This window comes from Camelus ferus, chromosome 13 (genome assembly GCF_009834535.1).
Source record: "Camelus ferus isolate YT-003-E chromosome 13, BCGSAC_Cfer_1.0, whole genome shotgun sequence".
Classification (NCBI taxonomy): Eukaryota; Metazoa; Chordata; class Mammalia; order Artiodactyla; family Camelidae; genus Camelus; species Camelus ferus.
The window spans coordinates 8,718,905-8,789,861 of record NC_045708.1 but is presented as its reverse complement, the minus strand read 5'-3'; the positions used below and the strand labels follow the sequence as shown (position 1 = coordinate 8,789,861).

Here is a 70,957-nt window from a genome sequence, read left to right as displayed (position 1 = left end):
GGGCATTAATATGCTTCGTAGCTCAAATTCCTGTCTTTTAACTAGTCATGGCAATTCTTCATCTAATCCTTCTAGAATAATGGATTTTAATACTGGATCATTCTGATGGTTCGGGAAGTTCTCTGGATAAATGCCAGAGTGCTGTTTTTCATCATTTCAAATAATCAAAAATTGTCTCTCCTGTTTGCATTGATGGACCTTTGCCCAATTCCTTTTCTGTGGGAAGATTTAGGGGTGGCCTAACTTAAGGTGTGGGCTTTCCCTACGTTTCTGCTGACCTGTAGGCTCATGTTTATGGAAATCCTTTGTAGGTGTCTTTCAATTTATGTCTTGGAGCCATTCTTTTGCAGAATGACCTGGTACAAGTCTGAATATCCAGGCTTCTAAGTTCTTACTATAAGATCAAATTCTTTAGCCAAATCTAAAGAAACTTGTAAAGGATTTGGAAAATCCTTAGGTAAATTCCTAACTTATGTCCTCATTCAAGGGGTGTAGATAATGGCAGGTTCCCCTCTGCTTGTGGCCTTAAAAGGAGCTGCTATTACCTTGGCAGTTCTTTCATTTTCTACCTTGAACTCGATCATTTTTTCTCTTAGTGCTGGAGGAAGGTGAGCAGGAAGATCAGAGCAGGGGAGCTCAGAGGGGACACGAAATAAAGAAGCTGGAGAAGGAGAGGAGGAGAAGGGTGGGAGGAGAAGCAGTGGATCTGGGGCTTTTTCTAATTTAGCCACCATTTTTAATAATTTTCAGTCTGTTTCTTTTTTTTTTTTTCAGTTTTCAGTTTTATTAGGTAGAATTGTTACAATTTGACTGCACTTATACAATATACTGCATGTAAATAAATATATACAATATACTGCGCATGTTTTAAAATTTTACATATATGTACTGTTCATTGTTTCTAAGAACAGTTTAGAGCTTTAGCTTTTTAAACTTACATAGTTATCAAAGGAGTAAAGCCAACCACAAACTAAGAATCAGCAGAATGTGGTAATCCAATCATAAAGGACAGTCAGATGTGCTTACACACATTTAAGAAATTAATCGTCTAAGTTATAAATAATAAATAGCTCATTTGTCTCTCTTTTTTGGTAGATTCCACATGTAAGTGATATCATACAACATTTTTCATTCTCTTTCTGGCTTACTTCACTTGGAATGACAATCTCCAGGTCCATCCATGTTGCTGCAAATGGCATTATTTTATTCCTTTTTTATGGCTGAGTAGTATTTCATTGTATATCTCTGTCACTTCTTTATCCAGCCATCTGTTGATGGACATTTAGGTTGTTTCCATGTCTTGGCTATTGTAAATAGTGCTGCTATGAACATTAGTTTCTTGCAATAGAGCCATTTTATTTATTTCCTCATTTTGAAGCATTCAGGTACTGATTAAAATAGGCCTCCCAACCTGGTTGTTGGATTTTATAGTAGGCTTTTTCTAATTGAGCTTGCAAGTAGATTAATTCTGGTAAATCAAAGGGGTTCCATTTTGGCCATCTCAGGGAAAAGTTATCTTTGGTTAGATTTTTCCCATTTAGTTAAATACTTGCAAGTGTCCATTCCATAGTTATTATATCTAAATTCAGGGGGGTTCCACAGGTGGCTCTCCCTCTGGAGCTGTTTGGCTTTCCAGGCACAGTTTCCCATTACTAGCCTGGTATTCTAATTCAGGCAAAAACATGATCAGAACAACTTTCTAAGACAAGGTGATGCATCAGAGGTGTGCTGCTTCTGAACCTAGCTCACAAGGAGTTACCTTTGGGGCAGTTTAACTCTCTTACCTGTCTCAGTTTCTCCCTCTGACATTCTAAAGCTGCCATGGGTGCTTGGGGCCCTGGATGATCAGGGTTTTATGCCCCCTGCTGCTCAGAATTTGCTCAGGGATTGTAGTGGGATCCTCTGTGGGACCGTTAACATGTCATGAGAGTTGATCTCAGACGCTTCTGCTAGGTTCTCAGTTGCCTGAGAACTTATAATTTCATTTTAAAACTTAGTCATGAATCAGGTATTGCAATATAAAGCTCACTACTCTGTAAATAACAGTTGGAATAAGTTACATTTGAAAAGGCCTTTTCTGCTTTTCCCCTCAGTGTCAGGAATTAGAGGCGGTCTAGATGAGAGGGGTGTTTCTGGGAGCCCTGGTAGGGCATTTACTTCCTAAGACACAGGCAAAGAAAAGCCAATTCTTGCAGGACTTGCTCCCTCGGGGTCAGAATTCTGAAAAGATTTTTTTTTATCAGGCTGGCTTTCTTGAACTTCACAGTGTATGCAATAAAAGAGCCCTATCTTGGCCATTTTCAGTGCAAGATTATCCTGTCATTTCCAATGAAGTCGTTACTTGCAAGTAAAAGTTTTGTACGTACATAAGCCTGCCTGGGGGGTTAGCCTGATGTTGGCTTTCTGAGGCCCCTCATTTCTCTATTTGAGAGACTCTATCTCCCATTTTAAAGTTAAATTTGTCTGAGATAAAATTTCATGATGAAATTGTCTAGAGGGCCAGTCTACTGCTTGTGAGCATAACTCCACCAGGTGTCACCCTAGAGTTTTATCATTTTTCTTAAGTGTCTGGGTTTCTCGCTCCCGTCACCTAAAACCCCCCTGGGCGCTCAGATCACTGGTTTCCCCTGGTAACTTTCACGGGGGAGTACTGTTTCCTGGTGTCTTTTAAGCAGGCTCCTCCAGTATCTTTCAGTTGGGAGGAGAACCCCCAGTATCTTAACTGGGAGGTCCCGGTACCTGTTACACACAGCTAAATAAAACTCAGAAATCTCAAATAACCAGGAGATCTGAGAACCAGGAAAGACTCACCCGAGTTCCCCTAAACTCAGCAGGAGGTGGACAGGCACTGAGCCTCTGCTGGTGCTGAGGCCCCATGCCCTCACTGGGGAAGGAGGAGCATTTTCTGCTCCTGATCCCCGGTGGACACCAAGATATCAGCTGAAAAATAAATGCGCAACACGAGAGCTCTGAGTGCAGTTTACTTTGGGGAATTACTGAGGCCGGGAGACAGCCTCTCGGATAGCTCTGAAGATATGCAGAGGTGAGCGGCAAGTCAGCGTAGATACAATTTTGGTGGCGAGGGGGTGGTATGTACCATCAAGGACGCCTCTCCGTGGAAGCTGCTGCTGGTCACGAGGTTGGTGCACGTCACAAGGAGCAGATAGATGTCCCAGTGAATGATTCTGAAAGGCTTTTTGCCACTCTTTCCCAAAGCACAGAGTGCCTCGCTCCCAATCTGCACCCTAAAATCCTTTGGGGGTGTGTCAAGATCAACAACTGCAGTGGCTGGTGATCTAACCCTTGAAGAGACAAACAGGGAGTGTGTTCATTAGTTGGCACCAGTCTGATGGGAATCCCTGAAGACCAGCTTTAGGCCCATCCTGAGACCAGCAGCTCTCTGGTTCCAGCTCCTTTCCCATAATTCTGCAAGCAGGCACAGTCCCTGAGGAGACCGAATTAGACTAAATTAGACTGACTTCTCTCGGTCACACTCTTCATCTTTGCCCGAGCTTTAGCTCCCGCAGGTTTTCTCTGAATCTCCTGTCCTGCCCTCCCTCCCCTGGCTTCCTCCAGGCCGCACCCGTTGCCCAGCTGTCCGGAGGATCTTGAGTTTCAGGACACACAAGGGCATTGAGAGCCCAGAAATGGCTGCTGTGGAGGGTCCCAGAAGCAAGGTGAGAGGCATGCATGGCTTTGAATGAGGGGAAAGGCAGGAAGAGGAGGTGAGGCTGCTATGGTGAGACCACCCACGCAAGGGCTTGCCGGGGACCCCTTGAATTTTGTTAATAGGGCTGTGACCTGATGCGTGTTTTCCAGTCTGTGGGCCTCTGTTGAACCTAATCTGGGGGAGGTAAGGAGGAAGCAGTGATGGCAGCGTCAGACCCTTCTCTGCTCCTGACAGGGGATCCTGGATGCACTTAAGTGGCCACAGAGACAGTTTTGGGGACCCCTGAAGGCAGTATTGGCAGCACTTTGCTCTTAGAATCAAGATGAGGAATGAGAGTAAGACAGGGGCTGAGGAACCTGCTAGAGGTTGGTTGCAACTTCCTAAGAAACGAGAAGAATGGGAAAGAAGCAGCTACCAAAAAAAAAAAAGTGTGGAGTGTGTTGGCATTTAGATTTCAGTTATTTACATCATTGCGTTTTAAAAAAAATCAACTGCAGAGGAACACAAGAAGCCCGTAATTCTGTCCACATAATCGCATGTGTACTCGTGCAAGAGCTACTTGTGATTGCCTCTCGTGGATTCTGTATTTTATACCTGGAGGAGCAGGACTGTGGAATTACAAGGGGCATTCTGCCCTCAGGAATTTAAAAGTCGGCACCCCCCAGCCAAGGCCGGCGTCCGGTCAGAGAAGCAAAGGCATGTGGTTTCTCTTCTGTCTCATCAGGGTCCCTCTGGGTTAGCCCAGAGTGCCGTTTTGGACTGTTTTCCCAAATCAGAGGGAACCCCAGAACCAAATGTGTCCCCAGACATGTTTGAGGACAATGTGTAAAAAAAAATTTAATTTGTAGTCAGAGTTTAAAAAGCAGATTTTATATGACAATATACTCTCCAAAGTTCCTTGGGGAGAATTTTAAAAGAAAATTCTGGTAACAGTGAACGCACATCCCCAAAGGGCATCACTGGACAAGAACTGAAGGGCAGCTTCCGTGAAGTGGGTCCTGTGCCCTCCAGGTCTCCCTGACCGCACATGGAATTCTTCACTCATCTCTCACCTGGCCCTGGGCTTTGCTGGGTTCGTGTCTCATTCATGGAGAAACATGTCCCGGCAATTTGACCTGAGGTGGGGGTTTTACCAGGGAGCGAATGAAAAGCATGTCCCCCTCCTGCAGTAGACAAGGGGTGGGAAGACTTTAGCCTAGGAGCTGGAGGGCTGGGTCACAGAAACTGCACACAGTCGAGCTGCCCCTGCAGTGGCTGTGGACACCCTCATCCAGGAAAACCAAAACCCTGACTGAAAGCCGGATTCAGCAGTCACCCCTGTAATTGCAGTTTTAGCCACGTTTCCCTGGAGAGCGCACAGAAATTTTATTTCTCGGATGAAGAGCCCGAGGCCCAGGACACAACGTGAGGTGCCAGCAAGGTCAAGTCTGGTTGGAACTGGGACCTGGGAGTGAGTCCCACAGGGCTTGCAGGGCAACATGACTTTGCCTTCAAATTCATGTTCGTGAATTCTCTGAGCATTGGTACAGCCAAGTTCACCGCCAGCCCCCACATGTTCTCCAAGAACAAACAGAAAATCGCTGGGGTCGGTGAAATCTGGTTTTGAATTATTTTCACATCTGCTCCCAGGATGATTTCCAATCAGAGACACCCTGAACCTGAAGCCATAGCCACCTGCAAATTGGTGATCAATTGGCCATCGAGGGCAGGCTTGTCCCTTCTAATGGGCCAGGCTCCAAGAGGGGCAGGCAGGCGTGGCTCCTAAGGTGCCCGGTTTTACAGTCTGAGCATCCTGCCTCGGCGCTGGGGACAGCTAGCAGGGGATGGGACCTTGCCTCACCGCTGGGCCGTCCGCTGTGGCGTTGGCTCTTTTCCTGTTTACACCTATAGTTGTTGAATATGGCTATTTATGGAGGTTTGTACTGCACCAGTCTCTGGGCTCAGTGATTTTATCCGAGTTAGAGACCATCACGCTACCCGCTCAAGAAAAAGAGAGATTCAGAGAGGGACAGTAACTTCTTCAAGGTCACGGTTTCAGGTGGTGGAACCAGAATTCTGAGGCGCGTCTGTTTGTCAGGGCTCTTGAAAACTGCACTGTGCTGTCCCTGCACCGGGCAATGCACTGCTCACTTGAAGATTTTAAATAAAATTCTGGCATCATACGTGAGAATCTTTGGTGGGGACAAGAAGTTTTGCACTCTATGGTTGGTAATGGCATAAATAATTAGGCTAAACTAAATTTACATAAACAGACAAAGGGTTAAACTGTAGACCGTTCATCTTATGGAATACGATATCCCAGCTAATAGGAATGAAGGCTGATCCTTGAGACCTAACCTTAAGTTTAAAAAAAGCAAGATGATCAAAACTACAATAAGATGCTTTTTCTACACAGGAAGAAGAAACCAGATGTATCTACATGCACATTTAGTTGTATAGAAAGTCAGGTGGAAGTCCAAAAGGTGCACTAAATTGAACCCTCCCGAGAGGGTCCTGGGATGAGGAGAAAGGACAGGAGAGAAGTTTCTTCTGTCTGCATTATTGTGCTACATTGAGAATGTTGTCCTGTGTTACTTGGGCAAAGCCAACAAAAGCGTGGAAAACAAAAGCAGTTTTTTCATATATAATTTATAGGTACATATGTATTGACCACAAATGCTATTTCTTCTATAGCCCACATGTTTATACTATGGGCAGCCAGCTAATACTGACTTCCCCCAAATTTGCTTTTAACGTTAAATAACATTTGACTATAAACAGTGATACAGATTTCCATGGACCATGTTGTTATAACCACTTACTGAAAAGTCAGGCTCCGTATTTGGCTGTGGGACCACAGGGTGCTGGAGACCCAGTCCCTGTCCTTTAGGGGACAGTCTCTGTCCAGCAGATGAGTTTGCCAAGTTAAAAAAATAACTGTAATATATGCCCTTATCCTACATTCCAGCAATCTCTCTCCTTGGTATCTGGTCAAATGAGTTGAAAGCTTATGCCCCCCCCACACACACACACAAATGCACACAGACGCTTATAGTGGCTTTATTCATAATTGGCAAAACTTGGAAACAACCAAGATGTCCTTCAGTAAGTGAATTAATAAGCAAACTGATAAATTTGAACAAGTGAAATTTTTAAGTTCTTTTTTTTTTTTAAATGGAGGTAGTGGGGATTGAACCCAGGACCTCCTGCATGCTAACCACATGCTCTACCACTGAGCTGTGCCCTCCCCGCAAAGGAATGTTATAAAACCATGAGAAGGCAAGGAGGAACCTTCAATATCTATTACTAAGTCAAAGACCCAATCTGAAAAGGCTACATACTGTATGATTCCAACTACATGACATTTTGGAACAGGCAAACTCTAAGACCAGCAAAAAACAATCAATTGTTTCTAAGGGTTGAGGCAGAGGAGGGCTGGCTAGGCAGAGCAAGGAGGATATTTAGCACCGTGAGATTACTCTGTGTGATATTACAGTGGTGGAAATGCATCACTATACATTTGCCCAAACTCATAGAATGTAGAACACCAAGAGTGAACCTTAATGTAAACGACATACTTTGGGTGATAATGATGTGTCAGTGTAGGTTCATCGATTGTAACAAACTTGTACCAGTCCGATGGGGGATGTTGGTAGCTGGGGAGGCTGTGCACATGGTGAGGGCAAGACTTAAATGGAAACTTTCTGTACCTTGCACTCAATTTCACTTAGAACATAAAACTGCTCCAAAATACACAAAATTTATTTTTAAAAATATAATACAATTCTTCCATCTCTGAAATTTTATTATTCTAAATATTTTTTAAAGAAGGAACAATTTTTGTTGAATGATCATTAAGATCAGTTTTAAAGACTTTTTGCTTTTGAGGCTCCAAACCAAGTTACACATTTTAAAAAATATTCACATGCTTCCTTTAAAAACACTAAATTTCCTTTACAATTTTGAAAGACAATTTGCGCCTTTAATATTTATATAAATCACAGGGCAAATATTTATACTAGCATTTACCTTACAGCACTTTTTTTAGAATGCCAAACAATACAGACTCATCAGTGGCCTCATGTAAGTGCTGAGTCCTTCCTTATTTCCTTAATGTTGTAGGAAGAGGGTGAGCTTGAGGAATGGAGACTCCTTGGGGCAGGGGTGGTGAGTCTGCTAGGAGGGAAAGTAAGGAAAAGTCTCATTTATCCAGCTGCTCATGTATGCCAGGTCCAGGGTCAGCACCTCAAGGTGCTTCATCTCATTGCTCCTACAAGGACCCATAAGCTGTGTGCATCATTACTGCCATTTTACGGGGAACCTGTGCCTTTTGCCTAAGGTCCCCACCACCCCAACACCCACTCCATCCCCAGAGCCAACAATACCAGCCCTGAATCTTCAGCAGGCGTCATAAGCCCTTGGTTTATGGTCCCCGTGATGGTTAATTGTATATGACATCAATTCCGGGTGTTTCTGAGGTGGTGTTTCTGGAAGAGGTTGACACTGAAATCTGCAGGAGGTGAAGCGACCTGCCCTCACCAGTGTGGATGGGCATCATCCTATCCTTGGCAACCTGAATGGAACCAGATGGCATGTCCGCCCCCGCCTCCCGCCCCCCTGCTTGCTTATGAACGTTGGAGTTTCTGGCTCTTGGCACCTGGGGCTCTGAGACTTACACCCGTGGTCCCCTGCTTCTCAGCCCTGGGGTTCCGTCACCAGCTCCCCTGGGTTTCAGCCTTTAGCCTCAGTCTGCATTATAAAACCGGCTTTGCTGGTTCTCTAGCTTTCAGAGCCTGTTCCCATAACAAATCCTACCTAATATATATATAGAGAGAGAGACGACTCATGAACAGCATGGCTTTGAACTGCTCAGGTCCACTGACATGGGGGCATTTATCAGTATGTTAGTACAGCGCAGCCCCATCTGCAGTCGTTGATTCTGGGGATGTGGAACTGAGGGCAGAGAGGCTCGAGTAGGAGTCATAAGATCTGTGTAACAAGTATTTTGTGACACTTCCTGATATGTGGATGATAAAACATGCTACGCTAGTCTTCCCTGATAGGGAGAGACAGCGGGGTGGAGGGGGATAATGTTAGTCTCTCAATGACATGACCTACCCCCACCAAAGGATATAATTTCACGTGGCTTAGAAATAACGAAATCATGTTATACCTGTACATTTTAGTATTTCCCTAGAAGGAACTTGGTGGTTTTACTCTTTACTGGCGACAAGTAGTTTAATTCAAGAACCACTGCCCTCCCATGGCAGGTGTGGGTTGGTGAGGACACGAGGCTCTGGCTCATCTGCAGTGTGGACGAGCCCTTTCAGAAGCGGGTCCATTACTTATGTAGTGAAGACCTTTCCCAGTGCACAGAATGGCCCGGAATTGAGAATTAGGGACCCACATGGAGAAAGATGAGGAATTCTCATGTCCGTGTCATGATCTGAGTTGGCAGCGAGTCAGCCCTGCCAAGAGCCCTTCACTCCAGTGCATTGGCCACTGAGTGTGATCCTCTTAGTGTGTGATTAACTAACTGAACAGCCACAGAAATAAATAAGGAGGTAAGAGATGCCCCAGACAGAAGACAGAACTGATGGGAGTGGCAGGGTTTCAGCTCACAGACAACTCAGTGCCTTTTTTTTTTTTTTTTTTTAATTCAGTAGCTGGAGATTCCTGAGATGCAAACTGAGAAAACAGAATAATACACAATGGAGGGCAGGAGTCGGTTTACACCAAGGGTCTCTTTATTTCTGACCATTTCTTTACAACCGTACACATAGGGGTCAGTCCAACATGTGCACCTCAAGCCCATATTTCCCTCCAGAAATTTAGATTCATCGTTCTGACTCTATAGATACATGTCCGCGCAAGTCCCATCAACCCCCTGAGTCAGCATTTCCCCTGCGAGCCTGCACCCCCGCTAGATCGCCTCTCCTTTCCCCATTCACACTGAGCAGATGTCTGAAACCACGGGGCTGTGTTCCCCTCATAATGCAGCTATGTCCTAGGTTTCAGTTTCCACGCACCCAGAAGAAAGCTTTTGATGGAGACAACCAACTAGGCGGGGGTACTGCAGCGGTACACGATGGGCTCCATGTGGTCACATATGTCATCCCCGCAGTAAGGACAGAAGCTGAGGCTAAGCCAGATGGTCCTGGGACGTCCCAGGTCTCTCAGGAGCTCCATCAGCTCAGCCTGCAGCTGGGCAATTCTCCCTCGGAGAGGAACTCCTTGAGGGCTGTAACTCTCCCGAGGGGCGGGGTAAAACTCAGCGCAGAGACTGGGCAGCCCATCGGTGCCTCGCAGCAGCTTCTCCGTGACGGCCATGGAGAGGAGGTTCCCGCCCAGGCTCAAGGTCCTGAGCTGGGAGCAGCGGCTCAGGGCGGGCAGGATGGCCTCCAGATGTGAGTCCGTGATCCCACACAGGTTTAAGTCCAGTTCCTGCAGGGTGGCTGCAACTTTCTCCAGCAGAACTTGGAGCAGCTCAGGGCTGAAGTCGGTCAGGGTGACACCACTCAGATCCAAGCCCTTTAGCTGACTGATGTTCGGGCACCAGGACAGGTGGGTCAAGTCTGATTCCGATAGCTGGCAGTTAGTTATTGAGAAGTTGTCCAAGGGGGTCTTCAGGAACCTGAAAAGAAACCAAGCAATTAGTCTTTGGAAAACCAGATGCCAGGTGACCCCCAGGTGAGAGACAAATGATTTGGCCAAGGACCTGGTCGTTCTGACCATCTGATGAAGGTCAGTGCACAGGATGCCCAGTCTCACTTCAGGCTGAATCCTCTCACCTTTACTATGTGACTGAGTCAAGTACATAGAATGTTGAAAGCTCTCTCTCCTCGTCTGTCAAGCGGACTAAACCTTACTTCCTTGTGGGGATGAAGATAATATGCTCAGAGGAGATCCTGACACACTGTTCAATCCAGTGTTGTTATAACTGAATTTTAATAAGGGAAATGAGATTCTAAAAAATGCTTTCAGCTAAGGCTTCCTTCAGCACTTGCTTGGGCTCCTGACGCCCATGTCTCTGGGCCAGGTGAGGCTTGTTGGAGACATGCATGAAGGACCAACCTGGGCAAGCTCTCTCAGCATCAACTGGGGTTGCCTGTCTGCCAGGGCTGACTTACATCCCTGCATCATCTGCAAACCATCTACCACTTTTTAGCATTCCTTTGGCTCCAGCTGCTAACCATCCTGTCCAGAATGATGTATTTTCCATATATTAACTACCTTATCTGGAGCACAAAGTAATTTTTTACAGACAGGGAACTTGAGACAGGCTCATTGTGGTCATGACCTGGTGAGCACAGAACATCTCTTTAGAAATACTCTGGTCTCATGTGGTTTCCCCTCTTCAATAGCCTCTTCATTTATTTTTTATTTATTTATTTTTTTAGGTCATTTGAACACAGACATCTCTTCCTATGGAAGAAATCACAAACCCTCCGTTACTAGATCAGAACACCCCAGTCTACAATCTGAACCTTCCTAGCCTGGTGTCCTTTCCAAAGCCGCTGGACCAGTTTGGCTTCCTGCCTTGATTTGTCTGGTTATGTGGCACTACGCTTCGGGACAGAGCAGCAAAGGAGACGATGCATGTGACAGTCTACTGTTGTGCTCCCTGAAACACGGCCAGTGATCCCCTCTCACCTGAGCATCTGGTCCAGGCGGCCTTCAAGGAAAGAGGGAGATTCTATATGGAGATTCCGGAGGTGGTGCAGCCTGAGGAACTGAGAGGTAAATTGGGCAAGATGCTGCTGGTCCTGCTCCTCAAAGGCAGACACGTTAATGTGGGAGAGGAGGAGTCTCTGCACACTAGTCATCTGGCCCAGCAGAGGCGCGAACCCGGCCAGGGCGGACAGGCGCCACGTGCAGTCCATTTGCACCTCCTGGAGACAGTCCAGCTGCACACGACTCAGGACCTTCATGACATTTCCCACGGGCATTGAAACGATCTTCAGCTTTTTGCAGCACAGGTGAATCAAACCTTTCCTCCGCTCCACCCACCTGAGGAAGTAGGTGAGGAATCTATTCAGGGTCCTTTTCTTGAGATAAAGGTCTATGAACACCTTCAAGGGAGCCAAGGGCTGCTTTGTCCTCGACCTGTCCTCAGCCACTGGTGCCATCCGTGACCTTGAACACACATGAGTGCCTTCTCCAGACCACATGCTCCAGAATTTCTGGCCAGTGTTCCGTAAGTCCAGCACCCGCAGTTTGCACCTCCTGTAGGGAAACAGCAGGTTGGCTGGGATGCAGTAAGATCCACGCTGAATGAAGCCACAGACTCAGAATTTAGACACAGATGCCCGGAATTCCTGTGCTCTCTCTTTACATTCCTGACATTGGGTGCAGCCTTGCCCTCTTCCTTCTCTGCCTCACTTTCCTCCATCACCCTTCCCCTCCTATCCTTCCTGGTTCTCCACTTTAAGTACCTTTAAGCATCACTGGGAGAAGGTGGTGCATCTTTGTTAAAGTGCCCTGCGCTTAGGCGCTCCTGCACTGCAGGAAGGCATTGCCCAAAGTGAGCTCCGCAGTGGCCAAGGCCTCTGAGCTTCTTTGTTGGTATCATCAGAGCCTCTGGTCCCTCCCTTGGCCACGCACTTCCCCTCACCCCAGCTGTCTCCTCAGGGACGCACAGGACCCTACAGGCTACCTAGTTCAGACTCACCTGGGGCGAACTTTCTGGGCTAGCAGGACATCGAGCCCATCCAGAACAGCTTGTAATGGCCCCACATGAGGCAACTCTATCAGGCCCCCCAGAGGCAGGCGGACAAAGGGCCAGGCTTGCACCAGGGCCTTCAGGGTCTCGATGCGTCTCCCAAAGAAGGCCTCCAGGAACAGAGATGGGAAGAGCTCGGTGGGCAGGTACTCCAGAGCAGCGATGGCCGAGGCCTCGTTGTCCCTCAGGAGGCTGGTTCCCGCCAGGTCCAGGAGTCGGGGTGGGGTCCAGGCACTCATCCTGACTCTGCTCCAAAAGGAATCCTGTAGAAACTTCCAGAGGACAAGACATTCATTTCAGGCCAGGAATGAGCACACCTTAGTCTGTCTCCCCACCCTTCAGAGGAAGCTGCTCAGGGCCAAAGTCACAGCCCTGGGAATGATGGAGGAGCCTCAGTGTACCCCGATTCCACTCTAGGCTCCGTGGGCACAAAGCTAGAGCTCTTTCCTTCCTGGATGCAGAACAAGCGTCTCACAAGTACTGAGGAGGAAGAAAGATAACCACTAGCCCGTTCACTTCCACCCACTGCTGTGGTTCATGTCCCCTGGAAGTGGGTACCATTAGCCTGAAAGCTAACTGCAAACTTTTTGAGGGGAAGACTTTCAGACCACCACTTAGAGCCCCGAAGAGGGGCATCACGTGGACCCACCGAGCCTACATCGTCAGTTACCACGGTTCACCTGGCTGGTAAAGATTAAGGAGATACCCCGAAAATGAATGCCCTTTGTGCACAAAATCAGCATTTTAAATTGCAAGAAATAAAATTCCAAACAGGTGTTTTTGATTAAGACTATCTGCTTGCTTAAGACATTTTACAACGATGTAAACCAAAGCACAAATCAAAACGTTCGGGGCGCAGGCAAAACCACACATAGAGGCAAAACCAAACCTTAAATCTGTTGGTCTGAAAAGAAATAATATTTAAAAACCTCTCCCCGCCATCCCGGGCCCCATTCAAGATGAGCTAACCATGGGTAAGAAGAGGGTGTCCTATCCGAGCTTGGTAACTTACTTGCTGGGATGCGGCTGGCGGGGTGCTCAGTCTGCAGAGCCGGTGAGAACCCAGCCAGTGACTCCAGAGCCAGAAGCTTCTGCATCTCTTCTTTGGTGCCTGAGGTTTTTATAGACCTTTCTAATCCCATCATCCCTCTTTCTGGCTACTAACTGTCAATCAGGAAGGGTCACTTGATTAGATTCCAGACTGCCCATCAGACTGATCCTGATTGGATCTTCATCTTTCCCCAGTTTACTTGCTGAGTCAGATATTCATCCAGCAAAGAAAAAGAACGAGGCAGGGTGGGAACCAAGGACTCTTTCATTCATTCACTCCACACACATGGATGAGTTATGCCGATATGGACATTTAGGGCGGTGGATGTGAGACAAGGGCAGCATTATGGTTTCCTGACATTGGAGAGGAAAAATGAAACTTGAAAGCATCATTTTAGGGGAAATGCCAAAATTATCAAAATGTCCCTGAATTTAAAAGCTTCATGAAGACAGGGGTGTCATTTACAAAGGAAACAAAATACATTTACCCCCATATCAGGGGTCACTTAAGTGTCATGTCAGAAGCACAGGACTTCGTGAACCTATTCAGGGAGCAAGGGAAGTGCTTTGGGGGATGTGGTTGATTTTCCAGCCTTAATCCAAGCCTTCTCTGAAGGTGGACGGGTCAAAATCGCAATGAGCAGTGGGGGTGGGGGCTGGGCGGTGTGGAGCTGGGCCTTCCCAAAAGGACCCTGTGATTGTCTGCAAAACTGTGGAATAAAGGGTACTTTTATTCTTGGGAAGGAGGGAGGTGAAGATTTTTCCCTGGGTGTTATTTAGAAATTAAAAGGGAGTGTCTAAGAGGAGACAGTGTCATCTTTTTTGTTTTTTTTTTAATAGACTTTAGAGCAGTTTCAGGTTCACAGCAGAATTGAGCACAAAATACAGAGAGCTTGCACATAGCCCTCTCCAACCACACATATATCCTCCCCTTCCCTCAGCATCCCTCATCAGTGGGGCGTATTTGGTACAATCGATGAACAAACATGGACACATTATTATCACCCCAGGTCTATAGTTTACATCAGGGTTCACTCTTGATGTTGTACATTCTATGGGCTTTGACAAATGCATAATGACATGGAGCCACTATAGTATCGTACAGAATAATTTCATTGCCCTAAAAATCCCTTGTGCTCCAGCTATTCATTCCTCCCTCCCTCCCTCTCCCCAAACCCCTGGAAACCATGGTCTTTTTATTGTTCCTGTAGCTGTGCCTTTTCAAGAATGTCATTTGGTTGGAATCGTACAGTTTGTAGCCTTTTCAGCCTGAGATAGTGTCATCTTTGAGGGTGTATCCTTCCGGAAAGTTGGGATCAGGGCAGCAAACTGGCATTAAAAAAAAACCCCAAAAACTAAATCTGAGAATGTGAGCCAGGAAGCGGTGTCCAGTCCTGGAAATCAGACATTTCCAAGTCTGAGGGCCACCGAGGGCGGGTACTGCAGGCTCTTTGGGAACTTGGTGCCAGAGGGAGACATACACGTGGACCAGTCACTCCTAACCCTGTCGTCCGTGGGCAGCTGCTCTCAGGAGATGCTTTCTTTAAGTTTTCTTTTTTTTTCCCCCAATGAGGACATTTTCCAGATGACAAATGAGTCCAGCCATTTTCCAGGGGCCTTGGGAGCAGAACCACCAGCCCTTTTCCAAGTGTATTTTGATAATTACTGTTTCCTCAAACTCAGGTAAGTCTTCTGATCAAGGTGACGCTGTTAAGCAAAGAAACAAAATTCTGTTTTTCCCTTCAGAGTAAGCACTGTTCACAAATACCAGCACCTTTGGCCACAGAAGTCAGGGGCTGTATTTGAGGCTTAAGGGTCTCCCGTGTCCAGGGATGGCTCCCACCCTGGGCTGCATCACACGGAGATTCTTTTGAGGTTTCAGGATACAAAGAAAGTGAGATCCTCCCCCCACCCCAGAATTTTCCGTGTGTTTCAACCCTGCTCCCTCCATTTAACGCGATGCCCAAACAATCCTTGTGTACCACTGGCTGCCTAGCTGGGATTCTTTCAGGGGTCTCCTCCACCTTGATAACTTTCCAGAAGATTCCTTTCTCCACATTTCTTCCATGGCTAAAAGTGGCCTTTGCATAAAATTGGATTAAAATGAATTGTACTCAATAGACATTTTAAGTCCCGCCATCCATCCTCTTTATTAATGAGCTGCAACAGGATGAGATTTGTAACAACAATAATCATAAATGCGTCTATTAAACACCAGCTGGGTGAGCAATGGTGTCAGTACTTTATATCGACTAATTCCAGTAACGTTCGCAGACAATCTAGACGTCACTGCTATTTTCCCCATTTTTAAGCTGGTGAACCAAGGTCTCTGCCGGGTAGAGATTGCCTTGGTTGAAGGGATCAGAAGGACCCCTGGGTTCTCAGACAGCCTACCTGTTGGAAAGGACTGACTGACAAACTTCACGTGATGACAGTGGAAATGGAGAAACTGCAGAGTCTAAGCTGGGGGTGTTCCTACGGCGTCCCACCTGCTGTGAGATCCCCCCCAACATCATTATTTTAAAGTGGCAACTTGTAAATAGTTCCCTTAAGAAATCTCGAGGGCTGATATGGAATGCTACAAAGAGGCCAGACTCCAAGTTGCTCATTCTCAGATACACAAGAATTTGAAAGAGCTTTCCCGCCTAAGCAGGAATCAGCTGTGGGAGCTTTAAGTGGTGAAGGCAAGTTTTATTCAGGACTATGGCAATGGAGGAAAAGAGACCCCAGTATGGGACCGGGCTCCATTCACATTACAATAGATACAACTGGGGATTCATGGTCAAGGAGCAAGGGGGTTGGTGGCTGGAATTTTGCTAAGAGGAGCCATCAGTTCTGGGAAGAATTCTGGTGAACCACTGAACAGAATTCTTGTTGAAGGCAGCGCAGCATGATCAGATACCAAGAGAGGGCAGAGAGGAATCTGGGGGATTCTTGCAGACTGCCTTAGGGTTCTTGTTAAAATTGGGTATTGCAAAGAAGTGCACAGATAATCCCCGGAGAAGGTTCAGAAGGCTGAATAAATTTTGGTCAAACAAAGAACATTTGTCAGTTTGAGGGCACTGTGTTGGGGCTGTGGGTGGACAGTGCCAACCACCATGTAGTGAAGGGCTCGGCCAAATTAGGAACAGAATGCAAGCCACCGAGGCTGGGCAGGGAGGGAGCAGGCAGGTCACGTGGGACTTGCAGTGAAGAGGGGATCCTTCGGGAGACTTCCATGATGTGACTAATGCTCTCCTGCTCACTGCGGTGGTGGCAGGGAGATCCAGCTGCAGGGGACACAGGAGCCCGAAGGGAGAGCATGGTGAGAGCACAGCCTTCACAGGCTTGGACGAAGCCAGCATGTTGGAGACCCACCAAGGTGCAGACCATAGGAGGTGACGCAGCAGCTGGCATGTGCGGGAGGCTTGGGGGTGGGGGGGGAGCAAAGAGAGCAGGATGCCCGCCGGGCTGCTGGCTTGGTCCCCTGGGGACAGGTCCTCTCTATGGTGATGGGATGCTATGAAATGAGTGTTTGCCGCAGCCCCCGGACCAATTCGTGTCTTGAAGCCTTAATCCCCAGTGTGCTGGGGTCTTGGGAGATGGGTCTTGGGAGATAACTAGGTTTGGATGAGGCCTTGGGTGGAGCCCCAAGACGGGGTCAGTGCCCTTATCAGGGAGTGAGGAGACCTGAGCGCACCCCCACCCCCACCACGTGGGGAAACTAGGAGGCTGGCTCTCTGCACAGCCCGACCACGCCGGCTCCCTGATCTCAGGCCTCCAGCCTCCAGAACTGTCAGACGTAAATTCTCCTTGTTTAAGCCACCCACTCTGTGGTACACTGTTACAAGGACTTGGACAAACTAAGACACTGGAGAACGGGATAGCAACAGTGTGAGGGGAACCATGAAGTGCTCTGTGCGCTCACAATTTTTTTTTTGGACAAGACACAAAAAAACATTAAGAAGGTGACGCTCCGTACAGTAGGAAGTAAAGTGGAGGTCTCATGATTGACTTTACAATGTAATCACACTTACACAAAATTCCGTATAGATGTAACTTTCACTTTTTCATTCATTATTTCTGATCATGTCTCCGACATGCTCACCATTTTCCCAGGGTCCCACTGGATCTAGATAAAGAGTTTAGGAATGTGAAAGTTACAGAGTTACAGGGGCCCCACCCTCGTGGAATTGAAACCAGCCCCATTGGGTTAACAGGAAACCGGTAACTCACAAATTCTTGAACGTGTCTCGCAGGACAGTAGGTGAGGGAACAGCCCTCCCCGTAACCTGCCTTCGCCTGTCAAGCTCGCCTTCACTGTTCCCGTCAATTGCACACCCTCAAGTTTCACTTAGCTTAGACCACATGTTACCTTAAACCACCCGCTATACATGACGCCTCTGCCACAGGGGTCACTGTAGTAACAGGTTGCTTAAGTTGTTTTTTCATGTCATGGGCATGCAGCCAGTCTTGCCCAGTTAAAACCAGTAAGACTACCGACCACTTAACCGGGCCTGCTTGAGTGTACAGTGGATGCCCATTTGACATCAGAAGGCCAAAAACTCCATCCTCAGATCATGCAGATGCCACCACCGTCTGCGTGTGTATCCCACCAAGAAGCATGTGACTCAGGTGTGCCTGCACAGAGCAGCAGGCCGCTCACCTGTTTCTGCCTTCAGTCACCTATGTCTGCACCTCCCACCTCCCCTGTGCTTGTCACGCATAAACACGCCAACTCCCTGGCCTTTGGAGAGGCAGATCTGAGACTTGTTCTCCTGCCTCCATTGTTGGCTGCCTTTGTAAATAAACCCTTTCTCTGCTGTAAACTTCAGATCTTGTGGAGGGTTGGGATAGAGGGCATCTGAGAGAAGAAAAGACGTTTTTCTGTGACCAAAGTCAGCCTGAAGTTGACAGACTAAACTCTCAAACTAACGATGATGGGGATAAAAGTTGCAGTGTGTTTATTAATTCAGGGAAACACTGCCTTTCACGTGCGTGGATTTCCCAGCCAGACTCATGCAAGGATGCTGTGAGCTCAGGCTGTCCTGTGATTAATGGACACAGAACTAGAAAGCAGAACCTTAGGCTCCTGAGTCCCATTCACCACTCCTTACCCCCAGTGTGGGACATCCATGGATGGACACCCGTGATGTCCTGTGACAGCACTCTTGAGCCAATAATACTTGCTTGAAATGGTCCCTAACCCCCAAGTGGGCTCGGAATTAAGTGACTGTACTACAGTCATGACAGGAGAACTTCTTGGAAGAACCCTGGGTGGCCGGTCCATGTTGCCAGCAGGTCTGTGTGTCCTGATGGGAGAACCAGCACTTTTGAGAATCGTAACAGGGTAGCTGTGAAGGCGCTCTTGTGAAAGGGAGGGGTCTGCAGGGGGTGGCAGCCATCCTTTCACCCCTGTCTCAGGACTCCTGCAGGGCCTGGGACTTGAGGAGGGCAGGAAGGACCCTTTCCAGTTGTGTGAGGAGCGGGGAGATTGGAAGTGCCAGCGGGGGGCAATCCCCAGAAGGTCAGGCGCTCACTGACAGCAGCTGTGTGTGCTTCCTCGCTGGGTACCGGGACTCAGGGGCTGGGAGGAAAGGAGAGGAAAGGAGGCAAGGAGAGGCCAAGTGTTTTCAAGGCTAGGAAGCAGGTTGCATGAAGGCCGTGCTTCATCCTAGAATGTGGGGAAGGGGTAAAAGAAGGCCGGGGGAGCCCTGCACCCGTGCTACGGGCTCCGGAAGCAGAGCTCTGGGGGTATGTCCACCAAGGCGTGGCCTCTGCCCCACCTCATCGCCTGTGCACTTTATCTGATGCACAGGTAAGCTCACTAAAGGTGGCATGTGAGCCTGAGGGATCGCCTCTCTGCCTCCTTTCCTGGCTCCCCTGGGACTTGGCTGCGACCTCGCCCTTCTCTGCAGGTTTCCCTCTTCTCAGGGCCGTGGCCTCCTTCAGCCCTGACTCAGCTGCAGCACTGGGGGTGGAGTGATGTCTCCTGGCACCAGCACTGCCCAGGAAGCATCCCCACACCACTGATTTAAGGTGTCAGTTCCCTGCTGTCAGGGTCCCGGCTCCATCCTCCAGCCTCCTCTCAGGCTGGAGCTGTGAATCATCGGACAGAAAGTGTGGTCATGCACCGCGGTCCACGATCCTTGGGAACCAAGCTCAACATCCCCTGAGCTCTCTGTCCCCTGAGCTCTCTGTCCCCCAAGCTCCACACTTGCCACATGGCACAGGCTTGATTTCTGCTGTTACATCTGCCGTCAAACCAGAGTCATAGGCTCTGCAGGAAGAGGGCCCTCAGAGGACTTCTCTCTTGCATTAAGCTAGAAACTAAAGACGTTCTAAAATAAAAACTGCCGCATTCAGTGTGGCCAAGGTTAAAATGGTTAATCATGGTTAATACTCACTTTTGTATTATGTGACCTTTACTTCAAATATTTTTTACAGTGGCTGAAGAAGATCTCATATGATGTAATTTTATTGATGTGAAGTATCCCAAATCGGGAAATCCACACACAGAAAGCACAACGCGGTTGCCAGGTGCTAAGAGGTCTGAGAGGAAATGGGGAATGACCGTTAGTGGGTATAGAGTTTCCTTCCGGGCAATGAAACTGTCCTTCGGTTGTGGTGACAGTCGCAGCCTCCCATAAATGTACTGAAAACCATTGACTGTGTCCTTTGAATGGATGGGTTGTATAGTATAGAAGTTATATCTCAATAAAGCTGTCATGTATAGTTTTGAAATTCTTTTGGTTTTATTTTTCTTTTGGGAAGGGAGGTAATTAGGTTTTTAATGTATTTTTTAATTAACTTATTTTTATTTTTAAAAAACTTTTTTAGTGGAGTTCCTGGGGATGGAACCTAGGACCTCGTGCCTGCTAAGCACACACTCTATCACTGAGCTATCCCCTCCCCCCTGTTATATTTTTTGATGACACATGTCACTATTTTTTTTTTAATTTTGGAAAATGTAACTACTTTGGGGAAAATATATTATTACATTCACATGTAATGGGTGTTGTATTGTGATACACAATTGAAGGAAGGAAAGAGATTTTAATCTTTTCCCACTTTAATTAGTGTGGTAAATGTTAATTGATATAACCCACATTTGCTAAAGCTCTTTAGGGTCTTCGATACATTTTAAAAGAAAAAAAGGAGTCTTGTGACCGGAAACTTGAAAACTGCTGATCTAGGAAGAAAATTTACCAAAAATAAAAGCAGTGGCTTTTCCCTACTGGTGAGAAAGTTAGGTGACAAGTCTTTCCTCCTTATATCATTTTTAATCCTGCACACACCATCCAGGCACGCCGGGTGCGGTCTGAGTGGTGAGGGCCAGCACAGGGAGGCACGGCCCCGCTCCCACTCCTCAGCTGTCCGTCTTAGTTCCTACAAGACAACCAGAAGTGCGAGTGTCTGTTTTCGTATTCCATCCTATAAGCCTTGTCCCTATAACTTCGTTTCTTCAGTTTGATTTTGGCATAGGTTCCCTGAATACTTTTCTCCAGTTTCATTGAGTATAACTTACATTTAATATTCTATTTTGTATGTAATATTGTCCCATCTATTTAATACTGTATTCGTTTTAGGTGTACAGCATAATGATTTGTTACAGGTTTATATTGCCAAATGAGTACCACCATCGGTTTACTTAATCCATGACTTCACATAGTTGCAATTTGTGTGTGTGTGTGATAAGAACTTTAAAGATCTATTCTCCTAGCAACGGACACAGTATTGTTACCTTTAGTCACCACACTGTACTTTACATCCTCGTTTCTTATTTATTTTATATCTGGAAGTTTGTGTCTTTTGCCCGCCTTCATGCATCTACACCATCCTCCCAGCCTGCCTCTGGTAACCACCAATCCATGTTCTCTGTATCTATGAGTTTAGGGTTTTAGATTCCACATATTTATATATATACAGTATAGTATTCATATATATATATATATATATATATATATATATATATATATATATATATATGTATGTATTTTCTCCATTACCCATTGATGGATACATTGGTTTCCATATCTTGGCTACGGTAGGTCACACTGCAGTAAACTAAGGTCTGAGATATCTTTTTAAGAAAGTGGTTTTATTTCCTTCAGACATATACCCAGAAGGGGAATTGCTGGATCATATGGTTGTTCTATTTCAGTTTTTAAGGAGGCTCCATACTGTTTCCACAGTGGCTGCACCAACATGCGTTGCCAACAACAGGGCACAAGGCTCCCTGTCCCCTGCACCCTCACCAACACTCACTATCTCTTGTCTTTTCAACAGCGGCCGTTCTAAATGGTGTGAGGTGATGTCACTTGTGGTTTTGATTTGCATCTGTCTGGTTAGTAACGCTGAATATCTGTCTTATGCACCTGTTGGCCACCTCTGTGTCTACTTTGCCTGAGTGATATTTAGTATGAATTCTGATGTCAGCAGCATGCAGTCCCCTGCAAATAGGCAGAGTTAGAGAAATTCGGGATGCAGGTACACCTGAAGTGTGTTTCTTGGAGGAAGGGGTAAATCAGGCAGAGAACTAGGGTCTGGGGTGAAGGGGTAGCTTCCCAGAGGCCTCTCCATGCTGGGACCCAGGAGACTCAGTTCCAGCCCCAGCTCCGACCCAGAACTGCACACCCCACCCCGCGGTGCCTGAACCGCTCATCCCCTGCCTTTTCCGTGTTGTGCTTCACTCTCGGAACACTCACTGCGTCACGGAACACTGCAAAAAATCTAAACCAGCAAAAGTCACGGGGGTCTCAGGAAGTAAATGATGCCCCCTGAACTCCTAAAAGAAGCACAAATCCTGTGTCTACACCTGGCATCTCCTCCCCAGCACCCCTGGGTCTCACTCCGCACAGTCACTGAGGCCATCCCAGAACTCTCCCCACGCCTGCTCTAGGACGCAAGCCTTTAGATCATGAAAAGCAGGCACGTGGGGAGGGCTGGGATGCAGCCAGGTTGTCCTCAGGGCCGTCTCAGCCCAAACTCCCATCCCCCATTCCTATTCATGTCACTGACACCCCCCACCCCCCCACCATGTGCTGTTCTGATGCCACCTCTTCCTCCAGGAGCCCCTCACACCTGTTCTCTGTCCACGGAAGACATGGGCCTGCAGGAAGGAGATGACTCAGAGCCCAGGACCCAGGATGTTCAGCATCCTCTCCTGCACAGACGTGGACACAGGTCTGATGGGAGGCCCTGGAGTGGAGCTTCTGGCCCACCCTGAGTCCAACCACTCTCTGGTTCCAGCTCTATTTCCACAACCCGGTGAGCGGCGGCATCTCAGAGGGGACTAAGGTAGAATTTTCCCCCTCAGTAACCTTCTTTGACTTCTTCTAAGCTTTTGCTCTTCCAAGATCTTTTTTGAATCCAGGGTCCTGTCTTGGCTTGCCTGGCTTCTGCCAAGCTTCCCCCTCACCCAGCTGTCCAGAGCATCTTGAGTCTCTTGCCACCAGGGGGCACTGTGGGCCCAGAATTGGCTGCTCTATGGGTTCCCAGAAGGAAGGTAAGAATGGTATGGCCTTGAACTAGGGGGAAGCCACGGAGAGGAGGATGGGGCATGGATCGAGACCACCCAGGCAGGGGCTTGCTAGGGGACCTGAAGTTTGTGAGTCAGGTTATGACATGACTTGATGCCTACTTTCCAGTCTCCCTGGCTGCTGATGGACCGCGCTGGGGAGTTAACAAGGAAACAGGCTGCTCCTGGCAGGGGATCCTGGCTTGCACTTGAGTGGCCCTGGGGACAGCTTTTAGGATGTCCTTGAGGCAGAATCAGCAGCACTTTGCTCTTAGGGTGAAGGTGAGGCTTGAGGGCAAGACAAGTTGAGGGACCTTCTAGAGTTTAGCCATGACTTCCTGAGATTGGCAGGAATGGGAAAGGAGCAGGTATGAAAAAAAAAAGTATGGAGTCTGCTGGGCGATGTTAGATTTGAGATGAATACATCATGGAGTGAAAAATATATCAAAAACCAAATAGCGCGTGCAATATAATTCTATTCATATAAAATCTTACATATATTCAAGAGCTATTTGCAAATGCCTCCCATGGAATTTGCATTTTATACCTGGTGTTGCAGGATTGTAGGGGTGCGAGGGTGATTCCAGCCCCAGTAATTTCAAAGCCAGACCCACTGACCAATGCAGGTCTCAGGCCCAGAAGAGCAAAGGCATGTGGCTTCATTCTGATGTTGTCAGGGTCATTGTGGGTCAGGCCAGAGTGACATTTTAGACTGTTTTCCCCACATCAGAAGCTACAGGGTGGCAACCCAAAAGCCAAATGTGTCCCCAGACATGTTATGGGACAATGTTTTTAAAAAATAAAATTTGGGGCCAGAATTTTAAAATCAGATATTTATATGATAATTTATTTTCCAGTACCCCTAGGGGAAAAGAATTAAAAGAAAGATCTAGCAACACTGAATCCACAGCCCCAAAGGCCATCACTCAAAATTAACTCAGGGACAGCTTCCCTGAAGTACAGGTCCCGTGCCCTTCAGGTCTCCCCGGTCCCTGCCTGCAATTCTTCACTCCCCCTACCTGGCCCTGGGGGTTGTGGGGTTCGTGTCTCGTGGAGAAAGACACCCAGGCGATTTGACCTGAGGCTGGGGATTTGTACCACTTCCCAATCCTGCAGTGGGAAGGGGGCGGGAAAACCCCCAGCTGGGTTTCAGAAACCACATGCAACCAAGCTGCTCCTCCTCCAGTGGCTGTGGGAGTCCAAGTCCAGGAAAAGCCAAGCCCAGCATGAAAGCCCGCTTCAGCAGGGACCCGGGGACCCCCGGGGTCCCAGCGACCTCAGCTGGAGAACCCAAGGCCCAGCGCATGAAGTGAGCTGCCAGCAAGGTAACATGTGGCCAGAACTGGGACCTCGGGGTGAGTCCCAGAGGGTTTGTAGGTCAACAGGGCTTTGCCTTCAAAATCTGGCATGAATTCTCTGAGCATCCGTACACCTCTGTTCACCAACAACCCTCAAGTGTTTTCCAAGAACAAACAGAAAATCACTGGGTGGAGAAAACCTGTTTTTCACCTCTGCTGCCCACAGTTGGTGCCAACCAGACACCCTGAACATGAAGCCATAGCCGCCCGTAAATAATTGTCAAATTGGCCACCAGGGGGCAGGCTTGTCCCAGCCAATGCGCTGAACTCCAGGCGGGGCGGCCCAAGCTTGGCTCCTAAGGTGCTGGGTGACAGTCAAAGCATCACATCTAGGCAGAGGCAATGACTGGCACGTGAGCAGACTCCACCTCAGGTCTGGGTCATCCGTTGTGGCCTCGTCTGTTTTCTTGATCACGCCTGTGGTCTTTGAACGTCAAACAACAGCCCTGAGGTTTATTGAGGTTTACTCTGCGCTGAGCTCTGGGCTCAGGGCTTCATCTGAGTTAGAGATCATCGTGGCACCCATTCATTAGAGGAAGAGACAGATTCAGAGAGGGGCGGTAACTTCTTCAAGGCCACACAGCCGTAAGTGATGGAACTGCAATGTCTGTTTGTCGGTGCCCTTGAGTGTTGCGCTCTGTGCCCCAGCCCCTGGCAGTGCCCCGCTCACTTTAACCTTCATAATGCATTTCTGGAGTCGTAGGCTCCTCTCCTGCTGGAGCCCGAGACAGTATGAGGTCCAGACAGTTACCATGTCGTTTTCACTGCAGAATCTGTTTTTCCAAAAACCTCAGAGAGAAAATAAAAACGGAGCAGCTCAGCCTACTACAGTGATTCCAAAGGTGGGGTTTCATTAGAAACGTGACTTCTCAGCCCCATCCAGACCTATTATCCAGAAATTAAGAGGGTGGGCCCCACGTTGGTGTTTTAACAAGCACCATCCCCAGCCCCGGCTATACCCACCAGCGAGGCTGAGGCTCCTCGCCCCTGAACGTCCAGCTGAAGCGGGGATGTAGGAGAAGGGTCCTCACTGACTGGATTCCTCCCCTCTTTAGAAAAGGTAGGGAAATCCTCTGTCCACCCGGCCACTGCTGTTGGAGATGGGCAGCTCAGCTGTTAATCTGGTAGCGATGTTTTAGTCTGACTTCTGAACGCTTAAATCCAGCTGACATACGTCTGGTCACTGCGGTGTTAACAGCCACTTTTTAGGCTCGTGCTTGTGTGTGTGTGTGTGTGTGTGTGTGTGTGTGTGTGTGTGTGTGTAAGGCCACAGTGTGCTGACCAGGTGTGGGCAGACATGGACCCTGGGTCCACTCACTCTGGCCTCCACCCTGGCCATTGTCCCTCCACCATCTCAACTACCCAGAAAGAACTAGAAGGATGGAGGGTTAAGTCACAGAACATATACTGAGCACAGAGAACTCCTGCCTGGCATCCCGGCTCCAGATGAATTATGTGCCTCCCAAATGTCTGCATCCTCATCCCTGGAGTATGTCAGTGTGATCGTTTTTAATCAAAAGGAACATTGCAGTTGTGATAAAGGGTTCTGAGATGGGAGGACAATGCTGGATTATCCGGGGGGGGGGTGCCCATGGAAGCACAAGGGTCCTCCTAGAGGCAGACAGAGAGGAAGGAAGATGCTATGCTGCTGTGGAAATGGAGGAAGGGGCCACGAGCCAAGGGATGGAGATGCCCCCTTGAAGCCAGAAAAGGCAAGGAAACAACTCGCCCCTAGAGCCTCCAGATGGAGCACAGCCCAGAGGCTCCCCTATGGTCTGACACCCGGGGAGCTGTAAGTGAATAAACGTGTGTTGCTTTAAGACATCACGTTTGTGGTATTTGTTACGGCAGCAGTAGGACCTAATGCACCATCTTCCTGGGCCTTGAACAAACCTGCCAAGCTTCTTCCCAGCTCACAGCCACACAGAGCTATCCCTGCAGCCCGAGCCACCCTGTCTTCCCACCCCAGCTGCCCCTGCACCTGGCTCGTCCCTCTCAGCATTCAGCCTCAATGTCCCCTCCTCCAGGAAGCCTTCCCAGACTAGATCATGTCTCCACACCCCCATTCCCGAGCTCTCATGGCACCCCTTTACTTCTGCACACCCTATGGTTCTCCCTTGTGAGCCGCTGGCCCCCAAGATCCCGACTTCTGTAAGCCTGTCCCCCGACGTCACCCTGTCCTGTAAGTATTTGTTAACTCTTTCTTTTGCTGGACTGAAGGCTCTGAGGCCAGAGGCTGGTTTGATCATGGCTCCATGGATGTTTGTGGGATGAACGGATATCTGCTGGAGGTGTGAGGGGGGCAGCTGGCTCCACCCTCAGCTGTCACTTGTGTCCTCTGCCACAGCCTTCCTCTGTTCCCCCTTCCTCCTGTCTGTCAGTCATTCAACAAACATTACTCCTGGAGAGGACAGACTAAGCTGTGAGTCATGTCACCTCTCTGGGCCTCAGTTTCCCCTTGTGTGAAGTGAGGGAACTTAAGGGTCCCTCCCGCTTCTCGTGACATTCAGGTCTGTCTTCTACACATACATGACACTCCTTATGTCAAAGGCCTTTATTTGTGGGCTGGAAAAGAAAGGAATCTGTGGGTTTGGAGGAGGGGCTGGAATATAAAACACAGACCATGATTCCAGGGGCCCCTCAGATGGGCCAGATTTAAAACTCTGGGAGTCTGCAGCCTCCTGCTGTCTGGCAGATCTGATGGGGCGGTGGGTCTCCAGGTGATTCCACCTACGCTGCCGGGGAGGGCGGGTGGCCGTTCTCAGAAGCGCGGGACAGGCTGCAGGCGAGGAGGGGGCACTGGAATCGCATGCTCCCGCCGGGACAGAGCACCCGATGGAGGTCTGGGGAAGGAGGCAGTGTGAGTGCTCTCCCTCGGGGCCGCCTCGCGTGGGGCGAGCCATCTCCGCTTCAGCTGCTCAGAGAGTCCATAGTTTGTAGGGGGAGCTGCGGGACGAAGCGGGGTCCGGGGGAACAGGGTTTAGAGGAGGAGGCCAGCCCGGCAGGGCCAGGAGAAGGGGCGCAGAGGCTTTCCCAGGCTGCTGTGCCCGGGACCTGGGCTGGCAGCACATGGGAGGGAGGGGGAGGCTGGCCGAGAGTATTGCTTCTGCCAACCGCTGAGAGCCTCAGCGTGCGGCCTGCTCCCTGTGTCCCCAGGATGGGCCGGGCACTGGCAGAGCCTTGGGAGAGTGAGCCCCGTGACCTGATGGAAGGTGACCCCGTCAGCTCCTGGGTAACTTACTGTCCCACCCCAAAAGGGAAGGGAGGAGTGAGAGCTTGTGAGATTGATCTGGAGGAGAGACCCTTGCAAAAGGAATGCATTGTGACAAGCAGCTCACTCTCTGCCCTATCTACGTCCCTTGGCATCCACGGTTAGGACTGCAAAAAGTTGGAGCCAAAGGATGGCGGGTAGCTTGAAATGTAAATCGGATCAAGGCACTTGCTTTGTAAATCTGTTCAAAGTCTTGTTCTCGCGGGAAGAAAACTCACACCCCTTACGGCGGCCTGTGAGCCCCTACGGACTTCCTCTACCCCTGCCTTGCAGATTTTCCGCTTGCTCTCGCCTTCCCAGGAATGCTCTTCCCCCCAGTTCCTGCATGGCTCCCTTTTTCTCCACACAGCTGTCTCCTCGAGAAAGACCATCCCTGTCACTCCAGCCAAATGAGAATCAACACGCCTGCCTCACTTTCTCTCTGCTACACGTTTTCTTTTCTTCGGACCATATATCCTGGTCCAAGGTGATCATATTTACTAGATCTTAAGTCATCTCAGTTGTTAATGGTGTCTCCTCTGTCTTTCCACTGGGATATCAACTCCCCGAGGGCAGGAATTCCGCCCTCTTTTGTCACTGCTCTGTCCCCAGGTGCTACAATAGGGCATGTCACCCGGGGAACAATCAGTATTTATGGAATGGATGACGGATACGAGTGTGCAGCGACGTTGCTCCACACCACCTGTGCTCCAGGGAAACGTTGCTGCAGGTGACGGCTTCATCACAAAGCAGCATCTTCCACTGTCACAGGGAAGGGACAGGTGACCTGGAGGGTAAATAGGATGCACCCCTATCTTCTCATCCCGATGCTCTGCTGGAACCAGGGCCACCTGCAAGGGCCCTTCTGCACGAGGAGGGCACACCCCAGCCCTAGGTGGCTAAGGACCCCTCAGAACCCAATCCAAGGGGCAATCCCGAATTATAAAAATACCGAGAAGGGGGAAGTCAGATTTCTCTGGGAGCCACAGCAGCTGATGTCCATTCCAAGTGCGGAGCCGGGGCAGGTCCGGGTTATAGTTATGCCGGTTGTAATGGTCATCATACGTGCTGATCAGGTGGTGGTGCGAGGGCTCCTGGTGGTGGGTGATCAGGTGTTTGTACGGGAGCCCCTGGAAGGACAGACGCAGTGGACTTGTTACCAACTGGAGCACGGCATCCACCTGGCTGTGGATGGAGGCAGAGGCTGCCCGCCCTAGAGGTCTGATGGAGAGGGGGCTCCATAGGAATGTGGCCGCCTGAACCCTGAGGGCCACCAATGGGGGACACACCTGTCTGTCCCACTGCAACACAGCTCACCTTCAGACACACGTCCCAGCTCAGCTGCTGTCAGTTCTCTGTATGACTGGCCCCCAGCCTGTGCCAAGTCCCTAGAGTGAGCTATGAGGACACATTAAAATGAAAGTCAGGACACCCAGCTGAATAGGAAGTTGGAGCCATCTCATTGCACGCCCTGGTGATCTGAAATTACCCCCTTTGATTTGTCCCAAGTCTCATCCATCCAAGCGCCTATTTCCATGGCAAGTGGAAGATGCTGAATGCTGAGCCTGGCGTCTGCTCCTTCTGTTTCAGTCAGTTACTATGGGAAGAGTCAGCGAACGCTCCATAAATTGCCTTCTCCTGCAAAGGATTTATGGCTCCCTCAGCTGGAGGCTCAGAGAGTGATTTCTTTGGTGGGGAGTTATTTACAGGGGGGAAGAAAGCCATGTTCTCCTTACTCTGGGACGTTTGCCTGAATCAGTGCTTTGCCTAAGAAAATCCTCTCGGCCCTGGAGGGGAATCTAGGGGCCTGGGCTGATTTACAGGGGAGGATAATGTGGATTTCCATGCTCGTCCTCTTGTCTGGAGCAGACGGGGAGGTCTGTGTCTGCTGTGGTCTAAAAAGGCTGGCTGCACCCAATATTTCAAGTGGCGGTTCTGTAAATCAGTCAGATCACAATGCCAGAAGGAGACGAGGGTGGATGGGCGCAAATATTAAGCAGGGGTTCCCAAGATCCACATCACCGGGTGCCCGGAGTATACTTCCAAGGTCAGGGAAAGCAAGTTGGAGGGGTTCCCATCAACCAAGGGAAGTTCTAAGGAGGCAACGCGGCAGGGGTAAAGGAGAGAGGCCAAGGGGGATTTTCTTTCTGTTTCCCTTGATGTGGGGAACAGCTCTGCTTCCTTGACTACGTACACAGGATTTTTTTTTTTTTGATCGGGTATGGTGAGCTGACAGACGTAGAGACAACTGCCCCTGAAAGAAGAGCTTATTACTTACAAGTCCCAACAGGACGGGGCACACCGCATCAGGCAGGGCCACGTGGGAAGCACCAGGGCCGGTCAGGAGGCAGAGGGAGTGAAGGGAGAGCATGGCCCAGGGCTTTTGTTGTAGTTTCCAGCAGAGGAAAGGGCGAGGCAGGTGGCAAGTTCGAGAAGTGTAGGATGGCACAGTGCAGATACCTTCAGCAGGCTCTAGGCTATAGGGTGTCTCTGGGTGCACCTGGCCCTGGAGTGATTGAGGACAGGGGGAAATCGGCTTCCGGTGCATGAGCATTATTAGATAAAGGAGGCATTGGAGGGATGGACTCTTGATTGGTCGGTGTGCATCTGAAAGGCATGGTGGCAGGCAAGGTGGTGACTAGCCCTAGGAATTAGCCTAGCCCTGGGAAGGGCAGCCTCTCCAGGATTCGTAAGGCCCCTCAAATTTAAAAGCATCATAAAATACAGAAAATAAAAAACACGATTCATGCACTTGCCTAGGAGATAATAATGCCATCTACCCATGGGCAGTTTGAAGAGCAGAGGTCGTGTTTTCCTGAGAAGGGAGAAGAGAGAAGTGGGGCAGGAGATGGCAAAGGAGGCCATCCAAGCGGGGGAGCACAGGGTGAAGCACACGGAAGAGCTGACAGAAGTGAAACAGCCGTGTGGAAGAGATGCTGTGTCCAGGGTCCTCCGCACACAAGCGGGCTATTGGAACAGAGTCCCTAGGAACGAATATCTGATTGCTTGGTTCCATTTTGTGTGCGTGTTGGAGGAGATATCTTAATGTTTACCAGACTGTGCATATGTGTTTCATCAGGGTTTATGATGGGCAACAAAGGTCTACAAGAAAGGGCACCTAATGTATACTGAGACCTAGGCTAAATGCCTCATGTACATTGCTGGCTGGGGGCTGGCAGCCCCAGATTGTGGGTTCTAATTTTGACTTCCCTGTATCAAAATGCATTCGTGTTTTTAGTGTACACCAGTGCGAATGGTTGGCAGCCCCAGAGCATCAGCACGGTCCGAGGGATGCCAGTGTGGTCCAGGGATGCTAGCACAGAGCTGAAAATCTGACACTGTTTATCCTAACATGAATCCCCAAATGTAGAAGATGGAGAGTCAGCTCTGGTAGATGATGAAAAGGGACCTGAGGGGACTCCCTGCTTGTTTTCTCAATTTGCCAAGCAGCCCCCTGCTCAGTCCCTTACCAACAAGCCACGCAGCTTCAGACAGGACACTCACCACCCTTGGGCACCTTTTATCTGAAAATGAGGGCACTGAGCTGGACAGTCCCTTGGGTCCCTTCCAGCTCTAAAATGTTTCATCCTGACAGATGTCCGCCCCTCCTTCTGTGCCTCCCTGTCCCCACCGTGAAGTTAGGCAGAGGTGGGGTTAGTGGGACGGGAGGTGGGGGTGTACAGAAATCACCTGCACCTGCAGCAGGTGTCAAAAGCAGCAACTTCGGGGAACACTCGGAGCATGGCGGGGACAGGGCGCGTCTGTGCACCCCAGGGGTGGGCGCCTGTAGGCTTATTCCTCCCAGGCTGAGGCTGGTGGGCGGTACCCATGAGGTCTGGGGATGGGGAGGCTCTCTCTGCTGCTCCTGGCGTGGCCAGGATCTCTGAGCTTCTGGCACACTCTCCCCTAGGCTAATAAATGTCTCAAATGCCTGGTCTTGGGCGGGGGAGGCACGTTCTGAGGTTGCAGTGCCCCTGCTTTGGAGGCCTGGAGCACATCCACATGCACAAGCAGGCACCCAAGAGTGAGAGAGCGTTGAAAGGTCCTGAACTTCTCATACGAAAGAACGAGAAGCTTGGGCTTAGGTGATACAAACACCGTCTGTCTGGACATCACCACGACTTACGCTGGCAGCGCCTTGTGTGATTCCTGACTACATTCACCTTAAGCCAACGTTTACCTTTGTTTCCTGCATCCTTTGCCTGCATCCTGTTGGCAGAGTGTGGAGACACGGGAGAAGTGGTCCAGGAAAGTTCTGGGATACCTGACAAGGGGAACGCTACCAGCCTGAATTAGATGGACTTCTGCTCCATGAGTAAACAAGGGTAAATGAGATCGTCAGCCTTTCCGCTGGAGAGGGTATTAAAGAGACCGCTCTTGAGTTCCAGGAGGGAGCCGAGCCTAGAGACGTCTGGCTGTCAGTGGCTCCTGAGTCTTGGGAGGGACCCGGGCCAGAGCGTGGGGCTCGGAGCCCACTTACCTCAACTCTCCTCTTGCTGTACCACATGGAGATGCGGTCCGGTCTGTGGCCCGGGAAGGGGACGTACTCTTTTCTGTAAATGGACTGGGGTGTTTTCTCAGTGTCTTTCGTGAACTGGAAAAGACCAGATACTCAGGACAACTTCTGTGATGCCCCTTCTCAAACGTCTGCTGCATCCCCTCTGCTCCCAGCTGCTGGAAAGGGCATCCCGCACAACACAGGCTTACTAACACCCCGCCCCTGCCAGCACTTGGAAAGGAGTGTGCTCAGGGACTTAGTGCCCCTGCCCCTCCGAGACCCCTCGGGAAAGCCGACCTGGTCTCACCTGACCACATCTGCCCCGTCCCCTCTCTCATCTTCTCTCTCTCTGCTCCTCCCTCCTACTTGCCTCCTCCCTTTTTCTTCCTCCTTTGTTCCTAACTCTTCCCAACTCTCCTTTCTTTCCTCCATCACATTCTGGTTGATTCTGTTTAAAAAGTTTATTGTAGTAAAATGTGCATAATAAAATTGACCATTTTAACCATTTTTAAATGTACAGTTCGGTGGCATTCAAAGTACATTCTCATGGTTGTACCACCATCACCACCATCCATCTCCAGAAACTTATCATCATCTCAAACCTTGTCCCAATTAAGCAGCAACTCCCCATTCTCCGCTCCCTCAGGCCCTGGCAGCCACCATTCTAGTTTCTGTCTCTGTGAATTTGTCTACTCTAGGTACCTCAGATAAGTGGAAGTATATGATATACTATTTGACTTTTGGTGACTGGCTCATTTGACTTAGCATAGTGTCTTCAAGGTTCATCCATTGCCGTGTGTCATGATTTTCTTTCTTTTAAAGGCTGAATAATATTCCATCGTATGCATGTGCTCCATTTGGCTTATCTATTCATTGGTCATCGGGTTGCTGCTACATTTTAGCTAGTGCGCATAATGCTACTATGAACGTGAACATACAAGTGTCCCTCTTCAAGGTCCTGCTTTCATTCTGTCGGTGCATAAAATTTTTAATTTTGATGAAGTTCAATTTACCCATTTTTTTTCTCTTGTTGCCTGTGTCTTTGATGTCATAGCCAAGAAATCACGACCAGATTCAATGTCACGAAGCTTTTCTCATGTGTTTTCTTCTAAGACGTTTATAGTTTTATGTCTTACATCTGGGTCTTCAAACCTTTTTGAATTACTATTTGAATATGGTGTGAGGTAAGGGTCTGACTTATTTCACACAAATATGGTGTTAGTGGTGGGCTTTTCTTATATGACATTTGTTACGTTAAGTAACAATGAGGTAGAATTTACCAGTGATGCCGCCTAGTCGTGGTTTTATTTGGGGGAGGTTTTTGATTACTGATTCAATTTCTTCACTAGTTATAGTTCTATTCAGATTTTCTATTTCTTCATAACCCTCTCATCCAAATACACTTTCTTTGGCTCTTGTAACATTTGATGACTTAAAATCTTTTTTTAGGATATTAGTATAGACACCTCACTCTCTTTTGGTTACTACTTGCAGGGATATCTTTTTCTATTTATCATTTTCAACCTATGCATGTCCTTAGATTTAAAGATGGTCTCATAGATGGCATATAGGGGAATCCTGGATTTTTCCCCCCAATCTACCAGTCTGTGTCTTTCGATGAGTGTTTAATCTATTTATATTTCAAGTAATTTTTTGGTTGAACATTGAGCATTGGAAAAAACAATGATCTCATTTTGTTATTTATTTTTTGTATATTTTGCAGGGGTTTTGGTCTCTCATTTCCTCCATTACTGCCTTTCTTTGTGTTTACTTGTTTTTTTTTTTATAGTGACACATTTTTATTTCTTTCTTATTTCCTTTCATATATATTCTAGAGATATTTTCTTTGTAGCTATCATGGGGATTACACATAACATCTTAAATTTACAACAATCTATTTAAAATTGATACCAGCTTGACTTAACTTACTAATAAAAACACTCCTTTACAGCTCTGCCCTCTCCCATTTTATGTTATTGACATCACAATTCCATCTTGACATACTGCGTACCCATTAACATGGATTTATAATTATTTCTATGCATTTTTAATCCTGTAGAAAATAGTGGAATTATAAACCAAAACTGCAATAATAATGGTTTTTATATTTGCCTGTGTGTTTGTCTTTATCAGAGGTCTTTATATTTTCATATGGCTTCAAATTACTGTCTAGCATTGCTCCATTTCAACTTCAAGGATTCTCTGTAGCATTTCTCGTAGGGCAGATCCGGTGGTAATGAACTCCCTCAGCTTTTGTTTAATCTGGGGACATTTAAATTTCTCCATTTTTGAAGGACAGTTTTGCTGGCTAAAGTACTCTGAGTTGATAGTGGGGTGTATTTTCTGTCGTTTTTGAGCCCTTTAAGTATATCGCCCCACTGCCTTCTGACCTGCAACGTTTCTGCTGTGAAATCTAACGATAGTCTTATTAAGGCTTCCTTGTGTATGATGAGTCATTTTTCTCTTGCTGCTTCCAAGGGTCTCTCTTTGTATTTGTCTTTCAACAGTTTGATTATAATTGTCTCTGTGTGGGTCTCTTTGGGGATTTATCTTATTTGGACTTCATTAAGCGTCTTGGATTTGTAGATACATGTCTTTTCTTCCTGTCTGGGAAATTTTCGGCCATTATTTCTTCAAGTAATTTCTCTGCCCCTTTCTTTCTTTTTCCCCCCATAATCTGAATGCTGGTCAGTTTGATGATGTTGCATGAGTCCTTGGGCTCTGTTAACTTTTCTTCTTTCATATTTCTTTTGCTCCCTAGACTCAATAATTTCAAATAATCTGTCTTCAAGTCCTCTGATTCTTTCTTCTTTGTGTTCAAGTCCACTGCTGAATGCCTCTAGGGAATTTTTTCAGTTTAGTTACTGTATTTTTCAGCTCCATCATTTTTGTTTGGTTCCTTTGTATAATTTTTATCTTTCATTAATATTCTCATTTTGCTCATATACCATTTTCCTGACTTCCTTTGTTCCTTTGTCCACATTTTCTTTCAGCTCTTTAAGCACATTTAAGACAGTTGTTTTAAAGTTTTTGTCTGGTACTTCCGCTGCCTGTGTTTCTTCAGGGACCATTTGTGCCACTTTATTTTCTTCCTTGGAATAGGCCATGTTTTCCTGTTTCTTGGTATTCCTTGTCTTTTTTTTTTATTATTATTATTTTCAGCTGAACATTGAGCACTTGAAAAAACAACCATCTCTTCTAGTCTTTACAGACAGGTTCCATTCAAGGAAAGACCTCCACTAAAGTAGCAGGGCATGTTCTGAGCCTTGGAATCAGTCAGGTATGAAGGTTTAAGTTCTTCTCAGGACTTTCCTGAGCAGGAGCAACCATCCTGCCTAGCCCTCTGTGTGTGTGTGTGTGTGTGTGTGTGTGTGTGTGTGTGTGTGTCCCCGTCCCCATGTGTGTCCATGTGTGTGCTTTATATTTCTGCTGTATGCATGGCTGCTTTAAAATGCCTTAATTTTCTAAGGAATCTCTCCCCAGCTTCTTCTCAGGGACTTGGATGTTCTGTTGCATTCCTCTACCTGTAATTTCTTGCCCCAGACATTTGCAAATTTGTGGTCCCCTGGCAGCTTTCACTAGCTGTGACCACTGCTGCTTTCCACAGCTCTTCCTAGTCTGAAATGAACTATCTACTTCTCCCTGTCTGTGCTCTGAGAGAGCCAAAACAGAGACCAATCCCTCACGCAACTTACAGACAGATTACTCCACTCCCTTTGGGTTTGAGGGAGGGAACAAGGAGCTGGGCCACTGCTTCCCTCATGCTGCGCGATGCTGGGCTGGGGAGGGGATGGGGAAAGGGCAAGTAAAAACACTGGGGAACTTCCTACTATTTTGAACTTGGCTTTTTCTAAATTAGGCATTTGATTGTTTGCTTTAAACCTTTGTTTTCCAGAGTTCCTGTATCATTGTTTCTGTTAGGCTAGATTTGATTTTTAAGTGTTAACATGGAAAGACAAGGAACCTGGAGGTTCTTAATAGGCCATCTTTCTGACATCACACCAACTCTGCTCTCTTTATGCAATCTCCTCTAGGTGTAAGGCCCATAATATCCCTGGGTAGTACCTTACCTACAGGATTGTGGAGGGATTGCTCAGCCAGTCCTTCTTGCCCTTGAAACTTTCCTTACACACACCTGTTTCCCAGACAAAGCCAAGTACTGTCAGAGCTGACAATGGCCACAAGCCATGTCTGGCCAGAGGGGTAGTAAATGCTAATATTCCCCATGAAAACAGCCTTTTGCAGTTCTCAGAAGTCACCATCAACCTTCTCCACACTTACACCAAAGCTGCCAGTTCTATCTCAGCTTCTTTCCCTTGTCTATTTTCCAGGAAGACGTGAGGATGTCTAGATGTCTCTGTGGAAATTTAAGTGGGTCAGTCTTGATTGCCCCATATGAAGATACTCAATTTTAAGTATGCCAATCCAGGCAAAGTATTTTGTGACGGCCTGGAAAGTACATGGGAACATCAAAGGCCCATTTGTTCTATTTTGCAAGTGAAAACTGAAATGCACAGGCAGGGCAGGCTTGTGCAACAGGTGGCAGAGAGCAGCGGTTCACCCCCAGGCATCAACACAAGGAGTTTCCAGCCTGTCCTGGCAGGTAACACCTTCTGGGAAGGCCCAGCCCAGGGAGAGCAGACGGTCTTCAAATCAAGATGCAGCAGAAGTAGGGAACATCGGGTGCCTAGAAACACTCCACGGAATATATTGCTGTGAGGCACAACCATATTGACACCTGTCCTATGATGTTTTCAAGATGTAATAGGGATGTTGATGACTGCTTGAACATAACTCCCTACATATAGCACAGAGTCCCTAGTGCCACCTTCTTAAATTACAACCGTCTATGGCTCTTGATTTGGAAATAATAAAGCCCTCGTTCCTAACTCTCCCTGCCAGGTCCCCCTCTGAGCCCTCTGTCCACCTTCTCTTTTCTTACCTTCCTCCTCTCCTCCAGCCAGTTTCCAGTGAGCACTCTGGTTGAATACTTGGTCTCCACCTTCCAGCTTGGAGTGGAAAATGACTGTGGACTTACTGCAGTAGAAAACTGCATGGTAGGGATTTGCCCTGAATTTCTTTGCCTTGATACAGTTAGTTTAAGGTTTTGGGGGAAGGGAGATGTTATGAATCGCTGAGTTTGGGGTGCCTTTTTTTCTTTTCAGCAGTCCTTCTGAGTGCTGGTACCCTGCTAACTTTACAGAATAAAAAAGGGCCCTGAGAGTCCGCTTTCAGCCTCCTGGGAGAGGTGCCGTGATCTTGGATTCCCTACTGTTGACTGTCTCCATGGTGATAGACTCTGAGTAGAAGTACTTTCCTTAAGGGAGCAGCTGATTCTTCAGGAGCAAAACTGATGCCACAAAAGCAAATCAAACCAGCGGCACCCTCCACAAACTCAGGAGCCAGAAGGACCTGGTTTCTGTGCTGTCACCTCGTAAGAGGCATCATCCCTGCTGCATTTTCACAGCTAGGATGAGATGAGATGAGCACATCCTACTACGCAATGATGCTGATGGGCCAGGCCCCTCGCTGAGACATCGACATGTACTCACTTGCTCCTTGGAGCAACCCTATGAAGCAGGCACCACAATCATACCCATTTTATGGATGAGGACACTGGAGCAAAGAGGGATTAACTAGCTGCCTCAGGTTACACATGTGGAAATCTGGGATTTAAATACACTTTCATTCAGGTCTAAATCCCTGGGCTCTCTCTACTCACCGCCCGTCTGCCCCTTTGCTTAAGGGGCTTCCAGGAAGAATCCTGTCTTTGTGGTCAAACCAATAAATATGATTCATTCAGTCAGTCTTCATTCATTCATTCCATAGTCATTTTGTTAAGCATATGCTACGTCTAGGACACTAAGCTGGGGCGACAATGTGTCAGTGACTAGACTAGGTCCCCATCCCCTTAGAGCTCAATCTGGTGGGATAAAGGCCATTATCTTGCTTATTCATTGAGCAAAAAAGTCAGGAACCACCTAGAAGTCTATCCATAGAGGGCTGGTTCAAGAAATTGTGGCACATCATATAATGAAATACTCCATAGCTGTTAAAATTGCTGACATACGAAGATGCCAACAACATACGGCTTAAAGAAGCAGTACACTGTCGTCTTGCTTGCCACAAATGAAGGCGTTCGATTTTAAGCAGATTTTCATAGCCTGCAACGTTCACTTCCGCTGCTGTTGTGGGATTTTGTTAGACTGCATTAACCTCATAGAAAGGACATACTTGCTTTTTGTATTATCTAGGACAGTTTATGGAAGATTAACGTATTTCTTCCCAGAATATGAAGTAAGTCAACACATCTGGGCCAGGAGATTTCTGCTTTGTTTTGTTTATCTTTGTTTGAGGGTTTTTCAGTTTAGACTTAATGTCTTTTATTAGATACAAAACTAATCAGATTTTTCTCTTTCCTTTTATGTCGGTTTGGTGAATTGTATTTTTCTAGGAATTTGCATATTTTATCTAGATTTTCAAATTTGGGGACATATGTTGTTCATAATGTCCTCTTATCATTTTCTTAATTTCTCTATTAAAAGTCTCATTTTATTCCTACTATTTATTACCTGTGCTTCCTCTTTTTTTTTTTTTTCTTGGTCTCCCCAGACACTGATCAATTTTATCAGTCTTTTCAAACAGCAAAAATGCGGCATTGTGGATCACCTCTACTGTACCATTATTTTATAGTTTTTTTGCCTAAAAGATATTTTTAAAGTATATAAAGATAAGTATATTGAGAAGTATTAAATACTTTTTTAATACTTACTCGTTCAATCATTTTAGCCATTTTGTGTTCAAATACTGCTTCTGCCTCGTACCCCTCTCCTTTTTTTCTGGGATGCCAATTGCATACTTGCCACAGCTTCCCGCTGAATCCTCCGTGCCTCCTGCCCCTTCTTCTGTATTTCCTACCCTTTTGTCTTTTTGTGCTTGATTCTGAAGAGTTTTTTCTGACTTGTATCCCAGTCCACATTAAACCCACTCCTTGAAGTTTTATTTAATTTGTTGCATTTTTTTCAGTTCTAAAATTTCTATTTGATGAATTACATATGTTACTTTTATAGTTTCAAATTATTTTACTTTTTAACTTCTGAATTCTCAGATTACCCCTTTTTGCCTTCCAAATGTTCAGATCTATAGCTTTGTAAATCTATAGATGTATATATTATAGATTATAATTATACATTATATATAGATTTATATAGATTATATTTATAAATATATTTATCTAGACTTTATCTTCTTGTATATAATAAGCAGAGCTATTTTACAGTCCATGTTTTTGGTTTTTTTCTCTCTTTTTACTGTTTCTGTGGGTTCCTGCTGCTGGCTCTTTTCTTCTTATATGCCTGGTGTCTGAAAACTGCTTGTGAAAGTAATATACATTCTAGGATGACATTAACTTCCTCCAGAGATAATTGCCATTTGCTTTTCCAATTGCCTGTCGACATTAGAGATTGGGGGTCAGTTTAATTCCGTTTAGGGGTGGGCACTTTTGGTCACTGAGTAATTACAATACTGTGTGCTCAGCTCTACATTGGAGTTCTGGCAGGCTTTGCAAGCCCACGGGGCAAGGGTCTCACCCTGCTTGGGAAGCGGGCTATCCAGAGAGGGTGGCACCCTTCTATGATGAGACCTCAGAGGTAGATAATGAATTGACTTCTCTCCTCTGGGTCCAGGATGTCCTGGACACACCTCTTAAAGATGGCCCATCAGCTTCAGGCTCCTGCACAAAGAATAGGATGGCGGTGGGTGGAGCACTGGGTACCCAGATAAACTTGGCTTCCACTTCCTGTCCCATCTCTTACCAGCCGTTTAAATTTGGCCAAGTTCTCGGGCCAAGCCAGCCTCAGTTTCCTAATCTGTAAATTGGGAGTAAAAATTACGGGCTTCATAAGATTACGAGAATTCAATGAAATGTCACCTGAAAAACACGTCGTAAAATGCCTGTCACATAGAAGGGGTCAGTAAATGTTCAGCTCTTTCTTCCCTTTATGCCCAAGCCAAGTTTATTTTAGTAACAAAATCCATTCCTTTCCCTGTATTAGAGGAGTGAATTTGGGAAATTGCAGCAGAAATATCCCACAGGGAGCAATTCTAGAATCTCTCTGAATAGACAATTCCTGAACACAAAAGCGGCTTGTTATGCCCACCAGGGGATGTGCTGTGAGTTACCAAACAGCACGTCTGTGTCTGATGAACAGCAGATGCCTAATCATGATTTACATGATTGACACGAGCACCCCGAAGTACTAGATGTGATTATCCCCATTTCAAGGCAAGAAAATTGAGGGACTAGGAGGTTGAGAAAATGTTGCGCCTCTGGTTGGCTCCCTACCACGTGTCCTCCATCACTGTGCCTCTAGGGGTGGGGGTGGGCCTTGGGGAAGTAGCGGTAACAAACCCAGAATGTGTCTCTTCAACTTAAAATGAAAACTGTTCCATCCTTTGACGGTGACATAGGCAGGGAGTTGTTTCATAGTAAGGGAGTCAGACACTTGAGGGTTTTTTTTTTCCGACGACCAGAAGTGCTTTGAAGCAGAGCCCCAAGCACTGCCTTATCTGATTCAACCCTGTACAGCAATTTGCAAGACAACCAGCCGCAATGCTGGGGCACAGGTAGTCTTAGCCAAGAGAACAGAGCAAGCCTTGGCAAGCTGGGAACAAGGAGCCGATGTGCTGATTCTGGCATCCTTTGCTTTGTTAGATGGAGACAAGAATGCTGATTAGAGGTAACACACCAGAAACTTTGCAGCCTGCCCTGATTCCTCAGCTGTTTCTTGAACGTTCATTGGAGTTAAGGGACTTTCCCTTTAAAATACCGACACTCCATACCCACTCTGCCCCTCTCTACCAGTTGTCAAGCCAACCAGTTTTCTTTTTGCTTTTGGGATTGGTGGTTACGATCCAACTACTTCCCTCCAGCTGAGATCTGCCAGAAAAAAAGGAATGGGACAGGCATCTTGGCAGCATCTATCAACATGTAAAATTGTGCCAGGTCAATAGTCCTTCTTGAATCTATCACAGAGAATCACATGCGGAGAGGGGAGCATGTGCAGAATACTCACTAGAGATTTGTGAAAAACTGGAAAGAGACTAAATGTGCCCACCAAGAGGGAATGTCTAAGACCTGTAATATAGTCACACCATGGAATACTATGCAGTAGCCAAAAAGAGCAAGATAAATCTGTACTGTTTACTAGGCTAGATTTCTAAGATACATTCGTTTTTTAATTTTTTTATTGGAGTATAGTTGGCTTACAATGTTCTGTCAATTTCTGGTGTACAGCACAATGCTTCAGTCATGCTTGAATATATGTACATTTGTTTCATCTTCTTTTTCACTGTAAGCTACTAAAAGATATTGAATCTAGTTTCCTGTGCTGTACAGTATAAAATTGTTTATCTATTTTATATATACCAGTAAGTATCTGCAAATCTCGAGCTCCCAATTTATCCCTTCCCACTCCCTTTCCCCCTGATAATCATAAGTTTGTTTTCTATGTCTGTGAGTCTGTTTCTGTTTTGTAAATAAGTTCATTTGCCTTTTTTTTTTTAGATTCCACATATGAGTCATATCATATGGTATTTTTCCTTTCCCTTTCTGGCTTATTTCACTTAGAATGACATTCTCCAGGGCCATCCATGTTGCTGCAAATGGCATTATTTTATTATTTTTTATGGCTGAGTAGTATTCCATTGTATAAATATACCACACCTGCTTTATCCAGTCATCTGCTGATGGAAATTTAGGCTGTTTCCATGTCTTGGCTATTGTAAATATTGCTGCAATGAACATTGGGGTGCATGTCTTTTTGAAATAAGATTCCCTCTGGATATATGCCCAGGAGTGGGGTTGCTGGATCATATGGTAACTCTCTTTTTAGTCTTTTGAGGAATCTCCATACTGTTTTCCACAGTGGCTGCACCAAACTACATTCCCACCAGCAGTGTAGGAGGGTTCCCTTTCCTTCACAGCCTCTCCAGCATTTATCTAAGATACACTGTTGAGTGAAAAAGATTCAAGTGACACAGCATGTGCAGAATGGTGCCTTTTATGTACAAAATATGGCAAAGTCATCCCACAAAATAGTACCCTGTATTTTTTATGCTTACATAACTGCGTATCTGAAACCAGAGAAATAAGCTTTGAAGGATTGAAAAACCAACTCCTCACACCTTCTCCCCCCAAAAAGTAGCAGTGGATTCATCCAGATAAAAGGGATAGAGTTAAGAGAAGATGATCAAAAGGGACTTTAGCCTTATCTCAAGTATCTGAAGGTTTTATTTAAAAGGAGAATTTATTTATGTATCTCATATATAACTTTAAATTAATTTTTAAGGTAGAATGGAAATGAAAATACAATGATTGAGAGTGTGGTGAGCTGTAATATTGTCCAAAAAGTTCTGCCGGTCCTCTCCAGGGAGGTTTACGCTTGTCTGTGCTGTCAACGTCAGGCTTGGTCATTGGATTTGCTCCAGCCAATGAGAGGTGAGCAGAAATGGTGACCATCACTTCTGAGCAGACGCTTGGGAAGCCAGTGTGTGATGCGCCACGTCCTTTATTCCTCTGTCATGCGGCTGGAGATCTTTCAAAGTGGATCCATCAGCCTGGATCCAGGCACAGACAAACGTGGAGCAGAGGCGTCGCTGACCTTCGAGGGCTGTGTAATGTGTAATGCGAGCAGGAAATAGACCTTTGCTGTCATCAGGCACTGAGACCGTGGGGCTATTTGTCACTGCAATGGAGCCTAACCTGTACTAGCTTGTAAATTCTAGAGAGCCCAGGGACAAAGGAGAGAGCGAGCGGTCACTCTGGAGCAGAGAGGGCAGGGGGAGAGGGAAGCACGGTTTGGGGTCAGACAGGCAGGGAGGGCCTGGGTGAAAGGGAAGTGAGGTGAAGAGCGGCAGAGACTAATTTTGCTGATTTTTTTACTTTGCCCTAAAATCTTCTCCTCAGTTGCCTACTGACCAAAGAAAGTGATGTGGGATGCAACGCATTGTCCTTTATCCAGTGGCACTTATCCCGGGCTAACTGGCAGAACTTTCCAGGAAAATCCTGAGAATTTAACTGAGAAAACACTCCCAGAGTGTCTGGGCTTAAAAGGTGTGGGCATCCATCTCCCCTGAGCCGTGTTAGCAGGGCACCTCGGCTGTGCTCCCCACAGGGGCCCGCAGTTGGCAATAACAAAGCCACTCACACTTAGAGAAAGTGACAGTCAAGGAAGCAAAGGACACCAGATGGCAAGAGACTGGATGCTATTGACCTCCCTCAGATCAGATGGTAGCTGACACCCCAGCTGGATGGGAAATGACGCACGTATGGTCCTGAGGCTGTCGTGTCTCTCATTTTGATTCTGAATGATGGGAGAGAAAAGCTCCAAAGGGCCATGGGACTTGGCAGAAAGGGTTTATTGTCAGACAGACCAGGGTTGCCATGCTTGGTGCCTGGCCAACCACACGGCCTTGGGTAAACTACCCCGTCATCTGGCCTGGAGGCTGATTTGGAAGAGTCTGGAAATGAGTGTTGTTGTTAATGCCTCTTGGTTTCCTCATCTGTCAAACAAGCTTGAGAACACCCACTCTGTAGAATTTGTAGCAGGGGTTGCGGGGAAGAGGGGAGCACATAGCAGGGGTTGTGGGGAGGAGGGGGAGGAGGCATAGCTGGGCTGTTCGATTAAGACTACTCAGACGACCACCTGCTGAATGGCGGGGAACAAGCCACCCACCTGGGGTCAGCAGGCAGCTCCCGCGGCATCTGAACTTCCACTTTGGGGAAGTGAAAACCCTGGGGTAAAGTCACAAGGTTTATTATTTACAGCTCCCAGAAATTGGCGGTGGGGGGAGTCACAAGGAGCCAGGGGAAGGGCTCTGTTCCAGGTCACGAGTGAACCAGAGGTGGAGAGTTGGGGAGAACCTGTCACTTCTAGGGTGGTCGGGGTGGAGGTCGCTAACTTTTCACAGGCTCCACTCTTAGGCGGTTCTTTTAAAAGGTGGCTGGAGCAAAGCAAAGCGAGAACTTGCGGTGGGAATCCTAAGCTCAGGTCTTCGTTGGAATGTCCAGACTCTGGGTGTGAGCCGGCATTTCGTTGGCATTACCGTGAAATGCCCGGGCCACGACTCAGCATGGCTGTTTCTCATCGCACTGAGACGGCGAATTGAAACACCCAGTGTAGAGCGTGGCTCGGAGTTGGCTCGAGGTGAACAGTCATTCCTATTCCTTTTCCTTTCCCTGAGCCCCGTGAGTGGGTTGCAGGAAGGAGGGCACGAAGCAGTAAAGGAGAAGAGGGGAGCAGTGGGGCCCAGCCAGTCCCTGGCGGTGAAAGCTCTCTCTCGGGATCGGCAGAGGACGCAGCTTCAGAAATGAGCCCACCCACCGGTTCTTCCAGGCCCTAAAGTGTAACCCACTCATCTCCACTGGCCGCCGTCCTCCCGTGGCTCTCCTATTCCTGGCCAGCCCACTCGCATTTCCGGAAGGCTGGCTCGTGTCCCCCCACCCATCTCCAGAGGCAAGGGTGAGCCAAGGCAACTCTCCAGGAGGGCAGCCTACCTAGGCTCATCTCAGAGGGGCCAGTGCTCCTGACAGCTGAGTGGCCACCAGACTATGTGCTTTCAGTGACTGGCTCCTGTTTCTCCAACAAAGCCACCTGCTGGTCGGCCTGCTGTGAACGGACCAAGAGGCCACGCAGTGGGACTCCTCTCTGTCCCATGCTTTAGCACAAACATTCAACTGAAAGCGAGTTAAGGGCCAGCATGGGGTCCTCTGTGCAGTAGACTTGGGTCTTGGCCTATAAAAGCCACTGGCCAGCAGAGCTTCCTGAAGACAAGGAGGGGCCAGCATGGGAGCCTGGGCCATCCCCTTCAAAGGAATTTTTCTTTCTAAGCAGCAGATGGTCAACTTGCCCAATGGTCCTTGACTCAGGGTTCAGTTTAGCTTCTGCAGTAGGTAAGTGTTGATGCCCAGGCCAAACACCAGGGGGAGCTGACCCCACCCTCCACCCCAAGGGCGGCATGGGACCTGGGCCTGGTCAGTCAGAACACCCCACTCCCTCAGTGGTAGCAGCTGAGCGCACCGCTCAGAAAGCCAACAGAGCCATCGCGTTGCAGTGTAATTTCTGCCGAGACTGCCGAGAAAGAGGCAAGTTCATAACAACAGGCTTGACTCTGGAAGATTGTAAGCGGGGAGGTACTTAGCGCCACAGTATAGAGAGGGGAAGGTGAAGTTCACATAGGAGAGCACAGACTGGAGAAGAGAAGGCCCCTGGTGGCACTGTTTGAGTTCCTGGATCAAACCACGCCTGATTCATCCCTGGAATTTGTAGCTACATTAGCCAATACATTGTCTCTTTGATTTAGACCGATTTGCTTTGGTTCTGTGTCTTAAAACAGAAATGTTTCTCACTAACACATCTTTGGTCCTTTGGGCCCTCCTTTGATTTCCACTGCGGACATGACTGGGCTTGGTCAGACTTCATCTTTTTGGGTCTCTGACTCGGGACTCAGCTTCCTCCCAACTCCCCTCCTCTAATACGTACCATGTTGCTTCTGGGTCCCTGGGTGGAAGCCTGACTTCAGCTCCAAGGGCTCCAGAGCTCCCCCAGTCGGGCGGCTCCAGTCTGTCTCCCTTTGTCACTAGATGCCAGCCGCCATGGAAAACCCACCCATTCCATCGTCCCTCTTCCAGCCCAGGTAGTTGAATCTCTGAGCTCAGAGTCATCAGAACAGCAGAAAAAAAGTGTTACCGTGAAACCAATTTCTCCACCACCACCCACACTAGTACATCAGAGCCTTGCCCTCTGAATCAGATTGGAAGAGGCACACGACGACCTTGGGTTATTCCAAGGCCTAGCTAAGTAGACCCTCCTGTTGCCCAGAGCCGGGATCCACCTGGGCAGTGGGAACCCTCCCTTGGGGAGGCCGTGAGCAGTCTTTATGCTCTCATTCACTCCTGCAAATGGCCACTGAGAACTGTCAGCTCAAATTTTCCCAATGGTGAGCAGAGACAGAGAGCCCCACCCTCCCCCCAAACCTGTCTCTTCTACTGCTCTGCCTTTAGAGATGAGAAATGATTCTAGAACCTGGAGCAAGAGGAGATGGCAACCTCCTACTCGGCACCACCCACATCAGCAACAGGGCGTCCCCGGTGGATCTGCATGATGGTGGAACCCACACTCTTAACAACTGCTACAGGAAGGAAAGACGGTCACAGCCCTTCAATAAAATGGACCACAGCATTCAGAATCCTGGTGGAGCAGGGAAAGTACAAGAAGCCCATGTCAAGGGTGTTTAACACTCCATGGAAACCATCCTCCATGTGATGCCAAGTCACCGGGACCCCCAGGTCCTCCAGCCTTTTCTTGTACAACAGCGAGTGGTCCCGGAGAAGATCATACTCACAGCTCACGATGCAGGCTTCGGGGAGCCGGGACACCACCTCGTCGTCCGCAATCAGAGGCGAGTTCTGCACATCCAAAACGAGGTTTGTCTCCAGATAGGCAGCCTCATTCAGGGGCTCAAGGGGTATTTGCAGGTAGTCTCTCTTCTTAAACCTCTCCTGGAGGTTTTCTGCACCCAACCACTTTCTGTACTTTTCCCAGACTTCGACAGGCAAGTGGGCACCTTTCAAAACCGTGCTTTTCCAGGAAGGGCTGATGTCCAGGTAAGCAAACCAACAGTAGAAGGCAAAATTCAGACTGAGCAGGGGAACGTTCTTGTTCTGCTCATAGGAAGGGGTCCGGAAATCCAGGGCCTGGAGAGCAGCATAGATCAGGATCTGAGCACGGATCTTAGGAAGATCTGAATTGTCCACAAGGTTTTGACAAATTATTGTTGCCAAGCCCCCTCCTATGCTGTCACCACAGACTACCACCCGGGCTGGATCCACCCCGTACATATTCAAGGACTTCAAGAACAGGACGGTGACCGCCATGCAGTCCTTTACGGGCACCGGAAATGAATGCTTGGGCAATCTGCGGTATCTGAAACGGAATCAAGGAAGACAGTTTACACGCACCGCCCCCACAGAGCCCAAAACACCTGTCCCTAGCATTCTTCGGCCCAGATTTCTTCCCCTAACCACTCATTCGGAAGCCTGAGCTGACGAAGGTAAGGTAGGAGGCTGAAGTGAGGTGGCAGAGACAAAGCTTGCAGTGCCAGGCGCCGTGGGCTCGGTGAGTGGTAGTTGCTATTTCCACTGTCTCAAAGTCAACTGAGGGGACAGGCTGTGACCACGAGATGACCTTGTCATCCAGCCATGGGCGAACAACTTAGCTGTCACCAAGGGGATTCTCATCTTTCTGAACCTACCTGATTGTGCTTCCCTAACTCAAACCTGTCCCTTGGGTTTATTTTATTTTATTTTATTTTATTTTCATGAAGCCACCACCACAATCAAGATAGCTAACATTTCCATCCCTCCCCAAGAGATGCAATTTTCAAATTCCCAGTTTATCCTTTCTTACCCCCTTTAACCCCTGGTAACCATAAGTTTGTTCCTTATGTCTGTGAGTCTGTTTCTGTTTTGTGGATAAGTTCATTTGTGTCCTTTTTTTAAGATTCCACATATAAGGGGATATCATATGGCATTTTTCTTTCTCTTTCTGGCTTACTTCACTTAGAATGACAGTCTCTAGGTCCATCCATGTTGCTGCAAATGGCATTATTTTACTCTTTTTATGGCTGAGTAGTATTCCATTGTGTATATATACCACATCTTCTTTATCCACTCATCTGTTGATAGACATTTGGGTTATATCCATGTCTTGGCCACTGCAAACAGTGCTACTGTGAATATTGGGGTGCATGTGTCTTTATGAATTATATTTTTCTCCAGATATATGCCCAGGAGTGGGATTGCTGGATCATACGGTACGTTTATTTTTAGTTTCTCAAGGAACCTCCATCCTGTCCTCCATAGTGGCTGCACCAATTTACATTCCCACCAGCAGTGTAAGAGGGTTCCTTTTTCTCCACACCCTCTCCAGCATTGATCATTCGTAGACTTTTTAATGATGGCCATTCTGACCGGTGTGAGGTGGTATCTCATTGCAGTTTTCCTTTTATTATCTTTTTTAGGGGGGAGGTAACTAGATTTATTTTTATTTATTTATTTATTTATTTATTTATTTATTTATTTATTTATTTATTTATTTATTTAATGGCTCATTGTAGTTTTGATTTGCATTTCTCTAACGATTAATGACGTTGAGAATCTTTTCATATGCTTGTTGGCCATCTGGATGTCTTCTTTGGAGAAATGTCTACTTAGGTCTTCAGCCCACTTTTTCATTGGGTTACTGGTTTTTTTGATATGAAGCTATATGAGCTGGTTGTATATTTTGGAAATCAGCCCCTAGTCGGTCGCATCATTTGCTAATATTTTCTCCCGTTCTGTAGGTTGTCTTTTCATTTTGTTGATGGTATCCTTAGCTGTGCAGAAGCTTTTAAGTTTAATTGGATCCCATTTGTTTATTTTTGCGCTTATTTCCATTACTTTAGGAGCTGGTTCAAAGACACATTGCTGTGGTTTATGTCCAAGAATGTCCTGCCTATGTTTTCCTCTAAGAGTTTTATAGTATGTGGTCTTACATTTAGGTCTTCAATCCATTTTGAGTTTATTTTTGTATACGGTGTCAGAGAATGTTCTAATTTCAGTCTTTTACAGGTAGCTATCCAGTTTTCCCAGCACCATTTGTTGAAGACACTGTCTTTTCTCCACTGTATATTCTTGCCTCCTTTGCCGTAGATTAATTGACCATAAGTGCGTGGTTTATTTCTGGACTTTCTGTCCTGTTCCATTGATCTACGTGTCTGTTTTATAAGCAGCTCCAGGCTCTCCTGGGTGGAGATTCTAAGCAGTCCACGTTTGCTTGGGTCCCATGCTCACAAGGTTTGTGGGAGGATCTTGAAGGCATATTCGTGTTTAAGAGCCACCATGCCCACTCTCAGGCCCCATGCTCAGGCCGCTGCCGTGCAGGTGTGCCAGCCTGACAGTGCCAGACCCTCTCATTTTTCAAGAGATTCCAGAAATCTGGGGTTGGTGAGAAATTTCACCATTTTAAATGCTGGCCTCAAATTTTAAAACAAAATTTAATAATAATAATAAAGAAATACTCTGTGGACTCAGCAAACTGTTTGCCAGCCATTTCCATTCGGATGCCCCTAGTCTAAGCTACCCTGGGTTCGTGCCAGGACAACAGTGCTTTAAATTCCAAAACCTTGTCTCCCTTGGGTTCCTAAAAGAACTTTCCTGCAGACATTTGCTAGTATATTCTCCTGATGATGTCTCGGTTTAGCCCAGCCAGAATGGTAAGGTATAGAGTGGCCAACAACTGGATGAAGGTTTCCATCCCACTGCAGGGGCAGTTTTGGAGCCAAGAATTGTAATGAGTTTCTCCAGGTCTCTCTCCCTCATCTGGGACTGACTTCTGTCATTTTTGTTCTAGACAATTAGCTGTATCCCCACCAAGACGTTGGCAATGGAGAGTTCCTTACAGCACGTGCATTTAAACAAAACTGCAGGAAAAGCTTCATCAGGAGTGTGGTTCCTCCTGACGTGATACGTGTCCAGTTTGCCTGATGTGGAGGCCCAGGGAGGGCCACCTCCGGTCTCTCCTGGCCCACATCCACCAAGCCCTTTTCAAGGTTCCAGGTTGGGTGGTGACTCTACCAGATCAGTTAGAAGAGAGAGGAGATTTTTAATTTTTCTTGCTTCCTTCGGTGGATCTCCCCTGGGTGGACCTCCCTCTCTGGAGCACTTGGAGATGACGTGGCAGTGTTTGAGGTCATCCTGGTTACAACACAGGGCACCATGGGTATTTAGTGGAGGGAGGGACTAAGTATCCAGAATGTACGGGGCTATTCTGCTCAGTGAAGTGTTCCACCCAGATGAGCACCGGTTGTGAAGCTCTGCATCTGATCTGCTTAACAAAGACCACTCCCCACCCAACCCCTCTGCCAGCTGCAGATTTCCACCTCCCCCTCGTCATCCCCTGGTGCTCCTGGCCTTCGGGCACCTCCCCATCCTCCCGTCTACTCACTCGACTGCTAGAACCACCGAGTCAGTCTCTTTGGACAAATGACAGCATATATCATGGTAAGTTCCTAGAAAATAAAACGTTTGAAACATTCATGCTAAGAAAGTTAGTGGGCTTCCTTTGCCAGCCATCCTCAGCTGCCCTTTCTCACTGATAACCATGATGGATAGAGAGCCTGGGGTTTGCAAATTTTCTCCTAAGTGTCTTTCTTCAGCCCTCTTCTCAGCCATCTCACGATTTCTCCTCTGTGACACTGCCTGAATGGCTTTCTCTAAGACCCCCTCCCCAACCCCATTGATTCTACACTTCATTCCCAGTATCTGAGAAGCTGTCTGGCCGTGGGGCACAGTGGTGCAGTGGGTGAGCTCTGGATTCAGACCCGAGTTCAAATCTCAGATTTGCCTCCTTTTAACGTGAGCTGAAGGAGTACGGGACAAGTCCCTTCACCTCCCTGAGGCTCGATTTCCTCACCTGTAAAGTGGGGGTAATGATAATAATAGGGCTTTGGGGGCGGGGGGTTAAATGGGATGGGATGTGAAGGGCTTCCACAGTGCCCACCATGCCAGTATCACTATTAGTAGCTATCAACCAATAAACATTGACATTTACTGTCATTGATTACGCAGACCAGACCAAAACCCTGGTTGCATTAAATCTCTTCTTCTCAAAGGCTACAGCAAAGGGGCCTTGGCAGGCCACAGACTGGAAAACACTATCACAGTGGTTTTCCTCCCATATCCACAGCGGGAAAATGTTAAGATAATAACACAGTTTCAATTTTGTGGGGTTTTCCCCCCCTTATTAGTTTTCCTCAAATCTTTGGTCCTCCTGTCTGTCTGTACCAGAATTTGTCTCAAGCAAACCTGACAGGAAACAAAATGATGTGCTTTATTTGTTTTCATTAAAAAAAATCCTCTTTTCCAACTAAATAGAGGAGGTGAGTGCACAGCATTGTGAATGTACTAAATACCACTGAATTGCGCACTTTATTTTTTTGGCAGAGGAGGTAATTAGGTTTATTTGTTTTATTTTTAGAGGAGGCACTGGGGATTGAACCTAGGACCTCGTGCATGCTGAGCATGCGCTCTACCGCTCGAGGTATACCCTCCCCCCCGAATCACTTTAACATGGTGCATTTTACATTATGTGGATTTCATACACGTGCATACACATGTACGTAGCTACACGTACATGTACATATGTACGTGTGTATTTTAGATGTAGATATGCAGACATATGTAGCCTTACTTCCAGAAAGAGATCTATACACTCCGTCTCTTAGCCAGCTGAGTGATCTGGCCCTGCTAACTGCCCTGGTGTTCCCTGGTCACAGTAGGGGCTTTTAGCCCCGGGGGAGACGACAAGGGTGTCGCCTCCTGCTGGAAGCTGGTGTCCACCCAGCTCTGCTCTGAGGCTGTCATGCTGCGGGTGTGAGGTCTCCGGGAAGGACACTTACTCAAGCTCCCCAGGACGGCCCCGCCGCCGTGGTAGAACAGGATGCCGGGCCGGAGGGCGTTTGAGGACGCCTTGGGCTGGTACAGCCTCACAGGGATCGTCCCAAACTGGAGGTCCTTGATTTCCAAGTCCGGATACTTCTTAAGCGGCATCAGATCGTGAACAAAACGGACAAACTGGGGCATAGAGCAGAGCCTCAGTTTCTCGAAAATCATCCCCTGTTGGTGAGATAGGAAGGAAATGTGGAGGAAAAGGTTTCAGCGTTTGCTGGGCCCTCTGCAGGGCGGCTGGAGGGCAGACTGGCCCGCAGCCCTGCTCGTCTCCCACGGTGCCTCCATCACACCTACAGAAAGTCTATCCACCTGCCCCCACACCGGCCCCCCTCCAGCCTCTCTGCCAGACGCCAGACACCCCAGTCCCCAGAGCCACGTTGCTGCCCATCCCTTGAGGTTTCCTCTAACCCGGAACACCCCCACCTCAGCCGGGCCTTGACGTCTCTTCCCAGGGAGGCCCTCCTGGATGACCCTAGTCAACACGGCCATCCTGAGCATTTGTCGCCATTTTTAAGAGGTGATAACTGCATGATGGTTACATCTTTAAAAAGAGGTGGGGAGCAAGCAGTTCTTATCTTTTAGAGGTAACTACTGACATATTTTCAGACAAAAGAATACAATGTCCAGGATCCACTCTGTAAGAAAATGGGAAGGAGGGAAAAGGCGGGGGACAGGTGAGGTGAGTTTGGCCGGAGTCGATAATCACAAACGCTGTGGGGTGTGTACCTGGGGCTTCTGGGCAGCGTTCTGTCTCCTCTGATATACGTCTGAAAGTTTGCATGATAAAAAATAAAAATAAACAAGTAAAGTAAGCTCTCCCCCAGGCACTCTCTTTCCAGCAATTTCTAACCCTTTCCGGGCCAAGGCCATTTTAGCTTTTAGTGAAGCTCGTCACAGAATACTTTCGAATACTCAAAATAAAATACGTGGGATTATTCAGCATTATTTAAACATAGATATTAAAACATTAGAGTGTGTGTGTGCTGTAATGGCATACCTTCTTAGCACACGAAATAGCACGACCTCGTGGCTGGTCTAATACTATCATAATCTCCAAGGAATGAGGCACATACACGATTTTTTGCAATGTCTACAGCAACTGTAATAAGCTCTGAAAATATCCGCGATCCCTCTAGGTGGCAAAGTCAAGGGTACCACTGTCTCCTTCATTCATAATGGAAGAGAACACTACATTTGCATTCGAGGTCAGTGAAAACGGGGCCATTTCCTCCCCGTCCAAATTCATGGACCCTTTGCACCCGGTTGCCCTTGGAGGCTCTGGGAACTCCAGGTGAAGAGCCCTACCGTGCTCCGCTGCCCTGCTTCACCTTCCTCACAGCACTCACCACTCTGCGCGCTGATTTATTTGTCCTGAGTTTGCTCATTCATTGTTGCCTCCCCACCTCCCACTGCCCGGAGTGTCCACACTCCCTGCAGGCAGACTCAGTCTGGGACTTCATTTCTCTCCTCCATCCTTGATCCTCAGAGCTGGAAATGGAGGTTGACACACAGCAGCGGCACACCACAGCTTTGTAGGAAAAAAACGAAGCAACAAATAGTAATACTGCTAAGATTTATGGAAAGCTCATTCTGTGCTAGGCAAGTTGACACCCACTCCAGACAGATGAACTCATTGCTTCCCCACCAAATGCTACCAAGTCGGGGTCTATTATTTCCCCCGATGTTGCAGATGAGGAAACTGAGTCAATGTATTTGGAAACCTGGAGTGTAGACTCTGAGAGTCAAGGCCAGGAAAACCACAGGACCGAACCCTCCCAACTTGTGAAAGCTGACCTGCAGCTTAAGAAAACTGGTCCCTGGGTTCCCCCTCAGCTTCTCCTCCACCAAGGGTTTTCATGAGAACAGGCACCTGCAATCACTTCTCATTATCTAAGAGACTTAAGAAACATATTTTCTATATTCAATCTCTGTCAGCCCTCTGGAAAAGCACAGTAAATCCTTACTGGCAACATTTACACAATTCTCACCACAATCCACTTACAAGCATCTGATTCAATGACACATACCAGCAACAGCAAGCAGAATCTGACCATATCACAGAGAGAGTTTTCCACTCCCCAAACCATCTTCTAAACAGTCACATTCTGTAGTTTCGCTCATCTGTACTAATTCACTCATTTGCTACGTGTCTCTCTGTTATTGTTGGCTGGTTCTAGGTAGCACGTAGGTAGTAACAGGGGTCCCCAGATTCAGAAAAACGTATTTTTATCTTCATGGCTTTGCAGAGTGGAGGGTGCTGTGAAAAAAGTAAGACAGGAAGCAGGGTGGAGTTTCTCTATAACTTGAGAAAGTGAAGCATTCTTTGAATTGTGTGGCTACTAGCTCATCCCAGCTTTGAGAAACATCAGGAAGAGGTTAAGAACTGTTACCTATTAGAAATTATTCGTTTGATAAGATACTGTCACTCTCCACCACCATGAATGGACTGTTTCTTCAACTGGAAGCTTCTGGAATGTGTTTTTCCAAATCTCTCCTTAAACCTCAGGAGGAGGGGACAAATAAAACCCCAAACTCACCCATGTCACCAACAGCTGCAAGAGGCAATGGAAGACCCGCAGTTTCACAGGGTGGCCGATGGCTGCTGGGATGTCTGCAGTGAGGAAGTGGCTGCAGACCACCCAGAGCCCGACCCCCACGGAGAACACGCAGGCTGTGGCGAGGACCGGGAGCAGCAGAAGGACCGCCATCCTGCTCTCTCCACCATGGGAGAGGCTGAGAGGAGGCTGTGCTCAGGGCAGGCTATTTAGGACACGGTTGGGAGCCAGCAGACCTCCTCCTCTTATATATCACAACCGGCCCTCACCACCACCCCATGTCCTGCAAGCATTGGTCCAGCCAGGTGAGTCACAGACTCAGGTGAGGACCTGGTTCTAGGACAGGGCCCGTGCAGAGAAGCGCCTCATGCAACGTGACCCAGCTAGGAAGGAGGGCTCTGAAATCCCAGCTTGAATCCTGGCATCGCTCCTAGAAATGGCTTTGGATAAGTCACCATGGACATTACAAACACTGCCCCCTTCCACCTGCCCTCTGACCTCATCACCACCTCCTAATTCCACTCTGGCTGCACTGACTCATCCTCAACCTGTCCAGGAGGCCCCAGGGCCTTGGCACTCACTGATCCCTGGGCAACATTCTTCCCTCGGACTTCAGCTGGCCTCAACCCCTCCCCTACTACAGGTCTCTGCTTAAGTGTCCCCTTCTGAGTGAGGCTGTCCCTGGTCACCTTATTTCACATTATAACTCCCCACCTGCCCTCCTACGCACACCACACCCCCCCTGCTAGCTCTGTCTCTGTGGCTTTTACCGTTACCTGAGACACCACATGCCTCAAGTTTTTGTTTATTGTCTCAAACGTAACCTCTGTGCACGGGAATTTTTCGTTTGTCCTTTGCTTTAACCTCAAAGGCTAGATCAGGATTCGGTACTGAGTGAGTGCTCAGCAAATTCTATTGGATGCAGGAATGAATAAACAGTCTTTGTCTTTTTCATCATAAAGCAGAAACAAAAAACCAAAACTGAGCTCACCTGCCTTTCCGGGTCGGGAAAGATTGACATCAGTGTTCAAAATCTCCCCTAAAAACGAAGTCTCCCATCTGCAGTAAAAATGATGGTGGCTGTCCTCTCTCCCCCTGCCCTGCTCCGGCATCAGAGCAGCAGTTCTCAGATGGGGGGGATTCTGCTCCCCAGGACACATCTGACAATGCCTGGAGATACCTGGTTGTCACAGCTCCGTGAGGGGCAGGGACTGGCGCTGGCAGCTCTTGGATCGATGCCAGAGATGTTGGGAAACACCCCACGGCACACAGAATGGCCCCCACAACAAGGAGTCGTCTGGTCCAGAGTGTCAATGGTGCTGAGGTTGAAAAACCCTGCATTAGCAAGACTTGGATTTGAATCCTGGCTCTGCCGAATGCCCGCGTGCTGCCCATGAGCAAGTTACACTCTCTAAGCCTCGGTTTTCAAATCTGTAAGGCGGTGAGAGTAGTAATAGTGCCCCCGTGGGGCTGTCGGGGGCGTCAAAGGCACCGTGTCTGTAAGCGCCTAGCATGAGCCTGGATGTGGGGGCACTTAAAAGACGTCCGTGAGCGAGGCTGAGACACTTCTACGTCTTCCCCAGACCCCTTCACATTCCTCGTGGGTACACATCACAGGTACACAGGTGACAACACTTTCTAGCCCCTGCTGCCTCTGGAGGGACCACACGATATGTTCTGGCTAGGGGGTCTGAAGGACAGTGCTACCGCCCCCTCCGGGCAGAGGGGCAGAGGTCCACGTGATCCTCCGTGCTCCCTCTCTCCAGCAGGGAGGGACTCCTCGTGGCTAAGCCTTACTGTGACGGGGCTTGGATCCCCTGTCAATCTTGGAGGTGAGATGCCAGGAGGGTGACCCAGCCTGTCAGGGGTTGCCTGATGGAGGTACCCAGGTTCGTGGTGGTAAGCTACTGAGATGCAGGATCATTTGTCAAGGCTGCCAGCCTCCCCTGAGTGGCATTGCCACGGTGGCAGCAGGAAAGCTGCAGAAAACTTCTGCAACCCCAAAGTCTAAATTCACCTGAATTCTGCATGACTCTTGCTTATTTCCCTGTGCTTCTAGCCCTTGACTACGAGACACCGGACTCCCTCCCAGTGAAGTCTCCGATCCTGATTTCCTGAGCCCCGCATCTGCCACCATCGGAGGGGAGCAGACTGGCAGACCCCCGGGAGCTCTTGCAGCCCTGCCCCTGAACTAGCCCGACAACACCGGCCAGTGTAGTCACCCTCTCTGCTGGCAGTTCCTTCGCCTGTCCAGTGAAGCCGAGGTCCCTGCGCCATGCCCGGTGCTGAGCCAGACCCTCTGCACGTGCTAATACACTTCGCTCTCCCATCATCCCTTTCGGTAGACCCTATTCTTGTCCCCATTTTATGGACAAGGAAACTCAGCCCCGGTGAGGCTAAGCTGCTCCCTTCCAGACCTTGTAGTGGGGAGGGCAATAGCTCAGTGGTAGAGCATGGGCTTGGCGTGCAGGAGGTCCTGGATTCAATCCCCAGTGCCTCCATTAAAAGAAATACATAAATAAAATTTTAAAACCTAACTACCTCCCTCCAAAAAATTTGTTTTAAAAAAAGAAGTTGTAGGGAGACCTCACAACCAAGCAAGGCTCTTCTCAGGCCTCTTATTTTGAGCAGCGCCAAAACGCCGATGAACAAAGGAAACTCTCAGCAAAGCTTGCTTACTACATCTCGACCAGTCTCCCATCCAGCGCCTGCAGAAACTTGACTGGACAGGAAACAAACTCAGCAGGAACTCCCAGCTCATTGCATAACTGCGGCCGGGTGACAAATCTGTGTTAGGGTTAAGGTTTATTTTACAGCGATGGAAACAAATAGTCCATCAGGTATTCAGACTTACTGATTTTTAAATATCCCCTTTTTTTAATTACCTAAGTAATACGCTTTTATTCTGGTGTATCACCATCCTGACTTTTTTTTTCCATGCTAATGAAGCTTAAGCTTCAGGGTCCCTTGTCTGTAGGAGAGAGCTGGTCAGGCATTTAAATAAAACTATCTGGAATTTTTGTGATGTTTGTGATATATTCAGCTTTTTAAAATTTGTAGTTTGCTATGCTTTCTCTTCTCGTTCTAAATACACACACACTTTAAAACCTAAATTGTAGTCATAATTTTGCACTTCTTTTCTTGAAGAAAACTCTCAAAAGTGTATACGCCCCCCAAAGCTTGGATCCAGCCCAGGGGGGGTGAGTGTGTGTGTGTGTGTCTATGTGTGTGTCTCTGTGTGTGTCTGTGTGTGTCTCTGTGTGTGTCTCTGTGTGTCTCTGTGTGTGTGTGTCTCTGTGTGTGTCTCTGTGTGTGTCTCTGTGTGTGTGTGTGTGTCTGTGTCTGTGTGTCTGTGTGTGTGTCTGTGTGTGTGTGTGTGTTTAAACAGGAGCATATAGGCTATGTCCTTTGTAACCTGTTCTTTTTACTCAATAATTTTCCATACCAATAAATACAATTCGATGACATATTTTTCAGTGACTATAGAATAGTTCGTCACTCCACCATCTGTATGTGCTATAATTTAGTTCACCAATCCCCTGTTGTTGGACATCTGCATTGTCTCTGGTGTTTCATAAGGCTTTCCATATCTCTCAATTATTTCTGTGGGACAAATCTCTAAATGTGGAATTGATGGGTCAAACGTAAGAACATTTTCAGGCTTTTCATACATAACTAACAAGCTACCTTCAAGGAAGTTGTTTCAATTTACACTCCGACCCAAACTAGACCCCCAGGTGATTTTTCCTCTCCTCTTGCCAACACTGAATATTACCACTGTGTTTAAGTTTGGCTAGCTTTGATGTCTTTTTAAAATTATCTCTCAGTGTTGTTTTAGTTTGCATTTCTTTGAATCTAATGAAGTAGAACATTGCTTTGTATTTTATCCATTATTTGACTTTCTTCTCTTATGGATTCATTTGAATTGACTTTGTGTGTTCATAATATATGCTTATATTTTTACATTAACTTACACATGCTCTTTATATAGTAAAACCTTTGCTTTGTTCTTGAAAACATTTTTTTCTGGTGGTTTGTCTTTTAACTTTGTTGTTTTTCTGCATTGATGTTCATAATTTTTATGCAGTGAAATCTGTCATCTATTCTTTCATTATGCTTTTAAAATTCTCTTTATGGGATATGAAACTGTGTGGCAATGATTTTGAACATGGAGGATTTCCCTGTCAATATATAAATGCCTGAATTTCACCCCAAAATGGAAACTACAAAGAGATTGATTACTAAGAGAGGGATTGGAAAGTCTGTTACCATTGAGGTTTATAAACATTAAAACATCTGCATGACCAACAAATACAGATGCAAAACTTATGGCATGAGCATGGCAGTGTAGTTTCAGTATTTTTTCCCCTTTTTTGTCTGGAAATCATACAAAAGGACAAAGAGAATGAGGGGATACAGAAGTATAAATCTAGAACCATTTTTTTTCTAGATATATTAGTTAGGATGAGTAATGCTAGCTGCTATAACAAATGACCCTCATATCTCAGATCTGGATAGAATACTTATTTCCCTTTCACAGCATAGACATTTGGGTGTGTGGTGAACAACCATATCGCGTGGTGATTGTAGGATCCAAGTTCCTTCCATCCATCTGTCTACCATCCCCCGGGACCTCACACTGCTCCACCCTCCACGGCATGCTCTATAGCTCGTCAGGAAGCTGAGGAAAAGAATCCTCATGTGGGAACACATGGAGGAGAATTTAAGGGTCAGGCCTGGAAATCCACTCCAATGACCAGAATGCATTCGTGCGGCTTCACACAAATGCATGTGACCCTGGGAAATGCAAACCTTCCACGGACCTATGATGAAAACAAAATGGAGCTTGGTAAATTCACAGGACTTTCCCACCACACAGCCTTCCTTCCCCTAAGCAGGAAATGACCGGGAATTGGAAATCTGGGGAAATGTCTGGGGAGCAAAGGTTAGAGGAGGGTCAGGCTTTCTGTAAACAGCAGGTATTGCAGGAAGCCTCGGCTGTTGGTTTCTACAACGCGGAAGTGACCGACTGGAGGACACCTGGAGTCACGGGAAAACTTGGAGTCTTCCACCGACTCATGCCCACATGCCCATGCTCAGCTTCCACTGAGAAGAACAGCTTCGGTCTCTAGGTGCCTTCCAAACCTTATAGGAAGCTTTCTCGTGGGCAAACTGGACTGTTGGTGGTAAGAGAGACTGGGAAATGCTACTGTCCTGTTTCTAGCCCCTGAACACAGGAAAGAGCACAGAAGGGCGGGAAGGGTGCTGAGTGCCAGCATCTGGCCCGAGAAATACTCATTTGACCATGACGTCCAGACAACGTGAAGCCCAACCAACTGCCCAGGAGTCCACGGCCCCCGATCAAATAGGCTTGCTTTACACCGTCAGGGTCCCTCAGTCCTCCTGTGCCTTCATTAAGGAACTTCTAGCAGTCTTTTCCTTTATGTATTTTGTCGCAAGGTTCTTTGGCACAGAACTGACATTTATGGTGGAAGCCGCCTGTGTCGGCTTGCTGGGGCCGCCGTGACAACGCACCACAGACTGGGTGGCTTAGCCAACAATTCATTGCCTCACAGTTCCAGGGGCTGGAAGTCCAGAATTAAGCTGCCAGCAGGGCTGGTTTCCTCTGAGGGCTGTGAGGGAAGGGTCTGCTCCGGGCCTCTCTCCTTGGCTTGTAGATGGCTGTCTTCACCCTGTGTCTCTTCGCATGGTCCTCCTTCTATGCACGACTCTGTGCCCAAATTTCCCTTCTCCATAAGAACAGTAGTCACATTGGATTCGGATCCACTCTGATGACCTCATTTTACCTTGATTATCTCTGCAAAAAAAAAAAATCCATTTCTAAATAAGCTCACAGCCTGAGGTACTAAGGGTTATTTTCAACATATAAGTTTAGGAGGATGCAATTCAACCCATGATTAGCAATATCGAATAGTATCCCTTTAAATGTAAGGTTTCCTGCCTTAAATCCAGTTTGCCCAAAGGCAGAAGCGAGGAAGTATTTGGGGTACATCTTCCCCTATGTAAAGGGGTCCCTAGAAGAGTAACACTCCATGTTCCCTCGACTTCCACACTCATTCCTCCAAGGGGAAGAGAAGTAGATTTTCCCAGCGGAGATCTTGAGACAAGGAATGGGGTGTGCTCATCTGGCTGTGGGATCTGCAGAGAAGGGACATTCTGGTCTCTGTGACAAGGTGCCTACAGAGAGAGGTGTGTGTGTGCCCAGTGCTGCCGGGGACCCAGTTCTTAATATCAGGCAGCACACCTGCCCACACACCTAAACCACGTGCTCGGATAATCAGCTTTATCAGACAGAAAGGTGATGTATCAGTCAGGGTCCCGGAAGGAAAGAGATGGCATACTCATGCTACGGAAAAATGTGTATGTGGATCCTAATCTGCAGTGTTACGGTATTTGGAGTGAGCCCTCTGGGAGGTGATTAGGTCACGAGGACAGAGCCCTCACGAATGGGTTTAGCGCCCCTTATAAAAGACTCCGGAGAGCTCCCTCACCCCTTCTGCCAAATGAGGACACAGCAAAAAGGCCGCCATCTGTGAGGCAGAAAGTGGATTCTCACCAGGCATGGAATCTCCTGACACCTAGAGTTTGGACTTCCAGCCTCCAGAACTGTGAGAACTAAATGTCTGCTGTCCATCAGCCACGCAGTCCATGGTATTTTTGTTACTGCAGCCCATGTGGACTAAGACACACATATCAGAGTGACTTCAGAGAGCTCACTGAGAAACTGTGCAAAGACCCCACGAGACAGCACAGGTGGTAACAGCAGGGCTCAATCCTACCCTGGATGGGGAGGAGTACGTGGAGCCCCAGGCTGTGTAGACAGGGTCCTGGTCAGGAGCTGAGCTGAGGCACTCACCTACCCACAGCAATCCCAGAGGGACTGTCTCTCTCTTTCCTCCCTAAGCTCCCATGTGAAGTTCCCCTCGGCCCAGGCCCTCAGGAAAGCAGAGGGCAAAGGATGCTGCTGAGGGGTCCACACAGCTCAGCTTCCCAGGGCACAGAGCAGGTGGAGGACGGTGGAGAGCTATCCAGCACAAGGATGTTTTTACCTCCAGCTCCTTGACTCTATTCTGGTTCTCAATTAGTCTTGAGCACACATGGAGGAAGGAAGGATGATGTACTAGTTACCTACTGCTGCGTAACAAATTGCTACAAACTTAGGGGCTTAAAACAACACTAATTCATTGGCTCACAGTCCTGGAGGTCAGAAGTTCTGAAATCAAAGTGTCCGCAGGGCTGCCTTCCGTTTCCTTCCCTGTTCTAGAGGCCACCTGCATTCCTTGGCTTCACTCTGACTTCTTCCATCATCCCATCTCCTTCTCTGAGTCTCACCCTCCTGCCTCCCCCTTATAAGGACCTTTATGACTACATTGGGGCCCGTCTGGATAATCCAGGATACTGTCCTCGCCTGAAAATCCTTAATTTAATCACACCAGCAAAGTCCCTTTTGCCATGTAAGGTAAAACACTTACAGGTTCTGGGGATTAAGATATGAACATCCTTTTTGAGAGTGGGGGGGTATTCACCCCACCACAGGGGAGGGAGCAGCTAACCCATTCAAACCCCTTTGACTTTGAGAAATAGGCACATGAGATTTGCTGTTGCAATTGCAAGAAATGTATCTGTAAGAACTTTCGCTATACGAACTTTCAAATATACAACACGGTATTGTTACCTCTCACCCTCTTTTTCTACACTTATGTTGCCAGGAGTTTTGTCTTATAACAGGAAGCTGACCGCCTTCACCCATTTTGCCCACCCTCCACCTCTGGCAACCACCAGGCAGGTAATCCTTATCTTGAGAAAGGAGACAATTCTACAAAGTCTTTAGATGGTGCCCTGAAAACGAAAAGAAGAGTTTCAGGTGAGCGTTACATTGTGAAAAGGCTCTTGATGTCTTAGGAAAGTTCAAATGAGCCACGAGGAGTAGGGGGAGGAAGGTGAGGGGAGAAGAGATGGGGGTGGGAGGCGAGTACATCTTAGGGGAAAAATGAGCTGAGAATAGTTGGTTTCCTGAAAACACATCCCTGGACTTGAAGAAACAGAGGCAGACACTCCCAGGCGGAAGTCCCTGGCGCCAAACGGAGCCCCAAGCAAAGGGTTCTGAAGGACGGTGCTGGGAGGGGGACAACCGGAGGGTCTGCGGGGGCAGGAGGGCCGGGCTACGCAGTGAGACTGCGGGAGATTCGTCAGGTGAACTGACCCTTGGAGTCTCCTTCTCTGATGCAGGCAAGTCTGAAGGGCAACACCCAAGCGCTACGGGGCGAGGGGCCAGAGCGCAGAGAGCCCATGAATTAAATCTGGAGCAGACGCCAGCACGCCTTTGTTACCAAACCAAGTTCATTTGCCGAATGCACAGCAAGCCAAATGCTGAAACGCTGAAGTGTGCAGCAGAGAAAGAGTTTATTCACAGGGCAGTCATAAGGAGATGGGCGAACAAGTCTCAGATCTGCTTCCCCCAGGGCGGGGAGCTTGGGATGTTTATAGGTGAAGAGTATAGGGTGGTCATAGGTGTGGGGAATGGTGCTTGGAAGTGGGGACAGGATGAGGGGGTCGCGTTCCGCGCAGGCGTGCCTGAGCTACACGCTTCTTCACGGAACGCGTGTTCAAACCGGAAGCACTGAGCATGATCTGAGGTGCAGCCTCTGGTCCTCGGAGGTCAAAAGGTCAGACACCTGCACAGACCCAGGCTGAGGGCCGGTGATCCCAACCAGCCTTAGCTGGGTGGATCTGGACAAGAGCTGGCAGCAAGCTGCTGAAAACCAACTTAAGCCCCTGTTGCTACAGCAGCCCGTTCTCAGAGGTGTGATCTGCGGGGACGGTTAAGGAGTCTTGTGCTACAGGACTTGTGAAGCTTGGAGGGTGGGAATTAAAGAGGGAAAAAAAGAACGAAAGCGAGCTGAGTCAGTGAAGGTAGCTTACAAGCAGAGGGGTTGTAACAAGCTGTTAGCTTATCTGTTGCTCTCTAAAACGGGCTCAAGAATTTCCCTAGTCACCCAGCCTCTGTTAACGTCGTGGGGCACATACCCTTGAGGTGCCCTTGGCAGCGGAGGCCAGCTCCTCCTTCGTGTGGCTCCAGTTTGGAGCCAGATTTGGCAAAATGTGTCTCTGCCTGCGTGTAAACTTTCTTGGATCTCGATCACCTTGGAGTAGACGAAGATTTCCTAGAGGACTCTAAAAGCACTAACCAAAACTGAGGGAGAAATGATAAACTGGACTATATTGAGATTGAGGGCTTCTGTTCTCAAAAGACATTATTAAGAGGAAAGGAGCAACCCACAGAGCAGAAGACATATTTTTGCAACACATATTTTTCAACAGCTGAATTGCATTCAGAGTGTTGACCTCTAAAAGACAAAAGAGCCAGTTATTTTACCAATAAAATGAGTTTATTCAGGAACAGGAGAGAGATGCAATTTGGGACAAGCAAACTATGGCAAATGATATAGGCAAGCCCAGAGAACAGAGGAAGTGGGCTGGCTTTTAAGGAGGAAAGGAGGAAATTGGGAGCGCTATGGGGTTCTTCATTGGCTGCAGGCAGTGACAAGCCTGTTAATGGCTCAAAAGGAAATCTTTCCTTCCTGCTGGGGTCTGTTAGCTGCAGTGAGAGATGCATGCATGAGAGCGCTCCCTTCAGGGCTCCCTGGCTTCATCTACATGAGGTTTCCTTTATTTGTTTGCACAAGGACATATACAGGCATACCTTGGCGGCTGAATATTCTGTTCCAGACCACTGCAATAAAGCGAATATCGCAATAAAGCGAGTCACACAAATTGTTTAGTTTCCCAGTGCATATAAAAGTTATGTTCTATTAAGTGTGCAATGGTATTATGTCAAAAAAATGTACATAACTTGATTTAAAAAATACTTTAGTGCTAACAAAATGCTAACCATCCTCTGAGCCTACAGCAATTAACAATCTTTTTTATCTGGTGGATGGTTTGAAATACTGTGAGAATTGCCAAAATGTGACGCAGAGAGACATGAAGTGAACAGATACTGTTGGGAAAATGGCGCCAATAGGATTTCTCGATGCAGGGTTGCCACAAACCTGCAATCTGAAAAACACGCAATGTCTGCCAAGCACAGTGAACAAGGTGTGCCTGTAAGGAGCACCAGAAAAGCAAAAAGACCAAAAATCTAACAGAACAATGAGCAAAAGATATGATAGGCCCTTCACAAAAGATAATATCCAAATGGCTAATAAGCAAGGCGACAAGCACCAAACGGCTGTGACAAGGTGCCATTTCATTCGTCATCAGGGAACGCAAAATAAAACCCAATAGGATGTTACTACACACCTGTCAGAAGGGGGAAGAAAGGTACCAAAACCAAGTCTTGGAAACGACGTGGAGCATCCCAAACTTTCATACACTGCTGGTAGATTGGCACAACTGCTTTGGAAAACTATTTGGAAGTACCCACTAGATCTGAACACACGCATACGCTCTGGTCCAGTGATTCCGCTCCTAGGAATGTCGCCAACAGAAGTTCGCGAACATGCGTCTAAAAGACATGGACAAAATTGTTTATGGTGCTACTATTCACAATAGCCCCAAACTGGAAACAATCCAGACGTCCATCAAAAGTAGAATGGATGAATAAAAGATCCTTTATTCATGCGATGAAGAGCTACGTGACAGAATAAACAAGCTTCACCTACATGCAACAACGTAGAAGGATCTCACCAATGTCATTTTGAGAAAAACAGGCAAAGTGAATCTAAACTATGACATGGTTAACAGGAAGAGGGCAGGAGAGAGGCTTCTGGGATACAAAAAAGGCTGTTCTTTTTAATCCGGGTCATGGTTACCTGGATATAATTCGTGTGAAAATTCATTGAGCTGTACACATAGAATTTATACACTTTTCTCTAGGTAACATCTACTCCAATAACAAGTTTAAAAAAAAAAAAAACTATGCTGAAAAAAGCCAGACAACCAAGGCTATATATTACATGAAATATCCAGAATGAGTAAATTCATAGACACAGAAAGAAAATGTAGTTGCCAGGGACTGGGAGGATAAAATGAGAAATGATTGTTTAATTGGTAAAAGATTTCCTTTCGGGGTGATGAAAATGTTCTGGAACTAAATAGTAGTGATTGGCACCCAACATTGCGAATGTACTTAATGTCCTTGAATCGTACAATTTAAAATGGTAAGTTTTTGTGTGATGTACATTTTACCAGAATTAAAAAAAAAAAAAAAAAAAGACTAAGCCGAGAAAAGAGTATTATTTGCCCCCTTTCAGAGATGAGAAAACTGAGGCTGGCAGCAGATAAATAACTTCCTCAAAGTCAGACAGTTGAATCAAGAGATTCAGGATTCACCCAGACCTACCTGACTTCAGAGCCATTCTCTTCCTCCTAGGGTGATGCTGCTCCAGCTTCATGAGCACATGAATCACATGGGGATCTGGTTAAAATGCACATTCTGACTCAGTAGGTCTGCCAGGGGGATGAGAGTTTGTATTTCTGACAAGCTCCCAGCTATGCTAGTGCTGCTGGTCAAGGGAACATCTTTTGAGAAGCAAGCCTCTAACCCAAGCTAATGGTGACAATCTCTCTTTTATCATCAAGATTGTCAACCAGAGGCTTAGGAGGAGGCGGGGCCCCTTGGCTTCATCCTGCACCACAGGCAAAAAACCAATGCTCAACATAATCAGCTCTCTTCTCACTAATACTCCTAACCACCAGAACCACTTTTTATCCTGCATTGGAAGAGTTAAAGCTCAGACCTCCACTGACTTCCTTCGGTGGGCCAGGCACTGAACCAAGAACTTTCATGATTTGGTCTGTCCTCACAGCATCATTTATTATGAGCATTACTTCTTGAGAAACATAAAGAGGACGCATCAGTGAGCTAGAATTAGAACGCCTTGTGTCCCCCAGCTTGAAGATGGAAGAACTGGAGGGAGGTTCTGAATCGACTTCCTCCTTCACTCATCTGTGCTGGTGCCTTACTGTAGCCAAAGGTAAATGAGTCTGAGTTTTCTATTTGTCCTAAACCATCTGTTTTCTATTATCTTGCCCACATTTTGAACTTAATGAATTTCTTGAGAGGAACATGTGTTATTGCATATGATTTGTAGAACCTATGCAACATTGATTTTTATCTGCGGCCCAGGCCAGAGGATTCCTAGCCAAGACCTATTTGCTGGTCTTGGAAACCATGGGCTGTCAAAGGATGGGCTCGTCTGCCTCTTCTTCCTGCTCAATCTTTCTTCCAAACATTGGGCTTTGGGATCAGTCTTAGAACTCCTTTTCTTCTCTTCTTTTCCCCAACACTCTCCACCCCATTTGGCTGTAAGTACCACCCACTGGGCATTTATATTTTCATTTCTGAACTCTCGACAGTGTTTCAGACTCAAACATCCAACTTCCCTCTTGACACGACCTTTCATGTCCCACTTCTTTCCCATCTTAGCAAACTGCACTGCCATCACTTCTGCCAAAATCCCTAGGGTTCTCCATGACCTTTCCTGTTCATGAAGCCCTCACATCCAAGCCATTCCTGGACCATTAGATTCTAGTTGCCAAACGCATCTACATCAACCCCTGTTTATTATTCTCAGTCATGGTTCCCTACTCTTCCCTTCCCAATCACTTTAGAATCTGGATTTATATTTATTTGTTTTTTCTGCTTATTTTCTGTCTCCCCAAGGAAATTGCAGTTCCAGCAAGGACCCATGTCTCTTTCACTCACCATGGTGTTCCTAGTGTCTAGAAAATACTGTTGATGCTCAATAAATAATCATTAATAGGTGAGTGAATAATGACTTGGGATAAGGGAGTTGATATAATATAAATAGACTGCCAGTTATTTTTCCAGCAAATATGTTTTCTTTCCAGGATTAGCAAAGAATTGCAATGTGGGGTCTTCAATCATGGTGAACCACATTAAAATCTCCACACAGCAAGGGAAGGAGAACTCTTTTATAGAGGGGGAAGGAAAGTTGGAAGGGCTGTTGTAAGCAAAGAGCCCGTGGCTTTTCATTGGCTGAGTTGTTGCCAGACAGAAAAGAAGTCTTTCGTCTTCCTGCTCTGCTACCCTCACAGGGTGGGAAGCTCCCCGTTCTGGTCTCATGACTCTAGTTAACTGAGGTTTTGTCTATTCATTTTTTATCAAGAGTAATATGGAAAACTCATTCCCTTGTTGCTTTGGTTGTATGTTTCGCAGGATACAAGTGCTGGCGGAAATGGGAGGAAATGGACTTGCAAAAACTCTGGAGCCAAGATGCATGAAATCAGTGTGAAGTTTATTTCTTTGAAACCATCTTGTGCTCCAATCTCTTCAGATTCTACAGACTCTGTCTCTGATATGTTATCCTCAGTCCCAAAGAGCCCCTGAATGTTGGGCAGGGAGAGTTCCAGAAACAGAAACACTACTAGTTCCAATTTTATGAATGAAGAAACAGAAGCTGCATTTAATTAAGCAATTAGTCCATATTCAGAGGTAGAAATAGAGCTGGGATTTTAATTCAGTTCAATTCAAACTCAATTTTGTTTCAATCCAAGTCAATTCAAATCTGAGTCCAAAGCCAAGTTCATCACTTTCCAACAAACCACCACAGTTCATGTATCACAAAACTTATAGCAACCATTGAGTACCTCTCCCTCCACTTCTCCTGACCCACTCACATTTTAATGATTTCCCATCATACAGGTTCTTGAAAATATCTGAAGATGCATTCCTGAGAGGCAAATTGGGCAAAACATCCTACTCATTTTAAAGATGGGAACAAAGCTGCCTGAGAAAATGGGTGTGTGCCAGTATTATTTAAGAATATTCAATTCTAATCCTAAAAGAAAAGAAAAGAAAAAGAAAAACAGGATGAGTGAAACTCATAAGAAATGTTAGGCATAGAAGTAAAGTAAGCTGATAGCTCAAGACACAGACAGAACACATAGGGAGGGTCCAATATAGACCACGAGTGAACAGAGAGTTTGGAGACAGAAGAAACTATATCATGCGGTCAGATAGGCACAAGATAATAACTGCAAACCATATTAAAAATAGAGTGGGAGAACAGAATAGTTTATGAAACAAAGAAGAGTACCACTTATAGAGAGAAAGTGATGGAAAGATTAAGTCAGAAGTCGTGAGCATGCCATGCCTGCACTGGACAGCCATCTCACCCTAAATTGGCCACTCCCTGGTGATCCCCAGGATAGCCCCATTCTGGCCCTAGGCATTGTCCCCAAAGAACGCAAATAAAATTCACAGCTACTCAGTAGGCAACTAGGTGAGCCACTGCTGTGGCTAAGTGTAATTGCTCCCATGTCTCCCTGATGAAGTCAGCATGTATGTTGGTTCCAGATACCCTCCGTCTGTTGGAAGCCCTCGGGTCGTCTCAGCCACACCAGCAGAGGGGAAGGTGTTTTTGGTCTGTTTCATTCTTGGGTGAGTCCCACATGGCAGGGCAATACGTGGTGTGTGACAGGTATTCAACTGAGTTGAGCCAAGTAGATCATTGCCCAGGACCACCTGTGTTTTACAGTAGACCCAGGACTTGAACCCTGCCCTACACAGATAGTGTGGCCAGGATGTTCCACTGTGGCATGTCTCATTAAGTCAGCAAAGGTGTTCTGCCTCTATGTGCCTGTTATTTCAATGGTACTATTGGCTGCTTTGTTTATATTCCTTGGAGAATTATTCGCCCGTCTCACCATTGCCAGTTATCCGTTTGATGATGTTAACTCGCTCGATCAGAGATGCCTCCCTGGAAATAAGGAAGTTGGACCAAGAGGTTTCTGAGAACCCCTGATCGATGTCCCCCATCCTGATGCAATCCCATTCACCTGCTCCAGGCTCCCATCCAAGTCTGGGCAGCCTGCTCAGAGCCCCGTGCCCCTGGCCAACCTCCGCTTCCTGCTTGTTATATCCAGTGAGCGTCTTGAACTGGAGTTCATTTTCATGGCAAACCATCATCAATCCTTGTGTGGGTAACTCTTGTTTTACTTAATTATTCCCTTTTACATCAAATCCCCATTCCTATTTCCTTTCCCGTAGCACCCACCCAAGGATGTGTGGTGTATGTCCATGAATATGCACACATAGTATATATATTATGAAACATGTATTGTTTGCATGTGTGTATTTTCTAACTGGCATAAATTTTATGTCATTGTTTTCATTGCTTGTTATATTTTTCAACCCTCACTGAGTTCTTAAGACCTATGCTGCTGTGTATACTTCTGTGTGTTCTTTGTAGTTATTGAACAGTATTATTTCCCTAGTGATGGAAACAGAGTGTCTGTGTACACACTCATGCATGCCAGCGTATGTGTTCCATCACAGCACTGTGTGACAGTTTATCTGGAACATCCACCCAGAGGTGGGTGGTTAGGACCCGTGTAACGGACTAAATACTGCCACAATCTTCCAAATGCTTGCAGCATTCCAGGCAGCAACGAGCAATGACTTCCACTACCCCAAGCCTCTTCCTCGTGCTTGCCAATCTGATAGATTATAAAAGTGCATCTGACTGTTGTTTTAATTGACTTTTTTTATTTATAGTGGATTTGACCATTTTTTTTAACATTTTTTATTGATTTATAATCATTTTACAATGTTGTGTCAAATTCCAGTGTTCGGCACAATTTTTCAGTTATTCATGGACATATACACACTCATTGTCACATTTTTTCCTCTGTGAGTTATCATAACATTTTGTGTATATTTCCCTGTGCTATACAGTGTAGTCTATTCTACAATTTTGAAATCCCAGTCTATCCCTTCCCACCCTCCACCCCCCTGGTAACCACAAGTCTGTATTCTCTGTCTGTGAGTCTATTTCTGTCCTTTATTTACGCTTTGTTTTTGTTTGTTTGTTTTTGTTTTTGTTTTTGTTTTTTAGATTCTACATATGAGCGATCTCATATGGTATTTTTCTTTCTCCTTCTGGCTTACTTCACTTAGAATGACATTCTCCAGGAGCATCCATGTTGCTGCAAATGGCATTATGTTGTCGGTTTTTATGGCTGAGTAGTATTCCATTGTATAAATATACCACCTCTTCTTTATCCAGTCACCTGTTGATGGACATTTAGGCTGTTTCCATGTTTTGGCTATTGTAAATAGTGCTGCTATGAACATTGGGGTGCAGGTGTCATCCTGAAGTACATTTCCTTCTGGATACAAGCCCAGGAGTGGGATTCCTGGGTCATATGGTAAGTCTATTCCTAGTCTTTTGAGGAATCTCCACACTGTTTTCCATAGTGGCTGCACCAAACTGCATTCCCACCAGCAGTGTAGGAGGGTTCCCCTTTCTCCACAGCCTCTCCAGCATTTGTCATTTGTGGATTTTTGAATGATGGCCATTCTGACTGGTGTGAGGTGATACCTCATTGTAGTTTTGATTTGCATTTCTCTGATAATTAGTGATAATGAGCATTTTTCATGTGCTTTTTGATCATTTGTATGTCTTCCTTGGAGAATTGCTTGTTTAGGTCTTCTGCCCATTTTTGGATCGGGTTGTTTATTTTTTTCTTATTGAGTCGTATGAGCTGCTTATATATTCTGGAGATCGAGCCTTTGTCGGTTTCACTTGCAAAAATTTTCTCCCATTCCGTAGGTTTTCTTCTTGTTTTATTTCTGGTTTCCTTTGCTGTGCAGAAGCTTGTAAGTTTCATTAGGTCCCATTTGTTTATTCTTGCTTTTATTTCTTCTAGGAGAAAATTTTTGAGATGTATGTCAGATAATGTTTTGCCTATATTTTCCTCTAGGAGGTTTATTGTATCTTGTCTTATGTTTAAGTCTTTAATCCATTTTGAGTTGATTTTTGTCTATGGTGTAAGGGA

The 70,957-nt window shown here is 47.0% G+C and overlaps 2 protein-coding genes across 3 annotated transcripts; both read right to left on the bottom strand.

The window, feature by feature from the left end:
* Window positions 1–27,039: 27,039 nt before the first annotated feature.
* C13H1orf158 (chromosome 13 C1orf158 homolog) lies at window positions 27,040–37,118 on the bottom strand. Of its 2 annotated transcripts, XM_032494768.1 has the most exons (4): window positions 36,969–37,118; window positions 32,009–32,122; window positions 28,481–28,658; window positions 27,040–27,224 (listed from the first exon to the last, which is right to left on the bottom strand). In XM_032494768.1, exons 1-4 carry the CDS (start codon window positions 37,080–37,082, stop codon window positions 27,040–27,042), a joined length of 591 nt encoding a protein of 196 aa, XP_032350659.1. In that variant the 5' UTR covers window positions 37,083–37,118. The 2 variants fall into 2 exon arrangements, with proteins under 2 accessions (XP_032350659.1, XP_032350660.1); XM_032494769.1 differs by lacking the exon at window positions 32,009–32,122.
* A 5,247-nt stretch (window positions 37,119–42,365) lies between these two features.
* On the bottom strand, window positions 42,366–54,324 carry AADACL3 (arylacetamide deacetylase like 3). The gene is made up of 4 exons (XM_006193757.2): window positions 54,113–54,324; window positions 51,524–51,740; window positions 50,071–50,134; window positions 42,366–47,010 (listed from the first exon to the last, which is right to left on the bottom strand). The coding sequence occupies exons 1-4, from the start codon at window positions 54,281–54,283 to the stop codon at window positions 46,236–46,238; spliced, it is 1,227 nt and encodes a 408-aa protein (XP_006193819.1). The 5' UTR covers window positions 54,284–54,324; the 3' UTR covers window positions 42,366–46,235.
* Between the last annotated feature and the right edge of the window lie 16,633 nt (window positions 54,325–70,957).

Bases quoted from the DNA above. Each gene is read 5' to 3' on its own strand.
- C13H1orf158 (XM_032494768.1), bottom strand. From the start codon at position 37,082: ATGCAGTTTTCTACTGCAGTAAGTCCACAGTCATTTTCCACTCCAAGC. The intron at 32,123-36,968 runs GTAAGAAAAGAG...GGTCTTTTCCAG, and splicing joins GGCTGGAGGAGAGGAGGAAG to TTCACGAAAGACACTGAGAA. The intron at 27,225-28,480 runs GTATTTTTATAA...TTCGTCCCGCAG, and splicing joins ATCTGACTTCCCCCTTCTCG to CTCCCCCTACAAACTATGGA.
- AADACL3 (XM_006193757.2), bottom strand. From the start codon at position 54,283: ATGGCGGTCCTTCTGCTGCTCCCGGTCCTCGCCACAGCCTGCGTGTTC. The intron at 51,741-54,112 runs GTGAGTTTGGGG...TCTCACCAACAG, and splicing joins TGCAGCTGTTGGTGACATGG to GGGATGATTTTCGAGAAACT. The intron at 50,135-51,523 runs GTAAGTGTCCTT...TTTATTTTCTAG, and splicing joins GGCCGTCCTGGGGAGCTTGA to GAACTTACCATGATATATGC.